Source organism: Balearica regulorum, chromosome Z (genome assembly GCF_011004875.1).
Source record: "Balearica regulorum gibbericeps isolate bBalReg1 chromosome Z, bBalReg1.pri, whole genome shotgun sequence".
NCBI lineage: Eukaryota > Metazoa > Chordata > Aves > Gruiformes > Gruidae > Balearica > Balearica regulorum.
Window position 1 is genome coordinate 24351857 of NC_046220.1, and position 72089 is coordinate 24423945.

The 72089-nt window shown below is 43.0% G+C and overlaps 1 protein-coding gene across 1 annotated transcript; it reads right to left on the minus strand.

Annotated features, from left to right (window-relative positions):
* Positions 1-1547: 1547 nt before the first annotated feature.
* On the minus strand, positions 1548-40904 carry WDR36 (WD repeat domain 36). Its single transcript, XM_075740050.1, has 23 exons — positions 40706-40904; positions 39535-39562; positions 34462-34562; positions 33849-33966; positions 32826-32958; positions 31098-31152; positions 30135-30267; positions 27435-27610; positions 26760-26880; positions 21473-21538; positions 20454-20537; positions 18917-19071; positions 17801-17915; positions 16365-16530; positions 15970-16078; positions 15109-15188; positions 10565-10672; positions 9264-9361; positions 7619-7761; positions 6857-6973; positions 6538-6619; positions 4105-4292; positions 1548-2408 (listed from the first exon to the last, which is right to left on the minus strand). Exons 1-23 carry the CDS (start codon positions 40850-40852, stop codon positions 2259-2261), a joined length of 2673 nt encoding a protein of 890 aa, XP_075596165.1. The 5' UTR covers positions 40853-40904; the 3' UTR covers positions 1548-2258.
* Positions 40905-72089: the final 31185 nt, after the last annotated feature.

Genomic DNA, 72089 nt, shown 5'->3' on the forward strand with positions numbered 1-72089 from the left:
AGAAAGCAAGAAAGGAAGCACAAAAGGCAGGAAGCAAGGAAGGACATCCTCTACAAATCTTACAAGTTTTGTAGAAACACCTTGTATATACAGGTTCAAACATCTGTGGCTAAAAAAATGTTCTTGTGTGTCACTGGAAAAACACATGTGCACTCAGTAAAATGAAGTACCGCCTTCACACAAGTAGAAACCATTTCACAACTGCTCTGTGATTGAGAGGCAGTGAAGCATGAAGACTAGAGCACAATTATTACTACTCACATTCAAGAAGTAGGCAGGACATAGAACATTAAAAGATAGCAGGTCTGGAGTATACAAACAGAAATACATTATTTGCCTTAGTATTTAATCAAATTGCAGGTCCCATTACTACACGATGTTGTGAAGGATAAATGGGTTCTAAAAGAGATTAGATTGATTCGCGGAGAACAAAGAGGTCTGTCACAGAAAATTAAACACAACTGTTAGAATACAGCTGGGTCATGAAGATCTAAACAGTGGTCTGCTGAAAGCTGGTGTGATGTGCTTGAGAAAGGATCACTTTATATAGGACCTGTTTGCCAGACCCTTTGCATCTAATTCCTTGCTCCAGATAGCAACAGGACACTAGGCTTGACAGACCATTGCTCTGATACAGAAGTTCTTTACCCACTGCTCTTTCTACTGAGCCAGGTCTGCAACTACTGACATACTCATCTGTTAATATTCTAATATCTTCATTCAAAAAATGATTTTTTAAGATCTTCTAAATTACGGTAACATGTATAACCTCAGAGGTTTATGATATATTACACTGAGGTTTGAGGGATCTGGGATTGCTTCAGATCCATTCAAGAAAAGGGGAGGAAGGGGTTCTTGAGAACCGTATCAGTGTACATCATTCCCATGGACTCCACATTCTCAGTCCTAACTGGCTAGAATGCCAGTCTGTAGACTTCCATACTACTTTATTCTCTTCAAGATTTAACATGAGCCAAAGTTATGGACGAAGAACAACCAGAACACCAAGAAGCTGTAAAAGCCGACTGCCCATCAATCTCTGCAGTCCTTTGACAACCGACAACTTTTCTTGCACATTTGAGCAGTCAAAAGGATGCTGATCTCATGATACACGTGGAGTCACTTGTTTCAGGCAGAATTCCATACTCTACACTGCATGGAAGTGTTTGCAGATAATTTGTTCCAGGATACATGACTAAAGAGTTCCATGATGTGATGGCATTAAAAAAAATCACATCTATAGAAAACCAAAACTACACTATTGTTTCAGTTTTATGCCAAATGCAATGACCCCATCTTTCAAGTTTTCTCATTAAAATTGCCTATGTTTGTATTATTTACTGTGTTAGTCTGTGTCTGTAGCTGGAGCATGTGAAATACAGCAAAGGCCATGTTTAGGACATTCTTCTGCTGTGAGGCAGTGCTCTTGAACAGCGAAGTTTAAGTTTCAAGATAATCCCATTCATGAGTCCCCAAACTCTGACCAAACTTTATTATGTGAAACCTAAATATCAATTCATAAAAATAACATCTGATTCAATTAAAAATTCCATACTACTCAAAGTTTTTATTCCAGTAATCTTTATCTCCTTAAGAATCCAAATTTTTGTAAGAAACTGAGCCTCCAAAATTGGAGCAAGAAAACTGGTTATAAAAAATGGGTGGGTTTTTCGGTTTATTTTGGTTTTTTTTTTCAAGTTCCATCATTTGTAGTGCAGCTAGAAATCTCTGCTTTCAGAAATAGGTGTCTGAGGCAAAATAGTGAACATAGCTTGCCAAACTGAGAAGAAAATCAATTTTTACTAACTTTATAAGAAAAGCACTCTGATTGCAGAGGAATGCAATCTTCACATTCTTTTGCTTTAAACTAATGTTAATAAATTGTTAATAATTCAGACGTTTTGTTTTATTTTTGCGTCAACAATAATTGTTTACTAAGCACAATATAGGTTTTGGTCTCCTGCACAGAAATTATATTCCCACTTTTTTTTTTTCCCAAGTAATTTCTTCATTCTGATTTACATTTCTGGTCATGAAAGCATAAGATGACTAGCTACACAACTAATGCAACATGAATATTTAAGTTGCACATGTTAAGTGAATAAAAATACTCAGTTATGCAAGTTCTAAAATACTCTGCCATACGCAGATGCATAAAATACAGCATCATACAGTATAATTCTTGGAATCTAGTATTTTTGGTAATAAATTGTACTATTATTTCAAGGGAATTTTATACAGACAAAACCCTTAGTATTTTACAGCAAAGCACTTTTCATATATGTTAACACACAGAGACTCTGATTGAAGAGAGTTTGCAAATGAATCCAAGTTTCCTCAAGTTGTGTTAACAATCTGGATACTTCTTCCAATAGGTTTGGTTCTGATGAGAGAATCTTAAGATGTAACTGAAAATGAAAACAAGCAGTTACCAAAACAAATAGAGATAATAAAAAAATTAAAAGATCAGTTTCCTCATTCAATTCCCATACTTTGCTTTTAGGAATGTCCCAAGTAAGGGATGGACTCTTTTCCTTCAATTAATTCCCTCCATCTAATGCTGTCTCCCTTCTGCTAGTCTTTTACTCCCACATATGTATTAGATGGGATAAGGCAGCAAAATGTCTTATATATGTTATCGCTTTACTAGATCATCTGCTGCTGCTGAATCCATCCTAATCACACACTTCTCTAGAGGGTAACTTTCTCCTCTTTCACAAATTCCTCTTTAGGCTAGAAAGGCTAAACAGATGGCCTGAGGTCAATCAGGATTATTACTTTAATTATTTGTTTTGCATAAAGCAAGAAGAGTGTTGCCAGCACACTCCATACTGATACAGGAAGATAATGTCTCTCTATGTAATAAACAGTAACCTTGGTAAAGCATAAAGAAACCTCTCAATCTTGTAGAAAGGCAATACATTATTACCACTTAATGGATGGAATAGTTATTTTCCTGGCTACAACTTAAATCTAGGAGTTTTGCTAAGCTCAGAGCTGTTTTACTTGGAACCTACAACAAAAGATAGTGGTATTTATTTGTCACAGGGTGAGTTTGTATTATTCTGTTGTAGTTCAGATCAGGAGTACATTTCTGAGGCAGATTATCTAGCTGTCCCTAATCTACCTTGCAAGAGCTAAATTTCTTTTGTATGAAACTAAACAGAAAGATGAATTCTATTATCTAATATTGCAACTATTAATTATATCCAGTCCACATGACCAGACTAATAACAAACAGACTAGTAATAGACATGATAAAAAGGTCACTGGGGAATGAATATCAAGACCTCATCCCTAAGTGTTTCACTCTACACACCTACCCCTATTTGTCTGCACTAGTTCTTGTGGAGCTGCCCCACACATTCTATTTAACTTCAACAAAAGGAAAACAGCAAATCATATTTGTCCAGTATTACACTCTTATCTTTAAAACCAATCCCTGCAATACTGCTATTAAGAAATACTCAGTTAAATAGACAGTATTACATGTGTCTGAATGTTTCTAACAACTTTTTCCTAGTAAACTGTAAATAATTGCTTTCACACGGTATCATAAATCAGAGTATCTTGACAAGGTAAGCATTTGTACATCAGAAAGGTTTCCATCTTCTCCATAACCACTTTCTCTCTAAGAGTAACTGCTACTGTATTTTACCACAATAACTTGGTAATAACTTCATTACCTCTGTGATGCTTAACAGGTAACAGAAGAAAGGCAGTCCACTGACATGGAAAGTAAAAGTCAGGCTTGCAATGTCTAGTGACATTATGCATTCAATTCTTTTCTTACTTAAGACATGGCATAGCTTAGTTTAGCAATTAACAACCACTAAGTAGTTACATAAGTTACAAAAATAGAAACAATTCTAAGTAATGAATATAAGAAGAAAACCTGTCTTGCATGGTCCTCTTCACAATATCTGATTTTTTGCAAGTTTTGCTTGACTGTGAGCAGATGAGATGTCAAATTATCAAATACATTCATCAGTCATTTTAAAACCATCCCCAAAAAATTGTTTCAAGCTAACAATTTACATCCTTTTACTGGACAACCATAATTTTGCACAGGACTAACATAAAATTTTATAAGAAAATTGTTACCTTTAAAAATAGTGCAAGGTATGCCTGAGCAAGTTCAAAGTTGTACTTCTTGTTCAGCATCCTCCCAATCATTTTCAAAAAGCTTATCATTACCTCCATTGAGCCACCACCTTCAGGAGCCAAACCCCTTAGTTCTATCTCAATATTAGATGGTCCCAAGCTTTTCAGTAAGTGAAGTGGAGCTGTATCTGTGTTAAAGCATTGAGGTATACATTATCACTAGCATTCACAGAAAAGAATATTACAAATCCTTCACAGGTACAGGTTTATTCAAAAATTCTTAAGCAGTAACTGTTATGTTTCAAGTTTCTACTGTTTCCCTACTTTTTTTGTTTTCCACGAAATGCCATCCTGCCTTTAATTTACTGCCCCCTCACATGCTACAAAGAACTACATCTCTAATAAAACAGTTGCATTTTATTTGTAAGTTCACCTTAAAAAATGCAAGTAACACTTTTGTACTACTATCATGTAACACTGTCATTTCACATCTCTTGGCAAAAAGAACATATATATACTTGGGACTTCAAACTGTTACTGAAAATATATCCTAGAAGAGACTAGGAATCTTTACGGTGTTTACTCTTATAGACATTAAGCTAAATTGAGGATCATCTGCTGCATCTAAGGTAATTACTACTTTTGTTACATAAATTTCTCCTGTTTTTCCTGGGACCTGGGAGGTCATGGAGTGTTGAAAATCTCTTCCCTGGTAGAAATACATGCAATTTACAAACTCTCCTCCTCTTCATAAATGCTCTTCCTCAGGATTTCTACAATCCTACCTATCTTAGAGAATTCTATCTACTTGCTTTAAAAATGTAGAAATAAAAATGTGTATGGTTGCAAATACAGCTGTAGGTAAAAACATTTTTAAAAATGTCTTCTAATTAATATTTCTTCTGCTAAGAAGAGCAACTACTTATACTCTTCTATCATGGTAACTAATGGTATCAGGCATTGGCTAATATTCCTTAGATGGTATAAATCCATTTCCATCTGTATTTGATTCCTGTGAAAATCACTAGCTAGTTTTAAAAGTAACTGTGATATTAACCGTACTAAACAGATGCATTTACTCATTTTTTTGCTGTGACATTAAAAAAAACCCAAGAATGGAACACTCTATGAAGGTGTTACACATTCAATATGGAAAAAGTGGCCAGCTCAACCTATGTTCCACTGTTCTGATGTGAGGTACGAAACACTCTCCATCCCCATGGTAAGCCAGGATGGCTTGTAGTATAACACTCTTTATTTGCATAGCCTAGTCACCTTCAGAAAAGATGCCTGCAAACAAGCAAGCACAGAGCCATGTTACACTCAGGAAGCCAGTAGTTTCCAGAGTCAGGATCAGCTAGCTCCCTGGATTGGTATTACAGCACAGACCCTGGCGCACACCTGCCTTGCAGCAGAGAGGTGGCCTGAGGGAAGCCCACAGGACCACTACTGCCACACATCATGAAGTGCACTCACTGTCTGGTACAGCCAGCCTCTAGGTGCTTGGTTAGGTTTTTACATACTCATTCACGTGATGTCTCACTCCTCTCTGAGCAGCTCTGAAGCAGCTTAATAGAATACTATCAATTGAAATATCAAAAACATAGCATAAAAACACACCTTGTTTGAGATAGATAATAAAGTTCTGCACACAAAATGTTTTAAGTGCAGTTGAGTAAGCTGGTCATCTCAAAAGTGTTTAAGAAGGGGTACAAAAATTCCCAGCAGAACTGCCTGGTGGACAAGCTACCAGTGACTGTCCATTTACATTTCCAAGGCAGCTATATTAGCAATAATTTCCAAAAATCTAAATTTCAACGATTCTGTAGCAGCACAAGTTAAACAGGGAAAACAGCAAGTGCATTCTACATGCAATTTAAGTGACTGTATTTCAAAATGTCAAAAGAAACCCAACAGCTTCCTTTATATCATTTCTTCTTTAGCTTTAAATTACAAAGCATTCAATTAAAACTCTGAGTCTACTAAACATTTAGAGAAGTAGCCCTTGAAAATAGAACTTGCTAGGCAAATTATGTTTTCCATGTTTCAGTGAATTGACAACTATTTCTCACCAGATCATTCCCTTCCTTTCGTACCCCACAAATAATACGTAGCACCTTTTCTGGGTGAGATCATCACAATCTCCAAAAAAGTCTAACAATCTTAGGCACGTCACCTTCTTTCTCTATATGGGTTTTAACCAGAACTGGGCTCCATGCTGCAGGCAAGCTGGAGTACCAATGGATCTTTGATCTAGACTGGCTATCTATGTATTAGTCAGCTTTATACATAACAGGTCATTCTCTTTGCCTTTGCTACTGTACTATACATATTTTTTTCCTTGTGCACATTATAATTCTGGCATCAGAAATCAAATGTATATCAAAATATCATTATCATTTACATTTTTAGTGAAATGTCTTGTTAACTTACATTCATTCGTGCTCAGGGCTTCTTCAAGATGAATGTAGAAATCAGATTTCTGTGCCAGTACTCCAAGGTTTACTACCTTTGACTAGACCATGAAAATATGAGAAAGTGTACGTGAATATGCAAACATATTTTTACATCTCAATTAGATTCTTCTCTTACTGACGGAATAAAAGACTTTAAGAAAGCAAGCATTAATGTAAATGTGTTAAAACTGCTACTTTAAAGTTATTCGCAAGATTTCATTCAGAACTAAAAAACATTTAAGATTTTCTTTTAAAATACACTAGACAAACACTATTATATTGATTCCTGTTTTTACCTGTGTATCATTTTGTTCCTCTGGAGCAATGTAGCGGGGTATAAGACCAGGAAGTGTTGGGATGAAGAAAGGGGCTGACTTAGGAACTTTTGGTGGCTCTTTTGGTTTATTTTTTTTCTGTTAAACAGATATATGAATTAAAATCAGCATCATAGTAAGAACATGTGTGAATTTTCTTTGTCAAAAGTTTTATTTTTGAAATACTATGAAAACTCTAAGGACTAACTGAGAAGTAAATATGTAGGTAAAATGTTTTAGCACTAAATATGAAAGTACTCTTTAGAAGAAAAACAGCCCCTCTCCCAAATCCCAGAAATTGTGAAAAGCACCATATAGTCTTCTACCGCAAAATCCTGAAAAATACCTGAAAAATAGGATCAAATTTTATGATTGGGTAAATGCAGTTCATACAACAAGGGCAAATATTTATGGCTGTATACTACTATTTCTTGCGCATTCCTTCTTTTTCTGATTATGGGAATGCCTGACAGTGATTTGGAGGCGTAACCTAGAAGAGTTTTACAAGCACCTTTAGTTGCATTGACATGGAAACATCTGCCTTCGGACAGCTATCTTGCATGTTGCAGAAACAGTAATGGCAAAAGTTATGAAACAGTTCCTCCTCAAGATTTCTTGAACATGGTTCTTGAGAATGGTTAAGACAACTGTTTTACACTACAGGAGAAAGAGTCCTTATTTTACCTTCTTCTTAAAAATTATAATTCAAATACTACAGTAGATAAGCAATGGTATGCCTATTACCTTGATAATATCAAGACTGAGTAGATTTTTCCACCTTGATTCCGGTAACAAGGAAAGTGTCACCAGCTGTTCTCCCAATTGCTCAGGTGAGACATATTCTATCATTTCATCACACGTTTCTTCACCTCCTGTCACATTCACATCTTTCAAGAACAGACATCTTTTATGAACACATGTACTTTACATTTATCTTTTTAAAAATCAAAACAATATTATTTCTTTTGCATTTTTTGAAAAACATATGCGTAACAGCTATATATATGGGTGCTAACATAACATATAGCTGAAAAGCTACAGAAACAATCTTTATTAAACCTATGAAATATTAAATTTAAATTGCAATTATAGCTAAAATGCAGAATTGGATAAACAAGATTTTAAAGACTAACAAGATTTATCCACTTTGGCTGAGATGATATAAAAGCAAATTTATCATCTACTAAAGGAAGAAAAATGGATTACTTTAAAAATTTTGTTAAACTGTTTTAAAATATATACAAGCAAGTTCCAAGTTCCAAGTTACAAATCTGTAAAATCTTTGCATTTAAGTATGCACAATATTCACAATGTGTTCATAGGTATGACTGAAGTGGCACATAAAAATTAAGAAAATCTCAACATTAAAGCACAATATCACACAACAAAAGAAAAGCAGTCTGTCATGAGGTTTTCTCTAGACTTCCTATGTGGCCTTGACCAAACACCTCTACTTTCCCTTCCTTTTTGCAAAATATTACATGGCTGAAACCATAAATGTGATGGAAAAGCCTAAAACAACCAAGAAATGCAAACCATTAAAACTCTGAGCATCTAAACAGGAACTTTACATTTGCTGAAGACAGAATGTTAATTAAAGCATTCAGCCACAACCAGTTTATAGGATTAAAACATTCAAAGTTTTGGGATGAAATCTTGTCTCCCTAATTTAAGTATCTAATATAAGTATGTTCTTAATAAAACAGTCAGCATCATGTTATGTTCCTTGCTCTTTTATGTGGTCAATAGCTAAGTGTTTCTTCTCCAGATAAAGATCTAAATGTAGGCACTGCAGGGCAGGCAAGATCTCCATCTAGAGGCCTTCAGAAGCACAATTATTTCTTTTAAATGTATCAAAAAATGCAATTTCGGACTTTCTTTCACTGGGAATCTAGCACAGGTACATGGCAAATCATCTGAACCCAATTCTCTTGCCAACAAGCCAATATGCAGCAGTGAAACTACCCTGGCATACAGGCAGACAAAAAAAGTCATGGAGGGAAGTGGAACAAAGAACAATCCTCTTCCTTCTGTTCAAACAGTAACAATTTCAAACTAGTCTCACAGATGTCAAAATGGAAGGTATTACACAAGTCTGGGATTAGAGAAAGTCAGCAAATAGCACAGATGTTTTTATTACCTACAAAAATCTCCTTGAAGATGTGGAGATCATCACAATGTAATTCTTTACATCTGAACATAGAAACATGAGTAGATTGTAGTAAATAATATTAGTGTATGAGTAGGTATGCCAAAAATGGCAGAAGCAATAGCAGTTCAGAGAAACAAATGCTAAGACACAATGAGTTTTCACTGAGGAAGGAAACCATCTTCCATTTGAAATATAATACCAAACTGAAAATAAAATACTCTTTCATCTCAACATTACCTTGCACAGGGCAGGTGCTAGGGAGTATCACTACAGAAGGTTCATAATCTGCCGGAAGGGGCCGTAAAGAGACAAGTGAATACAGAGAACGGTTTGACCTGAAAAACAAGACAAACATTTTAAAAACAATTTTCAGTCAATAGGAACAAGTAGACATAATTTTAGACATAATTTTTACTGCAGTCTAATACTACTGCACTAAGGCAATTCACCAGCTTCTATTCAAGATTAGTTTTCATCATCTACAAGATAAACAAGAAATGAAATGCAGTGATATACATAATCTGAAAGTCTGAAGCATAAAGGCTTAAGTATTATTGCCAAGAACATTTAATACATGTGGCATTATGAAGTATGATTACTTCAATCATTGCCAGATACTGTATTTATTTGAAATTGAAAAAATGCCTAAAAAGCTTGCTTGGTCCTTAATATGTACAATATGTTATGCAAACATAAATGATTCATCCTGCTGTCACAGAATTTCAGATTAGTACTTTTAGCAAATTTTCTTGAGGTTTGGAACATGCACACAAGTCATTCTGGCAAATGATTTTTTTCTGTCAATATAAACCAGGTTTAGGTAAAAACATTTGTCATTATTCACAATGAAGCACTTTTACTGAAGCATAGGAAAGTCTAACAATTGAACACTCCTCAGGCAAAATGACAGGCAGCCAATGTAAGCTGAAAGATCTATGTATCAAAAAAACCCCCAAACCAAACCAACCAACCAAAAAAACCAACAAAAAAACCCCCGAACACTTAAAAGGTGTGTTACTTCAGTACTGGACCTCACTAGTCATTTGCTTTAAAGCCGTATCAAGAAAAATTGAACTAAACCACATTTTAAATCTGTGCTGATCTATCATTAACAAACAGAAATAATCACAACTTCTAAATTCTACTCAGAAGTCTACATTATAGACAACATTGTATACCAGGACACGAAGAAAAGCCCTTCAGAAAGTAACACTACAGGAGCACTTTCAAAAGGGGTAAAAAACCCCTGGTAGACTCAAAGGAAAACTAAGAATGACGTAACAGAAATTCTTTAGAATAAGAAAGAAACATTTAAAAAAAAGAGATCATTTAATTCTCAGAATAAATATCGTAACTGCAAGAGATTTCAAGATGTACGAATGACAACAATACAGAATACCTGTCTTAATTAGAACCAGAGAAGACAAAACCCTGGAGATGACACTTTGCAGAACAATTCTTTATTTGTGATAAAGGTGACTAAAAGATTTCTTCCCCATCTGAAATTCTGTGTAGAAATAGTTATATTACATACTCACCACAAATAAATTCCAAGGTCATCCACATGTGTGGAAGCCAGAAAATCTCCTGTAGGAGACATAGTAAGGCTCACAGCTGCGGAGTCTACCAAAAAACAATCTATGAGGCTAAAGAGAGAAAACACAACAGAGAAATTCTCAGCAAGATGAACTTGTTTATGCATATCTGAATTACAGCACAAATACAACTGAATGCAAGCAAGACACTGGAAGTATATATACAAATTATCACATCAGAAGTGTTTGAATACAACATATAAACTTAGCAAATGAATGGCAGCATGCAACAGACAATTCACCTCTGTAAAATTCTCTAAAACAAGCTACAGCTGGTACATTTATGCTACCTCCATAGATATCCACATTCTGTGGAAAACATGATCAACTATCTGCCCACATTCAACTCCTTATGACTAACACTACTCTTTTTAGTGGCCATAAATTTCGTAGTTCCAATCAGCCCCATGCTGTTCTGACCTCATCTTTTAATGCTCTGCTGTTATTTGTCAATTCCCTCTCTCAAGATACTTCATATACACCTGGTTAACCCTAGGATCTAATGTTTCTGAAGTAAAGAATGAACTGTACACTGCAAAATTTGATTATCTGCAACAGTTTGTTTTGACACTACTCTATCTTCAGCCTGATATACCATTCCTTCATCATTCCTTTCACTATTGCAGAAAACTGAAAAATACCATATAGAAAGAAAATTAAAGCATTCAGTAGTATGTGACTATTCTAACAATAAGCCACTTTTGACTTCTGGATGATGCTGGAAGTCCTGGATGATGCACACCCTAGTAGACTCCACTCAAGCCCGGGTTCATAGCACTGCTGGTCACTTCTTGTGGTGTAAATTTCAGTTATTTCAAATTGTAAGAAGTAGTTGAGTTTGAGAACTAGTTCATTGAGAGAAACAAAAAGAACAAATAGAGAGCTTGAACACTTTGTTCTTGCTTACAGACTAAAATCAAATTGATAAGTGATGACAGCAGCTAATTCTACGACCCTGTTCTGTTCACTAACCATAGAAAAAATACTGATGTAAAAAAGCAGTTTAAAATGTAAAATATTGTGGGCATGTATTTTCTTAAGTACTGAGTACTCCTGTGGTGGTTTGACAAACCAAATTAAAAATAAAAGCCATTTTTTCCCTGAATGGAATATTTTATTCCTTCTCCATGCAAGATGTACATTGCAAGTAAAAAGTAATCAAGTAAGAGCCACACCACGGGCTGGGCAGAGAATGGATTGAAAGCAGCCCTGAGGAGAAGGACTTGGGGGTATTGATTGATGAGAAGCTCAACATGAGCCAGCAGTGTGTGCCTGCAGCCCAGAAAGCCAACCGTGTCCTGGGCTGCATCAAAAGAGTGTGACCAGCAGGTCGAGGGAGGTGATCCTGCCCCTCTACTCCACTCTTGTGAGACCCCACCTGGAGTACTGCATCCAGCTCTGGGGGCCCCAGTACAAGGAAGATACGGAGCTGTTGGAGAGAGTCCAGAGGAGGGCCACGAAGCTGACTGGAGGGCTGGAGCACCTCTCCTATGAGGACAGGCCGAGAGAGTTGGGGTTGTGCAGCCTGGAGAAGAGAAGGCTCTGGGGAGATCTAGTTGCGGCTTACCAGTACCTTCCAGGTGGAGAGGGACTGTTCATCAGGGAGTGTAGTGACAGGACAAGGGGTAATGGTTTTAAGCTAAAAGAGGGTTGATTTAGATTAGAAGTTAGGAAGAAATTCTTCACTGTGAGGGTGGTGAGGCACTGGCACAGGTTGCTCACAGAAGTTGTGGATGCCCCATCCCTGGAAGTGTTCAAGGCCAGGTTGGATGGGGCTTTGGGCAACCTGATCTAGTGGAGGGTGTCCCTGCCCAGAGCAGGGGGGGTGGAACTAGATGACCTCTGAGGTCCCTTCCAACCCAAACCATTCCATGATTCATCACTTTCAACATAAAATATACAAACACCAAACCCATAAATACCAGAACATGTATCAGTTACGCTGATACATTTTGCACACAGTACACAATGGCTAGAAAATTTACCATAAACACTGGTTTTAGTTTCGAAACCATCCTTTTACCACAATCTTTACCAGTAACTGAGAAATACTGTTCAATAAAGCAACTGTAAGGGACAACTAAAAAACAAAGTTACCATTAAATTGAATTTTTCTTCCTACTGAATGTAAATCATGATTAAAATTACACGCTGCGAGTGAATCAATACACTATAGGACAATGAGAGACACGCTTGTAATTTTTAGGCAAAATGTACAGTAATTGCTAAATAAATCCTGCCTGGGGGCTGATGCTGAAGGCATTCACCTTCACACTTCCTGCCTAACTGCAAAAGTGAGACAATGGAAAGTATAAAATTGCTAAGCTCACCATACCAACACGTTTCTTGCACCATTCTTTATTAAATATTCCATCCAAACTATAAACAGTCAGCTTGTGTCCTTGATTCCTTAATTTGCCTATGCTGCACTGCAGAAAGAAGAATGTGCCTAATGCCAAGGTTTCTGCTTTTAACACAAATTAGTAATTTTTTTTCGAATTCTCAAAAAGCCCTACATGAAAAACATGCACTAGGAACACTTACATTATCTAAGGACAGTTAAGCAGTATTCCCAAGTAAAAACAGATGTTCAATAATTCAATGGTATGACATCTGTTAAAGTCAATTGGTATTTTCTGTAATGTTGGACTTAATAATCTAAAACCATATTTTTCATCCTTTCATAAGGACAGTATCAAAGCTGAGTCTTTAGCATGCACAGTTTATAATCTGGTTCTTTATTTATGAGCAAATATATGACATTAAAAGTAAATCAAGCACTTGGGCTTTTCTTCCTTTTCAGTACACTTCTATGCCTATAGTTATAGGAAAACCTTTCCTTTAAATTCTGGAAAAACAATTTAATCTAATTACAAAAACAAGGTTTGTCATGTAGCCGCCTAGACTTCAGCTTGACCAGAATTTCTTGCAGTTACTTAGAGAGAAGAGACAAAATATTTACTTATGTGTTATATGCAAACAAGAACTACTGCTAGATTACTTTTATAAAACAGTATGAATGGATACTTACTGCAAAGTGTTATGCCATTAAAGAAATGAAAGACATAAGTAACATTTCTGAAGTTTTATCATTAATGGCACATTGTTTTGTGGGCATATCATTTTGGAAAGCGAAGTGTAAGTCCAGTGTTAACTTCCCTCCCATTTATACAGGAAAGAAGACGGTTACTGTCCATCCTGTCCCATTTCACAATAATGTCATTCATCATGGAAGGATAGGTCAATTGTTTGTTGACATTCAACACACTTTTTGTAGTAAAATGATAACTGTTACAGTATATAAAATTATTTACCAAACCCCATCAAAAGTAATCAATCCAAATGAAATCATTCAGTCCCAGGCATGACCAGAGCTGCACACTGTGTAGCACTACTTTAAATTAATAAAAATCTATCTGATGTGTTGCTAAAAGAATGCACTGGCAGAACTCAAAGTTACTTTTCAGCCTGTTTTTTCTGGGCTCCTGAACTTTTTGTGTGTACTTCTGTACTTCTTGGCCAAATTTCATTTTGGGAGAAGACTACTCACAGTGGATCATTAAAGAGTCTTTTTGGCAGTCACAAGCATGCACAAATGAAAAACATAACTGGAGTAAAGCCTTACTGAGTTGCTAAAATGAATGTAAGTGAGAACAGGCTTCTATTTACAAAATCAACTGGAGTACTCCATCCAACTCTGGGGCCCCTAGTACAAGACAGACATGAACTTAGAGCAGGACCAGGAAAATCATCAGAGGGCTGGAAGACATTTCCTACAAAGAAAGGCTGAGACAGTTGGGGTTGTCAGCCCTGGAGAATAGAAGGTTTCGGGGAGACCTTCTTGTGGCCCTTCAATACTTAAAGGGGGCTTATTAGAAAGACTGAGAGAGACTTTAACAGGGCTTGTAGTGACAGGACAAGAGGGAACAACACTGAACTGAAAGGGAGTAGGTTTAGATTGGATATAAGCAAGAAATTTTTTACAGTGAAAGTGGTGAGACACTGGAACAGGTTGCCCAGAGAAGTTGTGGATGTCACATCACTGGAAGCGTTCAAGGCCAGGTTGGATGGGGCTTTGGGCAACCTGGTCTGGTGAATGATGTCCCATGGCAGGTAGGTTGGACTAGATCTTTGAAGGTTGTTTCTAACTCAAATCATTCTATGATTCTATGAATACTTCAGCGTTATCACAAAGCAATTCACCTTAAGCAATATCTTGCCATCTAGATTATAGTGCTGCTTCCAGACAAGGAACAAATTCACATTCATTCAGACAACATGAAAACTCCAGGTTTCATCATTAGATCTTGAGGACATTGTTATTTTGCATACTCAGAAAAAGGCACATATTGATGCTACCAAAATACTGGGTAGACCATGTACAACTTTGAATATTACACAGTACAGGTCAGTGACAGACAATTAAGAACATTTTTTACCACTTAGAAAAAAGATTATAATAAATTTCAGCTTTTAAACTGACTCACCATCCAGAGGGAAGGTCCCAAGTCTTAATGGTACAGTCCATTGATGAAGTTATTAGCCAACGACCATCAGGACTGAAAGTCTAAAATAAAATAGTCAATTTAATGGCACAACTGAGAAGTCAGTCCCTACAGGAGGTCCTGTTTTACACAGTTAAAGGTTAGATTGCTCCCTAACACCAGGATGAAATGGTCTGGTCATAAAACAAAACTGATACCACCTTACTGAAAGTAAGAAAAGGACAAAAATGGAAGCTATTTCAGAACAGGTTTAAATATAGGACACAAGATACACCTGGCTGTTTGTAAAGGCTCTTTGGTCCTCACTTTTACATTAATGATGAAATCCACTAAGCATAAAACTGAAGAAATCAAATACATACTTACTAGCACTTAGAATTAAATCAGAAGCTAAGAACTATTTCAATGAACACTACAAAGCACTATTACACAAGATGTAAAATAAGGAATTATCAGTCCGTTGCATAATCTCAGACCTGCTCACACCTTTTATTTACTTGGCTCATCTTTTCAATGTATACAGTTAAGACTGTTGCACAATTTTGCTCCTGAATATGGTTTTTATTATTCCTAATGCTTTATATTGTTAAACCCCAAATTAGCTGGTTGCAAAGTCATAGTAAAATCCCAAAGCACACTAAAATTATATGGCCATTCAAACACTATACATTTTAACTTCAAAGCTAACATGGCCAAAATTGCTGTAGAGCTGAACAACAACTTTACTATTCACAGCTGAACATAATACTCAGTGATTTAATACATGCAGATAAATCCACCATCTTTAAAATGAATTAGGTATTTGCATATGTCACCTGTTACAGAAAATGAGTTAACAATTACCATGTCATTAATCCGTCCATGGTGTCCTGAGAACATCCTGACAATCTTCCTGGTTTCTATATCCAAAACACTAACACTGAAGTCATCAAAGGCAATTCCCAGAATACCACTGCCAAGAATCATTAGCACATATGATAGTGAATACTCAGAGACAAAAAAATAAAACCAACATCTTAACACCGATCCAAAAATCTTTTATCCTGAGATAATCTCAGATAAATAGTATTACATTCCTTCAGTCTAATAAAATGTGTTGTCATTTTGTTTTATCAACTAGTAGTCAGTTATATTTCAAAGCATCGGAAACGTAAACTTTATTAGTATACTTGGTTGCCACTCTAGACTACGTACTTAGAGCAAAACAATATGCACATGAAATAGCTTCAATTTCTTACCTGTCTCTGTGAAGCAGAATTCCACTTGGAGAAGAAGAAAGCTCAGTGGAGTAAACTAGATCTTTAGTTTTGAATTTCCAAAATTTAATTAATCCTTCACTACCAGCTGTAATGACCAGCTGGTTTAATCCATCCACTGCTACCCCCCTAATGGCCCCCTCATGTGCTGCAAATCAAGGGAAAACAAAGTTGTATTTCAGAATACACAGCATAGAAATCAGTAGAATGCCAAACGCTATTCTGTATGTCTTCACCTAACTACACTAAACGGAGCAGTAAGCGTATGACAAACTATTCTAAAGCCACCTGACAAGACTGCCTGAATAGTAAATAGTAGAAGTTTATCAGTGCAGAAACCAAATTGCTTTCAAGTAAGCACCTAGAATACAACAGAAAAGTTGTGAGTAATTGGAACCAAATATTAGCTTTTATTTCTGCTTTCAATTTGGGGGGCTTTTTTTGAATGTGAGATTTGAGGCACTTTTGAACCGCTAATGGAATGCCTCCAGGGGGCCCCAAGCATTCCAGACAAAATTTACAGCTTCAATTCTGGCACAAAGTCTGGGAGTTTTCCTAGGCTACTTTACACTGCAATGTAAAGATAAGGCATAGTTCCTCTGGTTTTGGATCAATTTTATTTCTTCATCTATGCCTAGGGCTCCTGGCCAGTAACCAAACTTCTAAAATTCATCCCATTATCAAGAAATGATGTTATTAGGAGACCACTTCATGCTTCCTAAGCTAGATGGCTTTTAGAAACCCAGTAAGATTTAAGGGTTCATCAGGACTCTTTCCTTCTTTCTACAGCAAAAAGAAATCAGATCACAAGGGCCCTATCATAAATTGCAGACTTAAAAAGCAAGAGCAAACATACATGAGGATACATGACATGAAATGTATACGTATGTAACCATTAAACTTAAAAGTCTGAACAGTGTCACTAAGTCATAAGTGTGAGGCTGGGTAACTGAAAATAACAGCATATGCAGAGAAATAGACTTGCTTAGGATTTCAATTTCTCATGCACGTAAAGTATTCTTTCATTTTTAAGCAGGGAGCACAAAACAGATGGGAAAATTCATCTTAGAGACAGAATCCTACAAGAAGCCAAGTACTGGAAATGTGATTATCTCAAAAGCAGCTGAGGCCAGAGGATATCATTTTAGTGCTAACCATTTTGGTAACTGACACTTTTGTGTTAATTAAAACCAAACATATGCTCACATCAGAGCTGTTAAAACTAGCAGGGATCCTGTCCTTCAGAGTAGGTTTCAAATTACTTCTGATTACAGCGCAAGATAGGACAGTTTAGGGTAATTGGAGAAACTGAAAAGATTCACAAATTCAAACCAGAAGCTATTTTAAATTTCTGAGATGACAGAACACCAGGTTGTTGTTGTTAAGAGTCAGTATTTTAAAACTGTAACCGTTCTTACCTCTTTCTCTGCCGTAACGCCCTCTGTGAATGCCAGACTGCATGTTATACACATCTACCTGTCCAGTTGACAGCCCAATTACAGCAAAGTTCCCACATGAGGTAATGTCAACTGCCTTTCAAGGGAAAAAAAACCCCACACAACACCTATGAAAACAATTCTTTAAGTGTTTATCTAATTAGCAAAGTTGTTAAAAGAGATGTTATGTATCAGGAATACAAAATACTAATTTTTTTTTTATACTTCTTTCAAGGAAACTGCACAGAACAAACAACAGATTACATGTCAAAAAAGTAGACAGGAGCTCTTAGAATAAGCAAATAATCAGAAGTAATCAATATGGCAGTGAATGCTTATGAAGGATAATGATATACTTAGTGACATGCATCAGAAGTCATAACTAATATCAACACTGTAACCTAAATGACTAACCTATGTAGTCAAGACATCCACAAATTCAATCCCTGAGATAAAGTCCAAGCATGCCAACTGCAGGCCTCTTTCAATGCCTGTATTGCCAATGGCACCCCAAAATAGGGTAAGCTCATACAGAGTTTAAAAAATAAAAAACAAAGAAAAAATGGCCTAGATGTCTTTGGAAAGATACAGTCCAAAGAATCTAGTAGTTAAAAAGAAAACCAGGTATTTACAACTCAACTGATCTTGTCTACCACTCTACTAAGCTTAAGGTCAGAAAAACAATTTATCACAAGATACAGTAGTAGTATGAATGCAAACATTTTTCTGTATTGACAAAAAAAAGTATCTTCAGCAATTTGCATTCACAGAGCAAGTTCATCATCCCAGGCATATAGTTAACTCTACATCAGTATGACAGATTAAAGGTAAACACCAATCACCTCTGTGACTCAGAAAATAAAATCTGCACTTAGTCTGGATGTTTAAGGGAAAAATGCACATGCAGCATTTTTTCTTAAGACCATATGCATTACAAAACAGCTAGTAGGACACACTGAGCTGGCAGAAAGCACTTGACAAAGCAACTAAAACACGTCTAGGTAGTGCTTTTTCATTCTAAATATTGCTTCTGTACAAACAGAAAACAAAACAGCGTATACTGCAATGCTGAAGAAACATTATCCTAAATAAACTTACTGTTGCATACATATCAATAGGTTTGTGTTTACTAAATTCTTCTGGCCTCAGTTTATGAGCTCCCATGGAAGTTTTCTGGTAGTTCCAGGTTGTACAGGTTATATACCCTTGATGGCAGGCAACAATACTATCCCAGTCACTCTGATGTGCCACTTCTGCAATGTAACACATACTCCTTTGAGAAACAATCATTCTAAAGTCAAATAAGCTCTTCCGATATCCTGAATACTTTGAAATAATATAGGTGGAACAGTTCATATTTAGTATTGTTATTGGACAGTCAAAAGGCTACCATTCAGAAAAACCACCTGGCAAACCACTGTGCATATGCTAGTGTAACTAAAATGCTAACAAAACCACAAGCATTTTTTGGTATGTTGTATTTCATGTCTTTGTCTATTTGCGTCTATGCAGTTTGAAAAGCCTATTTAAATTTAAATGGTATAAACTGCTTAATCTGTACACATTTCCACCCGAGTCTCTTAATTGTTTCTACAGCTGCTGAAACAGCAGAAGCCATTAGATTAACCACTTAAAGAAGGGGTTAAGAGCTAAGTCTGCTTCCAATAGCAAAAGACTTTTCCGCTCAGTATCCAAACTTTGTAGTCAAATATGGTATGTGGGGATCTAAATAATGAGCAAGTTTGCTTTTATTTAATTTATAAATTAAAAACAATTGAGAGATTGGTATTTGGTATTTCTAGAACTTCAAAGAATAATACAACCAGAAATAAACTGGTCACTTCACCAAACAAGAACAATATAGCAAAAAAGAAACAACTCTAATTAAAATGTACTTATATACATGTTTTCTTACGTCTTCAAACACATTTAAGGTTGTTGCAACAACTATGTACAGATAGTCTGTATCACGGAAGTCTGCAAATATAAATACCGTATGTAGTCAAATGGCTACACAAAACTGTAAATCAAAACCTTTCAACATGTGAAATAATCAACCATCCTTGGAAAACAAAAGAATAGCTACACTTAAGACAAAACAGACTTCAAGTTCGAAGAGGAGATTGTTAATTTAAAGAAACACATTTTGATGAAGCAAAGATAATTGCACTCTGCTTCAAGAAATTAGGCTCACTATTTCCACACGGAATTACAAATGAACAGAGTAAGTGAAATTGGACTTTGAAAAGTGGCTCAAATACAGGAACTGGGGAATCAAAATCAACCACTGTAACTAAGATTTCCTCAGCTAACAAAGATCTTCATTGCCTCTAACTGCTGGTTCTCCAACCTAGAATAATATGTACCCCAGAAAATTCTGGCTCCTGTGATAGAGATTTTCAAGCCAAGAGCCAGTTAAACAAAAAGACATTTGAAATAAAATGCTTTTTTTTGAAATCATAGAAAAGTTTACCAATATAATTTTAAACTGTCACTCAACAGCTCACGAAGGGCCACAGAATTTCAATAATCTCATCTTGTTACATCATAGGCTTTCAAAAAAGTAGTGTCTTCAGGGTTAAAAGACAAAATGAAAACATGGTGAGGTCTGTAATGTATCTCAAAGACTACTTACCTGAAGCAAAGATTGTAATTGGTGGAAGTGCCATCGTATCAAGCTTAAGACCTTTCTTTTTTGATTTCTTTTTGTTAATTGAACCTTAAAAAAAGAAGTTAAGTGTCTCAATCTCATGGCTAGATGTGAGAATAATGATTTAAAAAGTACTATTTAGTAAATGTAAAGTTCCTATTAAACTTAGAAAAATTCGGCTTACATTAACGTAGTGTTGCTGCTAACCTAGTGTTTGAAGAGCTAAGAACATTAATAGAGTTCCTGTCAAAATTAATGTGGTGCTGAGCAAATCAATAGCCTGTTACATTCACAGATGTACTACTCAACCCATTTGTTCCAGGATCTTGTGCTGACATCCTGAGGCGTAAGTTCCCCCATCACAACTAAAACCATGGTCATACAGACATGGCTATATAAAGCAATATATAACACCCAACCCTTACAATAACCAAACAGTCAGGAATTTCAAATTTATGCCCAAAGGATATATATAATCAATTAATATACATCTGTTTATTCAAATCTATCTAAATACATATATATTGATATATAGATGTTCTTATGAAAACAAGAATTTTTGTAGTCTGAGACTCTGAACTCTACAAGAAAGTGGCATTGTGGGGAAGACATGCTTTTTAAATTAAACTCTACATTAAATCAAAGTCAAGAAATATTAACTAACTAATAATTTAGTCAACTGAATAGAAGGGGAATGGGGTAAAAAGTTGTAATTACACATGCTGAAATATCAGCTACTGCTTTACATATTCTTAATACAAAAATCATGCCCAACGTTTCCCACAGTGAAATAGCATACACTGTCAGGCTACAGAAATTACTTAAGTACAAACAAATCTTCATATACATCAGCAAGGACTGAGATTGCAGAACAACTGAGCTGAATAGTTTTCATACAATGGTTAAAGTGAAAGTAAGGCCTACATAATGTTTTTAGCTCCTGCTTACATGAATACTTTTCAGGGCTTTTTCACCAACATTTGTAATTTCACTGAAATACTTACCACGTCCTAAACTTTTATTGAACTTTTCATGCACTGTTGAAAAAGACTGCAATGTTCCATCTTGACCTGACAAAATATTAGCAGAAAGCAGTGAAGAGCAAAAAATCAACTTTCTGTTTACTCATAAGCTATCTGAGCAAGAAAACCAGAAGCACTAAGAAACCTCAAACATCATAATAAAGCATTTACTAAAAATCCTGGTCCTAGAAAAAACAGATACACTATAAGCAGCGGAACTAATGGAGCCTAATTTTCTATGGCAAATATTCCATTCCTACTACTTTGCCCCATACATGATCAGAATGACACGCCTTTTACAGACATCATCTCCATGTTCAATTCCTCTGTCACCCCTCCTTTCTCCACCACAATACCTAGCTGTTCCCAGCTTTCTATGATTAAAACTTTGAATAAACTGTTACATCCTTCAAATACCTCCATAATACTTCCAAAGGTTTCCCATGACCCCATATACGCCCTCACCAACTACAGTATTTCTTTCTTTATCCTTTGCCTAACCAACACACCTCTGGCTGGTTAAGACCTACACCTAGGTTAGCGAATAAGCTAATCCAAACAAAAATGGTAAAGGTGGAGTTGCCCATCTTTCCTGTAAACCAGGACACTCCTCTACCCAGTAACCAATGTTCACAGATCTGATAGGAATTTAATTTAATTTAATAGAGGGGCAGAAAGGCTCAAATTTGAAACTAGCGAACAGGTCAACTTTGTGGGAGAGAGATGTGGACAAGGCAGAAGCAGAAACTAAAAGAAAATGAAATTGCACAATGCATGTAAAATTAAAGGCACTGAGATGATTTTTAAAAATCAGAAAAATCTGAAAAACATTTTATTAGGCCAAACAACGAAGGAAACAGAAAATTAAAGTGAACTTGAATAATCTGAAAAACAATGGAGCAATTACAGTATGCAAGCAACCTTTCCTTGTTGCTGTGATACAGAAGGCAGGATGTATATTCTGGGAACGAGGAGAAATATTAAGCAGGATGAAAGCCGGTGACAATGGTCAAATTTTAAGAAGTTAATTTGTGGAGATGCCCATTCTAAGGAAACCAGTAGCACTTGAATGGCACCCCACAGCATTGCTACATTTCTCTTGCAAAAAGTTTTACCACTTATTCAGAAAGGAATGTAGAGTCAGTCTCCTTACACTGCAGATAATTAGATCTCAAAGCTTGAGACCCTTTTCAGTTTAGCAGTTGCCTCTCTGCCCTCTCCATATGTTTCAGTACAATTAACAAAGCAGTAAGGTGCAAAACCAAATGTCAGGATCTGTTAACAACTTTTGATTGTTATTGTGGTTCATCTGGTGTGAGCTGAATCACTGTCAAGTAACTAGTTCTTGAATCCAAGTTACTAGCTGGACGACGAGATTTTATCACAGGTGGGTTTAGCAGTGTATTGCTGTGCCGTATTAGGTGTAATATTCATCAAAATTTAGTGCAATGTTTTCAAATGTTGCCTATGTAGACAATTTCGGTTGCAGGTCTATGACCTTATTGGCATCAACAGAGACGTGGTGGGATGGCTCCTATGACTGCCGTGTTGGGATGGAATAATACAGGCTCTTTAGGAAGGACAGGTAGGGGAGCTGAGGAGGGGGTGTCAATGACCCCCCCCTCTATGTCAATGACTAGCTGGAGTGCATGGAGCTCTGCCAGCGGATGGATCAGGAGCCAACCAAGAGCTTATGGGTTACGATTAAAGGGAGGGCAGGGAACATCATAGAGGGGGTCTGCTACAGGCCACCTGACCAGAGAGACTGAGCAGATGAGGCTCTCTAGAGGCAACTAGGAGCAGCATCATGTACCCAAGCCCTGGTCCTCATGGGGGACTTCAACCACCCCCAATATCTGTTGGAGGGGCAACACAGCAGGGCACAAGCAATTGAGGAAGTTCTGGAATGCACTGATGATAAATTCCTTCTCCAAGTGATACAGGAGCCAATGAGGAGAGGTGCCATTCTGGACCTTATTCTCACCAACAAGGAGGGCCTGCTAGGGAATGTGAAGCTCAAGGGCAGCCTTGGCTGGACTTAAGGACAGCAGACTTTGGCCTCTTCAGGGACCTGCTTGGTAGAATGGGACAAAGCCCTGGAGGGAAGAGGGGCCCAAGACAGCTAGCTAATATTCAAGGGTCACCTCCTCCAAGCTCAGGAGCAATGCATCCCAGCAAAGAGGAAGTCAAGCAAAAACACCAAGAGGCCCCCATGGATGAACCAGGAGCTCCTGGGCAAAGTCAAACAAAAAAAAGGAAGTCTACAGAGGGTGGAAGCAAGGGCAGGTAGCCTGGCAGGAATACCAAGAAACTGTACTAGCAGCCAGGGAGCAGGTTAGGAAAGCCAAAGCCCTAATAGAAATTAGTCTGGCCAGGGACGTTAAGGACAACAAGAAAAGTTTCTATAGGTATGTTAGTGAGAAAAGGAGGATGAGGGAAAATGTGGGTCCCCTCCGGAATGAAATGGGTGACCTGGTTACCCAGGATATGGAGAAGGCTGAGGTACTCAACGACTTCTTTGCCTCAGTCTTCACTGGCAAATGCTTGAGCCACACTGCCCAGGTCACAGAAGGCAGGGACTGGGAGAATGCAGAACTGCCCACTGTAAGAGAAGATCAGGTTCAAGAATATCTAAGGAACCTGAAGATGCACAAGTCCATGGGACCTGATGAGTTGCATCCGCGGGTCTTGAGGGAACTGGCGGATAAAGTGGCCAAGCCACTCGCCATCATATTTGAGAAGTCCTGGCAGTCCGGCGAAGTTCCCACCAACTGGAAAAGGGGAAACATAACCCCCATTTTTAAAAAGGGAAAAAAGCAAGACCCCAGGAAATAGAATGGTCAGTCTCATCTCTGTGCCTGGCAAGATCATGGAGCAGATCCTCCTGGAAACTATCCTCAGGCACATGGATAATAAGGAGGTGACTGGTGACAGCCAACATGGCTTCACGAAGGGCAAACTGTGACTAACAAATTTGCTGGCCTTCTATGACAGGGTTATGGCATTGGTGGACAAGGGAGGAGTGACAGATGTCATCTACCTGGACTTGTGCAAGGCATTTGACACTGTCCTGTACGACATCCTCGTCTCTAAATTGGAGAGACATGGATTCAATGGATGGACCACTCGGTGGATAAGGAATTGGCTGCGTGGTCACACTCAAAGAGTTGTGGTCCATGGCTCAATGTCCAAGTGGAGATGAGTGGCGAGTGGCGTTCCTCAGGGGTCAGTACTAGAACTGACACTGTTCAACATCTTTGTAAGCGACAGGGACAGTGGGATCGAGTGCACCCTCAGCAAGTTTGCCGACAACACCAAGCTGTGCAGTGCGGTCGACACGCTGGAGGGAAGGGATGCCATCCAGAGGGACCTTGACAGGCTGGAGAGGTGGGCCCATGCAAACCTCATGAAGTTCAACAAGGCCAAGGGCAAGGTCCTGCACGTGGGTCAGCGCAATCCCAAGCACAACTACAGGCTGGGCAGAGAATGGATTGAGAGCAGCCCTGAGGAGAAGGACTTGGGGGTATTGATTGATGAGAAGCTCAACATGAGCCGGCAGTGTGCGCTTGCAGCCCAGAAAGCCAGCTGTGTCCTGGGCTGCATCAAAAGAGGTGTGACCAGCAGGCTGAGGGAGGTGATCCTGCCCATCTACTCCACTCTTGTGAGACCCCACCTGGAGTACTGCGTCCAGCTCTGGGGGCCCCAGTACAAGGAAGATACGGAGCTGTTGGAGAGAGTCCAGAGGAGGGCCACGAAGCTGACTGGAGGGCTGGAGCACCTCTCCTATGAGGACAGGCCGAGAGAGTTGGGGTTGTGCAGCCTGGAGAAGAGAAGGCTCTGGGGAGATCTAATTGCGGCTTACCAGTACCTTCCAGGTGGAGAGGGACTGTTCATCAGGGAGTGTAGTGACAGGACAAGGGGTAATGGTTTTAAGCTAAAAGAGGGTTGATTTAGATTAGAAGTTAGGAAGAAATTCTTCACTGTGAGGGTGGTGAGGCACTGGCACAGGTTGCTCACAGAAGTTGTGGATGCCCCATCCCTGGAAGTGTTCAAGGCCAGGTTGGATGGGGCTTTGGGCAACCTGATCTAGTGGAGGGTGTCCCTGCCCAGAGCAGGGGGGGTGGAACTAGATGACCTCTGAGGTCCCTTCCAACCCAAACCATTCCATGATTCATCACTTTCAACATAAAATATACAAACACCAAACCCATAAATACCAGAACATGTATCAGTTACGCTGATACATTTTGCACACAGTACACAATGGCTAGAAAATTTACCATAAACACTGGTTTTAGTTTCGAAACCATCCTTTTACCACAATCTTTACCAGTAACTGAGAAATACTGTTCAATAAAGCAACTGTAAGGGACAACTAAAAAACAAAGTTACCATTAAATTGAATTTTTCTTCCTACTGAATGTAAATCATGATTAAAATTACACGCTGCGAGTGAATCAATACACTATAGGACAATGAGAGACACGCTTGTAATTTTTAGGCAAAATGTACAGTAATTGCTAAATAAATCCTCCCTTCCAACTCAAACCATTCTATGATTCGATGATTACTTCAGAGTAATTAAGGATGAGGTGAAGAGTCTCTGTTATTCCATTACTGAAGTGTTCTGGGCTACAAAACAATCTGATCTAGTACTGAATTTCCTAAGGGGTCTATTTATAGATTTTTAAATATGCTAGTTTCTAAGAAAGGGTAGTCACGTATTTTTACATTTTTAGATTAGTATCTTGGTAACAAGCAACCTTGGGAATACATATTACAAACACAATTGATCTGTAAGAAATTACAAAGACATTGCAACTCAGAAAGCTCGCTCCAACTAGTTGGAAAAAAGGAGTGGCTCCTCTAAGTTACTAAGTGCATAATGCTGCTTATTTTTTCCCTGTCACAATAGAATTTCCCTAGTTGTTACAGGCTTTCATTTTGACCAGCTTATAGTTCCTTAGGAGGTAATTGAACAATTTCTATTCATCAGGCATATAATACAGATGACAAAAGCAGCTCATAAGCTTTTCTGCTTGTAACTACTTTTCAGCCTACCCGCTGATAAATGTTCCTCTAGGGAAACCATGAAACAGTTTGATACAGTAATAAATGATACAGTCTACACTAATCACTTGCTATGGTTCATAAATACACATACATAACTCATGAAATACAATCTATTGTATTCATAAAACAAAGACACTTAGCTCTGCATGTTTTATCACAGCAGGAAATCAGACTGAATAAAAATGAGAATTCATACCTGCACTAAGAATTTGCTCTCCATTTTGCCCATGGTATCTGATTTTTGTTGGTGGTGCACTATGTCCCATTCGGCTTCTCAATACACGTCCTGTACCACCAGGTCCATCAAAAATCCACACCTGCCTCCCCAAAAAAAAGGAGAAAAATGAAGCTGATAAACATTGCCCTGCCAACAATTTCACCTCGTGGCAGTGGAACAGGTTTAGCCGGCTTTCATTTTTGATCCTAAAATTCTAGAAGTTTCCACCACGGCAGCCAATTGTTTCCCATTGTTCATTCTGCCACTGCACTAAAGGCTAATGCCATCAGAGCACAGGTAGCACACAGGACTTTTATCAACAGCAACTGCTGATAAGCCAGAACATTATAAAAATAGATCAAGGTTTAAGATAGTGCACCAGGATATAAAGTGTGGGTCTGGAAAAGTGAATCCAAAGCTTTGTTCTTCAAGGCGATCATGAAGCAATACGTGAAGCAATGACATCATGGTAGCAAATCCTTAATCTGCCCCACTACAGATCAATTAAGAGCCAGCAACTTTGGTAACTTGAGTTTTGTTGTATTTGTTCCATTTGAGAAATGCTACTTCAATCCAAACTAAACATTTACACTTTGGAGGATTACAAGAGAAAAAAAAAAGTAACAGCAGATAGCAGCATCTATTGTAACTTACCCGTATAGCGTTATCAGCACCATTAGTAATAAGAAGCGGCTCTCCAGGGACAAATGACATACCAGCTATTGCTGTGGAATGGGCATCTTGCATCTGACACATTAGTTTCTTCTCTTCTAGATCCCACAAAGCAATGTGTCCAATTGGGCTACCAGCTGCCATTACTGGGTGTCCATCTGCTCAAAAAAAAAAAAAGTTTCCTTATTGACATTCAGCTCATCCTTATTGATTTCTCACATCTTAAAACTGATGGAAGAAAAGGCTACAATCACAAGAAAAAAATTTTAAGCCGATTCTAAAAATAAGATATGTTTTAACTGAAATATTGTAGTATTTCAAACAGAAAAGAAAGATCACTAATAATAAAACCAGGATTTTTTTCAGATCAGGTAACAATAACTATATCTAAATCCAGCAGCTAATGCTAGAGGTTTTTCTTGAAAGCACAAGAGATACTGTACCATTTTCAAAAGTTGCTCTACACCCCAGATTCTTCCCCAAACTTACTAGCCTTCACACTTCAGGATGTGAGAGCTACTGTATCACCACTCCAGAAGTTATCAGTCCTTTATTAAAATCTTCCTAAGTCTTCGCCTCAAGAGCTTGCAGAAATAAATTCCACAGGTTGATTGCATGTTTATTCAATCATTCTAAGCAATAATTAAACCTGAATTCACAGAATTTCTATTTTCGTTCTATTTACTCTATCCTGTCTAATACTAAGGAGATAAACACATCATACTAACTTCTAAAAAGCATACTACAAATATTCAAGTAAGTTTTAAAACTTATCGTATCAAGAAAAATTCCACCACATATCCTGCACAATTGGTAACTAATCTTTTTGCTCCCACAAAAAGAAAAACCTAGTTTCCAATTTGCAATTACACACATCATAAATAACTATACCAGACAGGCCTAGGGCCATCCAGAGGGACCTTGACAGGCTGGAGAGGTGGGCCCATGCAAACCTCATGAAGTTCAACAAGGCCAAGGGCAAGGTCCTGCACGTGGGTCAGCGCAATCCCAAGCACAACTACAGGCTGGGCAGAGAATGGATTGAGAGCAGCCCTGAGGAGAAGGACTTGGGGGTTTTGAGTGAAGAGAAGCTCAACGTGAGCCGGCAGTGTGCACTCGCAGCCCAGAAAGCCAACCGTGTCCTGGGCTGCATCAAAAGAGGTGTGACCAGCAGGTCGAGGGAGGAGATCCTGCCCCTTTACTCCGCTCTTGTGAGACCCCACGTGGAGTACTGCGTCCAGCTCTGAGGGCCCCAGTACAGGAGAGACATGGAGCTGTTGGAGAGAGTCCAGAGGAGGGCCATGAAGCTGATCAGAGGGCTGGAGCACCTCTCCTATGAGGACAGGCCAAGAGAGTTGGGGTTGTTCAGCCTGGAGAAAAGAAGGCTCCGGGGAGATCTAATTGCAGCCTTGAAGTACCTAAAGGGGCCTACAGGAAAGATGGTGAGGGACTGTTTATCAGGTAGTGTAGTGATAGGACAAGGGGTAATGGTTTTAAACTAGAAAAGGGTAGATGTTGATTAGATGTTAGGAAGAAATTCTTCACTTTGAGAGTGGTAAGAGACTGGAACAGGTTGCCCAGAGAGGTTGTGGATGTCCCATCCCTGGAAGTGTTCAAGGCCAGGCTGGATGCAGCTTTGGGCAACCTGGTCTAGTGGAGGGTGTCCCTGCCCAGAGCAGGGGGGTTGGAACCAGATGACCTTTAAGGTCCCTTCCAACCCAAACCATTCTATGATTCTATGACTTACTCAATGATTTTCTTCTTCAGTGAAGCTTCACAGATATGGAAATTTGCAGAGCTCATTCTAATTTAAATGAAGAGCACTTTACTCAAAGACTAAAATAAGTGCATGAGTTCAAACCAGTCAGATTGTATTTACACTAAATTTCCCAACTATAAAGACAGGAAAAGAGAGATATTAGAGAACATCTGAAAGCCACACATTCAAGCAGGCAATGGAAGTTATTTAACTGCAGTAACATTTTGAATTAAATGGCTGACACAACAAGGCGCTCTTTCCACTTCTCACAAGTCCCTCCAGTAGCATTCTTCCTCAACAGGGTCTGCATCAATCTATATTCTGTTACGATTTGCAAGTTTGTCTATTCAAATGAGAGATTAGATTCAGTATCAACAGCTCTGTAGGCAGGATCCACATTAAAGTAACTAGCTTTAGTAATTAGTACATGCTGGTTAGACAAAAAAAAAAAAGCTGTGAATATAAGCAGTGTTCCCAGTAATAGCTATTGTTACATTCAGTAGTCACCCAACTATTAACATTCTAACTTTATTATGGAGGGGGAAGACACACTACTGAGAAGTAGGTTTGGATACTAACTTACAGTGTACTGATTACTCTGCACTAACTCTGGTAACTCTGTACTGTGCTAGCTCTTGGCACACTGTAAGCATAAACTGTCTTACTTTTCTTTGAAAAAGGAGTACTGTATGCCACACTTCCTGCGCACTGAGTCAGTACACAAGAAAATGCTGTAAAACAGCCAGCAGATGCATGATCCCCCTTACCTACTGGTAACTTTTCTAGATTATCTGCAGCCTTTGAAAACTAAAACTCTCAGCCCAAACTTCGATTCTGAAATGCTTTATCAAAACATATTTTCCTACCTTCCACTTAGTTTTTGTGATGTTATACCTATTTTCACTAAAAATGCTAAGACTTACCTGTACGAAAAGATATTGCTGTGATAGGACCCCAGTCTTGTTGAAATTTCATCAGAGTTTCATCAAACTTAATGTTATGTACAATGATATGACCAGATACAAGACCAACTGCAACAACATCCACTGCTGGAGCCTGCAAGAAAAATTGAATAGCAACTGAAATGAAAAAGGAAAAGCTTATTGCTACACTGCTAATACTAACACGTACAAGACAATGAATCTATAGTAAAGAAACAAATAAGGCATCTCGCATGAGATCTTTCTCTCTATATTACCTTAATGCATAAATGAACATCTGATAAATATAAAGAAAAAATGAGAGATGCAAGATATTGTGCTTAGTCTCCATTGCATGAAACAATTCTGTTTCCAGAAGTTGGAACTCCTTTGACACCTCACTTGAAATTTTCAGGAGTTCAAGAAGCCCATTGTACACCTTGCCACCCCCCCCATATTTCCAAGTTTTATCCAAGACAACTCCAGACCATTTGCGAAGCTGTCATCAATAGTACCAGTAAGTTTTATTTAATTTTTGTATCTACAAAAATATAGCAAATACAATTACAAAATCTTTTCTTGAATCAGCAAAATCTACATTTTATTAACCTCCAAAGCAAAATAAATTTAGGAAAAAGCTACCAGTGTAACAGAAGTTAGATACACATGTATCTTGCAAACAAATGGTTTCTGTGAATTCATTACATCATTCAGGGAATAAAGACTACAAACGTGATGAACGCAAAACAGCTAAGATGCTAAATGAAACAAAACTAGGACCAGATGAAGGGCAGATAAGAAGCCTTCAAGTCTACTTCTCTTCAATGTTTAAAATGCTCAAGTGAGGGTTATTAAATTACCTAGACAGAATACAAGTCATCTTTATTGCTGTAATTTTAAACAATAACATTTTGCCTGCTGTTCTTGACCAGTTATGTAAGAAAATAAGATATCAAAAATACTAACTTGTTCAAGAGCTGTGACTGCTAACTGCCATCCTGGAAACGAGTATAAGAGTTTGCTGGAAAATAAACAATCAAAAAACATAAATCAATTAACCCTTGGGGATTTTCCACAATAAAATGGATGTTTTATATGCACTTACACAGAAAAGTATGACAGCTTTCTCTCCTTATAAATCAGTTAAAAGGAAAAAACTCCCCAAACCTGCGACACTAATAAATAAGGTTAAGAGTAAAACTGATGGTTAATTTTTATTGAAAAAGTTTGTGTCATGCACTAATACCTCAAAGGTGACGTAATTACATTCAACAAATATGGAGGAAGACCCCTTCTATGCCAGTTGCTCTGGCACAGCTCTTCAGGATTCCTAACATCAACATAAAAAGCCAGTCTTGCTCCAGCTTCTAATAAAAACAAATCCTTCATTTGCAGAGTAACTTCCCTAAATGATAACACTAATACATATTACAAGCACACCCCGTCTTGTTTCTTTTAGAAATGGGAATGACCAAACTGTGAAGCAGGACTGTTCGCTGAGAAGGCAGTCATGCAGTACTTACTAAGGGTGAAATTAAAGACAGTATTTAAGAACAGACATGATTAAAAAACTAATCCATCACCACAGATATAGGTTGTCATTCTTGAAAGACCACTAGCAGCCATGTGTTACCACCTCTCACTTTGCTTTCTTACCAGACACCATCAAACTTTCCCCTCAGTTCTTCCAATTTATTTTTTTGTCTAATTGTGCCCATACCTATCTACAAAATAATCTATGTAGGGAACAAACAGTCAAAAACAAAAATTGCATAACCCAACAACATTGCTAAAAGAGCAACAAAAGTCCCATAAGTTTTTACACAATTAAAAGACAAATGGAGCCATCTAAGGAAGACTTTTTGTCATCTAGGATGTATTACATCTCAGATACTGTGACAGGCATTGAAGAGACACAAGAGTACTATGAGTAGAGACATTTACTTTTCTGTATTTTAGGTTATTCTTATTTCCCGATTTATACAGCATATACGGCATCTCCAAAACATTAGAATATGAAACAAAAAAATTAGCAATGATATCACTGAAAGTATACAGTAGTTATGAGACTAAAACACTGAACTATGTAAACTTAGTTAACACCTATTTGCAGTATGTACATTAACATTTAGGGAAGTTCACTATAACTTTCAAGAGTAGAAAAGCAGCTGATCATGGTACACATGAAATACTGCGTATTAGAGCATAGATGGTGCTCTACTGGGACATGCTCAGAGACAACTACATGTCTACACATCTCTTATCCGAGTACAAGAATCAAATGCTAGTAATTACCTCCACGTTACCTGCCAGTACTTCTTTCCTTGGACCCACTACAACCAAAAAATTAAGCTTGGAAGAAGGGGGGCAGAAGGCCTGAACATACATTACTTTAATTATTTTCATGGGAAAGGTACATGATTCCAAGAAATAATTGAAAAAAAAAGTAATAAAAATAATTCCTGAACAATCCCTGGCATTTTGCAGGGAGAGTAAACAACATGCAACTTGAAAGGCATCAGCATTCAGGGAGCAACAGCATTCTTTGTTCCTGGAGATAGACCAACTGAAAACTTGTGCCAGAGGACTCAGTAAAAGATTCCATGTTCAAAAACTACTGTACTTAGAAGTATTATTTGTTGCATATGAAACTACTTGGAGCATGAAGTATATCCAAGTTACTAAAACTCTTACTTGGATCTTATATTCCATAGCTGCAAGCTCCCTTGTTCACTGCCAAGGAGAATTTTATTCAAATAGGTGCTGGGATGAAGAACTGCAGAAACTGCAAAAGTGGCCTTATCAAAATCCACTTGAAGATATTCCTCTGCAAAAAAGTAAGAAACAATGTTAGCGTGGCTACCTCTACAAATCTGAAGGCCATCCCTTGGCAAACGTAAAGGCAGAATTGATGTTTACTCTGTACAAATCCCACAACTGGTGTTTCTCGCATTAAAGCATTAGCTAATGCGTAACAGGACAGGCTAAACTTGTTTACGTTATAACATCTGTTGGCTTGAAGGTATATTTTTTCCCCATAAGCCTACCTAGCACAACAATGCTGGCAAAACTGTAGTGATTTCTATCTTTCTGAAGGATTCCTGCTCCTGCCTGAGCAAAACACCTCATCTGATTAGCATGCCTTTTGTTTGTTATAGCAACTTCAAATCTCTACAGTCTGTTTGCAGCCACTTTCAAGTCTTCGCATCCAGGGAATGACATTGGTCACACCAATGAGAATGCTTTCTGAAGAAAAAAAATCAGGCCACTGAAGCAGAATGTCATAAGGCACTTTACAATGGCATTAGAAGATGCTGACACAATCAAAAGATTATTCCTAAGAATTTAGTCTTACCCAGATCGGTAAATATCAAGAAACTACAGGATTTCAGAGATGGTGCCAAAGCTGCTGTACCAGTATTTACCAGAAAATGAAACACTAAAATGCACTCTCCGTATAAGCATAACTCTCTACAACTATATGGAACCTTACTGGGTCTTAACTGTGCATGTGGTGCAGCATCCATTCACGAAAAATTATTGCAGGATTAGGACTTCAGATTACCATTTAAGTAGCACTATCATTTAAGGATTTTTTCTTTTTTTAAGAATAAAATACTTCTGAGCAGGTGTATTTAAAAAAATCCTTTTTTTAAATTACTGAATATTTAACAATGCTATCCTATAAAATAGTAACAAAATTAAAGTGCCTCTCACCTTCTGACTGTATATCCCAAACAATAAGAACATTATCAACATCCACAGAGATGACATGATCACCAAAAGGCTGCAGAAGGTGTATCCTTGCCTTGTGACCTTCATAGGTATGAACCACCTATAATTTCAAAAGAGAAATATGTTCAATATAAGCTGTTCAGGTAGCATATCATGTTAACATAATACCTGAGGACAGCTAACATATGTCAGCAACAAGTTTACATAAAATACAGGAAAGGCCACACAACTAAGTGGAAGATACATAATTTTCTCTGATATCTAAAACTCTTGGCAAAAATATTTTACACTAAATAAAATTTACTAAATATTTTTAATTATTTCATTTATGTGAATTAACAATTTATTTTTTATCTTTAAGTAACTACTTAATTATTATAATTAATACATTAAACACAGGTCAGCCATTACAGAATTTACTCTTACATTCTCCTATTTTAAGCTTTTTATTTCTCCTTCTACAGTTTTTGTTTCCCTAAAATGGAAGGTACTGAACATCTATAGAAATAGACATTTGTAGAAAATTAACTCTCTTGAAAACACAACACTACACAACTGTTTTGTACTACTAAGCAACAAGTAAACTAATAAAAACCTCTTTGTTCCTGGCAAAAGCATGGAGAATATTGTCGTATGAAGCAAATATCAACATGCGGTCTGCTGCCAAACATGTAATGTCTTGTGGCAAAGCATTACCTGTTAATCAAACAGAAGAAAAGTTCAGGAAGTTTCAGGTTCATAACAAAACAGAAAGCCTGACAGTGTATTTGTTTACCATGTTTACCATGATGACCCACCAAGAAAGCTCTCCTGTTGAACTTCTTAAGAGAAATGCACACATTTCAGATGAATGCAAATATATCATAAATAACATCACACCAGTAACAACAACATAAGTAACATCAGATTGATAGATCACAAGGTGGTTCTTTTGAAAAACACTTACTACTACAATACTCAATTATCACTGTAAGTAAAGGCACATATTAGCTTCGTGAGGGCTTATAAAGAAGTTATCCCAACATAACACTTCTGTGGACTGTCAGAGCCCCACAGCCAACTGGACCGGCAACAGATGATAAATCAGTCTCAGCATTAGCAACGCCTGTTAGGTTAAGCCACTAGCCTGGAAGCTAGTGACCCACTCTCGTATCCGTTCCCTGATTACAGCTGAAGACACCAGGAATTTGCTGCTCTAAGAATACACCCCACTCTCCACCTTGTGACTGGTTCAGAGAGAGTATCTACTACTGTCATCTGCTACTTCACTAGCTCAAATGGTCAGAGAGTCAAAGCTCCAGACCACACTGAGAAGCTGCTGGTGTGGTCCGGTCCCAAATGGTAGAAAACTGAAAAAAATACTCTAGAGAAAAATACTCTCAATCTAGGGAAACGTAAAAATGCAAATCACAGCACTTAACTATTGTACAGAGACACACCAGGTCAAAAATCAGTCACTGTGGGAGTGCACCTATGATACAAACTTACATGATCACACAGCAGCCTTCCTCACAATGTTGCTTTGTATTATGAATTACTACCAGACCCAAAGAATCCTGTACCTTTTGCTGTATGGCAGCACAGCTTCAATGGGAAGAACTAAACTAAGAATATAAAAAAGGTTGCATTCCATGAGAGGTTCCATTTGTTGGAACATGTTAGACATCTTCCAATAGCACCTCTGAAGTGACTGAGGCCTACAATCAGGTTACAGATACCTGGTACTCCACATGAGCTGTGTGCAAGTCTGCTTATGCCAAGAGTTTTACACACATCTCAATTAAAAAGTTCAGAGCACAAACCACATTACACCCATAAACCAACAACACTGCACAGAGAGTTTACGTTAGAATTTTAGGGCCAGTTCTTTTTGATGTTTTCATAAATGACTTGGATGTAGGGCTAGAAGGTGTCGTGAGCAAGTTTGCAGATGACACCAAATTGGGAGGAGCTGTTGATTCTGTCGAGGGTGGAGAGGCCTTGCAGAGAGATCTGGACAGACTGGAGAACTGGGCAATGACCAGCCACATGAGGTTTAACAAGGGCAAGTGCTGGATTCTGCACCTGGGCAGGGGCAACCCTGGCTATACATACAGACTGGGCGATGAGACGCTGGAGACCAGCCATGCTGAAAGGGGGGGGCGGGTCTTGGTTGACAGCAAGTTGAACAGGAGTCAACAGTGTGCCCAGGCTGCCAGGAAGGCCAACCGTATCCTGGGGTGCATCAAGCACAGCATTGCTAGCCGGTCTAGGGAAGTGATTGTCCCACTCTACACTGCGCTGGTGCGGACTCACCTCGAGTACTGCATGCAGTTTTGGGCGCCACAGTACAAAAAGGACATAAAACTATTGGAGAGTGTCCAAAGGAGGCCAACAAAGATGGTGAAGGGTTCAGAGGGGATGACATATGAGGAGAGGCTGAAGTCCCCTGGTTTGTTCAGCCTAGAGAAGAGGAGACTGAGGGGAGACCTCATCGTGGCCTACAGCTTCCTCACAAGGGGGAACGAAGGGACAGGCGCTGATCTCCTACCTGTGGTGACCAGTGACAGAACCCAAGGGAACGGCACGAAGCTGTGATGGGGGAGTGTGTTGGTTTTGCGTGGCAAGGTTTTGGTACCTGGGGGGCTACAGGGGTGCCTTCTGTGAGAAGCTGCTAGAAGCTTCCCCCATGTCTGATAGAGCCAATGCCAGCCAGCTACAAGACAGACCCGCTGCTGGCCAAGGCCAAGCCAATCAGCGCCTCTGTGATAACATATTTAAGAAGGGAAAAAACAGAGAGAGCTTTTGCAGCCGGAGAGAGGAGTGAGAAGATGTAAGAAACTCTGCAGACAGCAAGGTCAGTACAGAAGGAGGGGGAGGAGGTGCTCCAGGCGCCGGAGCAAGATTCCCCTGCAGCCCGTGGTGAAGACCATGGTGAAGCAGGCTGTCCCCCTGCAGCCCATGGAGGAAGGATGAGGGGGTGTAGCGATTCCACCTGCAGCCTGTGGAGGACCCCACGCCGGAGCAGGTGGAGGCACCTGAAGGAGGCTGTGACCCCGTGGGAAGCCCGCACTGGACCAAGCTCCTGGCAGGACCTGTGGACCCATGGAGAGAGGAGCCCACGCCAGAGCAGGTTTGCTGGCAGGACTTGTGACCCCGTGGGGGACCCACGCTGGAGCAGTTTGCTCCTGAAGGTCTGCACCCTGTGGAGGAGACTCACGTTGGAGAAGGTCGTGAAGGACTGTCTCCCGTGAGAGGGACTCCATGTTGGAGCAGGGGAACGATGAGAGGAGTCCTCCCCCTGAGGATGAAGAAGCGGCAGAAACAACGTGTGATGAACTGACTGTAACCCCCATTCCCCGTCCCCCTGTGCCGCTGAGGGGGGTGGAGGTTGAAGCTGGGAGTGAAGTTGAGCCCAGGAAGATGGGAGGGGTGGGGGGAGGTGTTTTAAGACTTGATTTTATTTCTCATTCCTCTACTCTGTTTTGCTTAGTAATAAATAAGATGAATTCCCTCTCTAAGTTCGGTCTGTTTTGCTCGTGATGATAATTAGAGAATGATCTCTCCCTGTCCTTATCTCAACCCACAAGCTTTCTGTTATACTTTTTCTCCCCTGCCTAGTGGATGAGGGGAGTGATAGAGCGGCTCTGGTGGGCACCTGGCCCTCAGCCAGGGTCAACCCACCACAGGGAGGTTTAGGTTGGATATCAGGAAAAGGTCCTTCACTGAGAGGGTGGTCGAGCACTTGAACAGGCTCCCCAGGGAAGTGGTCACAGCACCGAGCTTGACTGAGTTCAAGAAGCGTCAGGATAACGCTCTCAGTCATATTGATTTGGCTGGTCCTGCGTGGAGCCAGGAGTTGGACTCGATGAACCTTATGGGTCCCCTCCAACTCAGGACATTCTATGATTCTATGAGAGGCACATTGTTTATTTTTCAATCAAATTTTGTAGGTAAAGATCTCAGTTTCTCAAAAAGCTTCAATGATTATGTCTGTAAGAAGATGTGGTTCACTGGAAAGGATTTCACAGAATAAATATGCAATGTTTTTAGAACTTTGTAAGCCGAAAACAGAAGTTACATTAATGTGTTTACAGCTGTAACCATTCACTGCTGATCTTCTAAAACCAAGTCCTGGTTGTGTGACAGTTATTTATTCTCAAGTTTATAGGTGCTCTGTTAATGAGAAGTATTTTGCTTTATGAGGTCTGTGTAAAAACTTTGTGGTATACAGAAGTAAAAGAACTACTTTTTAAGACAGCTTGCATCTCATTGAATCATCTAAATGTTGGTTGGGACCTTTGGAAATCATCTAGTTCATCCTCCCACCCAGCTTCTCCCAAAGATGGATTATCACCAGTTAACCCAGATCAGGTTAACTGCAGCTATGCCCAGCTGAGTCTTGAAAACTTCTGTGGAAGTCGCTCAAGCTCTACACTCTACTGCCTCTTAGTCAGGGTCATTTTTCCTAACCACCACTGTGACCCTCTCAAGCAGCAATCTATTGCTGTTGCCCCTTGTTACTCTGCCTACCATTACCACCACAAGTTCAGCTCTGCCATGTTCGTAACTGCCCTTCAGGTAACAGGCTGTCTCTGGGTTGCCCCATATTTTTCCCTTCACAAGACTAAAACAAATCCAGTTACTTCAACGTCTCTTCTGATACTGTGTGCTGTAGGACCCTGACACTCCCCAGTTCCTCGGCATCCCTCCTGAAAGAGAAAGGGGAGCGATGGGAGGGGGAGAACCACACGAACTGGCTATCGCAGTCCAGGTGTGGCCTCACCAGCACGAAGTACGGGAGCATAACAACTTTCCCTGATCTGCTGGCCATGTTCCTAACATAGCTCAGTACACAGCTTGCCTTATTCACAGTTACTGCATTGTTGGTCCACATTCAACCTGGCACCAGCAGAGCCCCAGCTCCTTTTCAGCAGGATGCTACACAGCCAGTCAGTTCCTGGCTTGTTCTGTCCCAGGTGCAAGATTCTGCAGTTGCCCTTGCTGAACTTGGCGAGGTTTATGTTGGCCCAGGCCAAGCGTTTTGCAACACCACCCCGGACTGAAGCTCTGCCATTGTGGGTGTCAGCTACTCCTCCTAACATAGTATCATCTGCAAATTTTTACTGAGAGTGCATGCTGCCTCATCACCAGGCTGCTGGTGAAGGTGCTGAACAACATGGGCCCTGCTGTTGACACCTAGGGTGCTATGCTTTGCTACCAACTGCCAACTGGATGTCAAATCATCAATTTATATCCTTTGTATCCAGCAGTCCAGCCAATTTTTAAAATTCCCTGAAGACTTTTTGTCCCATCCACACCTGCTCTGTTCCTGTAATTATTTTTCTCCTCTAACATGGCCTTCTAGTAACCACAAAAACAACAAAAAAAGGTATCTGGAATTAACACCTTTATTCACTGCTCACTCCTTAAGGCCTAGGGGTGTTCTTGGAAGATCAAGATGAAAAGAATAGGAGGTTCACAAGGTATATCCCTTAGAGAACTAAATTACAGTTGCAATAGCAGTCTTATTTCCAAACTGATAGCCGATATTTCTGAGACTCCTTTCAACATATTTCACTGTAAATATTAGTATATCCAATTAATTTTCAATTTTTGAGTCAAGTTCAGATGTCAGATGTGTTAAAAAAAAAACAACCCCAGGAATGAACAATCTCTGCATACTTACTCACAGCAACAATACCAAGCTTCTTCACCTGCAATGAAAGTATTAAAAAGGCATTTTTAGTGATTGGTTGCAATGATTTGCTATAAACATAAATTCTAGGAACCAACGTAGATAAGAAATTTGTATGCCTCACAAGACAGAAAAATTATTCATCTTAGTTTACAACAGTATCTACAGGAAAGCCCACAGGTAGCAGGTCAAAAGGAACGGGACAATGTATTTGCCAAAAGACAACCATGCAGCAACAGTAAGTTATGCTGCTTAATGTACTTTAGCCTCATGCACAGTAAACTAAATATGTGTTTAGACACTTTGCAGAGTTTGGTCAAATTTGTTTTCGCATCATCTCTGCTTCTATTTTATTTCCACTACAACCACTGTATGTTATTATCTTTGTTCACAGATAATTTGCTCAGTTACAGTCATCTTTGCCCAGTGATGATCACTACTATTTTAGTTCAAAGTCTGTGGAGAGGACTGACAGGAGCGAACACTAAGAGACTATCATAAAAGTACAGAAGATCTATGCTGTCTGCACTCTGCTGTTCACTATAATCACTCGATTCAGTTCTGTTTTGTTACTGTTTTCTATACACCGAAAATACTTTTATCACACAGCAAGAGGCGAGTCAATATCACAGGCTTTCACCTCGCAGAACTGAATTATGCTCTCCAGTTTCTGTACAGGAGAAGTTTTAATACGATCTAATGGATTGCCCCCCAGAATTATAGCCCTTGAAACGCTAAACCGCAACTAGTCAAACTGGTGAGCCTTGGTTTATCCAGCAACAACGGGAAAGCTTCAACACCTGGATCCCGCGCCCGATGGAGGGGCTGTGCTGCACCCGCCCGGGCTGCTCACGCGGCTAAACACGCCCGATCCGGCCTGTTCCACCCGCTGCCTGCCTGCCTGCCAGCCGCGCGCCGCCGAGGCCTGCTACCGGGGCGCCGCGGCCCTCCTCGCACGCTGCCGCCTCATGATAGCGAGGCCCTGGCGCGGGGGGAAGAGGAAGAGGCGGCGGCCCAGCTCTGTTCCACGCCCGTATGGGTCGCCCCGCGCGGCCCCGGCCTCCCCAAGGCCACACGCCGGAGAGCGGCGAGCCAGTCCGCCCGCCCGGCGGGGGAAGGAGGCCGGGGAAAGGAGAGGGGGCACAGGGGTCCGTGTACTCACGTTGTAGGTGTGGATGCTGCACCCGACGGCGGTGGCCAGGTAGAACTCGCGGTGGCGGCCGTGGTAGCGCAGGACGTGCGGGACGTGGCCGCTGAAACGGCCGAGCACGCGGAAACCGGCGAACAGCCCACCACCCTCACGCGCCATCGTTCCCGCACGCGCCCTCGTTACCGCACGCGCTCGCCGTCCGCCGCAGGAAGCGTCTCCTCTCCCGCTTCCGGCCAGCCCGCCCGGCACTCCTCCCCCCCACCACCCCGGCGTGCGCCGCCGAAAGCGGTCCCCGCAGCGGTCCCAGTTCCGCTACCGGGGCGGCGCAGCCCAGCGGCACCAGGCTCACCCGGCGGGGATCCTGCCCCTGAGCCCCCGCTCCTGACGGGGCTTTGCCCGGTGAGGCGCGGAGGGGAGCGCCAGCGCCTCCAACCCGGCGGGCGCGGTACCAGGCGAAGACCGCCCGAGGGCCCCGCGGCGGCCGTCAGGGCACGCAGGGGACCGTCACCAGCGAATGCATCTACAAATACTCCCCACAGCCACGACTGCTCGTTTTTTTTCCTTTTGTTCTTCTCCTCCCCCCGCCCCGTTCCCCTCACAAAGCACCGGACCCAGTTCAGGCTCTGGGTGCGGGGCAGCCCCGCCGCAGAGGCACGCAGCAAGGCAGCAAGGCGCTCGGTGAAGCGGCCTCCGACGGCACATCCCGGCGGGCTGCGCTGCCGCAGTTAAGAGGCTACCCGAACCAACAACCGCTGTACTGCCGAAGGTGGTGTTTGTTTGTTTTTTAATAAATTATGTGTAAAAAAAAAAAAAAAGGCAACCCGCAGGATGATTGCGTTGCGATGACTGCACGACAGACAAATAAATACTCAGCAAAGTCCGGTGGAAGGGAAAAAATAAAAAGCCACCCCCCCCCCCCCCAAAAGCCACCTATCCCAAATTGATGTAGCTTCTCCACACCGCCATCAGCTCCCGGGCCTTGCTCTCGTCGCACGGAGCTCGACCCGCCTTCCCGGCGGCGGCGCTCTGCCACCGCACATGCGTTAGCGTCTCGGAGCTCCCGGCACCGGTCCCGGGCTTCCCCGCTGCAGGACTGCCTCCCCGCTCCGGCCCCGCACCCACCTGTGGCGGCCGGTAGCCGGGGCAGTGCCGCTGCACGACGGAGAGGGTGCTGTGCCACACCGGCGGCGGCCGCTCGCCGCAGCCCCGCGCCCTCTCCAGGACGCATTCCAGCAGCCGGCCCGCCCGCTCCGCCTCCCGGGAGCCCTGCGGACAGACGGTCGGTCACGCCTCCGGGCCGCGACCCCGGCCCCGCCGGAGCCGTCAGCCCTCAACCCCCTTTCCCTTTAGCACCTCCCCACGCATCCTTTAAATAGGTTGCCCACTCCCCCCTTGTCTCCCTTCGCTCCCCATACCCTCCCCCTTCTCCCCGCTTTCCCCCCTTTTTCTCCCTTTCCCTCTTTTCCCCTCTTTCCCCCCTTTCTCCCTCTCTTTCCTCCATTGTCCCCTTTCTCCCTCCCTCCCACTGTCCTTTTTTTTTTTTTTTTTTTTTTTTTTTCATGGAAAGGGAATGCCACCTAGCCGCCGAGGGATGCGTGCACCCGGGCGAACCTCGGACTGCTGCGGGCCCGCCGGGGGGGAGGGCGCGTCCTCGCAGGTGTGAAAATCGAGTTGTAGCTCCTGGAGGGAAACAACAACAGGGGATGCTCGTTAAAGCCACGGCTTTTGGCGTTACTGTCGCCAGCTGCCAGCCCGCCTCGGACACACCGTTATAAACGTCCCTACCGTCCCGGCGCGCCGCCGCACCCCCCTGGGGCCGCGCAGAGTGCGGGCGGCTGCGGGAGTCGGGCAGCGGCGGCGGCGCGGAGCAGAGCAGCCGGTGCGGGGCTGCTCCGGGGGGCTCCGCCCGAGCCAGCGGCAGGGCTGCTCGTACCGTGCACCGCCCTGAAAGCCGCCACCTGATCTTTCCGCTAAGCGCCGGCTGCGCGTGTGAACCGTCCGCGTAGCTTCTAAACCACTTGTCACCTTTGCAACCGTGACACCATCTTCAGCGTCGGTGAAGCATTACACAAGCGACTTTCAGTCCTACGGGTCTGCAAGGCGCCGGGAAGAGTCGGGTAGCGCTCTGGCAGCAGCCGCCCGGGCTCCTGCTCTCCGTCCCTGCCAGTCCCAGCTTCAGCGAAGCACCTTTTAGGAAGGTCGCCGGAGGAGAGTAGGAGATAACTTCCCCGTCCTGTTTCACAGGCACCGGTTTACTAAACTAGCCAACTCCCGGCTTGCTAATCGAGATTTTTCAGAAAGTAGCTGCCGGCGGTCAAGGGTAAGATCGTGGAGGCAGTGCCGTCCCGACAGTTTCCCTCCGATGCCACCAGAGAAACCACCAACCTCTTTTTTAAAGGTCATGAGTGGATCCAAAACGTTTAGGAGATCCTCTTGTATCTTGTCGTGGTTACAGAGGCTGAAATTGTAGGTGGATCCTCGCGGTAAGTCGGCGATCTGAAGAAAGATGATCAAGCCACAAAAGACTGTGTAAGAAAAAGCCAAAGGTTAATTCTCCTGCACCGCTACGTGACCCGACAAGGCACGGAGATCTGAATAGAGGGATGCCGGTGCTTCGGGAGCAGTAGAGAAACTGGTTGGTTACCCTTGTGATTATCCATGGTGTCTTTACACGTTGTTTTTCTCCTGCTGGGCTTCAGATCGTTGCTGGCTTCATATATGTACCTGTACGCCTACGGAAATGAAGGTTTCCAATTCCATAACCGGGGCTCATTTGGACGTCTCATGCATCTCTTTCCAGAGCTGTAAATAATTATTCAAACTTGAAGTTGTGTCACTGATTCGAAAAGAAAACCGGGATAATGAATAATGATAATAAAACGCAGCATCCAAACCCAAACCAAACCAAAACACTCCACAACAGCCAATCTTGCTTGAAACAAGTGTGAATAGACCTCCCCATAACTGCGTGGGGTCCACTTTCAGCGTGGACTATCGCAGTAACACGCGGTTTTCTCTCAACGGCGAGATAAAACGCTTCAGGGCACCTGCAGACGTACTGCCCGAGGTGGACGCTCATACCCTCCGTACTGGGTATCTCTAGTGCATCATTTTAACGCGCTAGCGCGGGAACAGATGGAGGGTAGTGGTCGTTTCCCTGTGCTGCCTACAGCTTTTTGTTTGTTTGTTTGTTTGGGGGTTTTTGTTTGTTGTTTTTTCCCTCTCGAAAGTGAAGATTTTACCGTCCAAATCACTTTTCCCGGTGATCCCCTTCGCTTGCGCCGGCTGCGGGAAGTGCAGCCGAGGGGCACTTGCTCTGCCTTGGGTATAGCCTAGCTGACAGGGTAACCGGCAGTCCCGGGCACTGGGGACCAGGATGCCCAGGCATTGGCGACCAGGATGCCTGGGACGTCGGGGGGGCAGGCTGCCCCGGACAATGGTGACCAGGATGCCCGGAGTGCTGGGGGAGGCTGCCGAGCCTCGTCATGGTCCCGCTGCCCCCCTCGCCCCGAGGAGCCCCCGAAGCCCTTTCTCCGAGAGTGGCCAGCACCGACGCCGCTGTCACGGTCACCACCGGGTGTTCCCTGGTCCCGCGAAAGTGTTTCACGGAAAGTGCCCCGGGAGCCGCTGCGAAAGCCCCAGCCGGGGCATCGCGGCCCCCGGAACGTGGCGGGGCAGGGGCGCCGGGCCGAGCCCAGCCGCCACCTAGCCGCGCCTCCCGTCCCGCCGCGGGCACGGCTGCGGAGGCTTTAAGCCCAGCCTCAGCTCACTTTAAGAGAAAGTTCGTGTTCGTTTTCGGGGAATGCTTCTCCGGCAATGAGTCATTAGGGAAGCCCAGGAGGACTGCCACCGCCGCGGGAGAAAGGGCTTTTTTGGCCAGCTGAGCTGGGGACGAGCCAAAGCAGATCAGTTATTACTGCGTGCCTGCCCGCTTGAGTGGGTTCCCTCCCCGCCGCCCTTCCCGATCTCTCCTTTCTCTCTTTTTTCCTTCCCGCCGTCCATCCTGCAGCCTAGCCGGGTGCTGCCTGCCGCCCTACCCGGGGCTCGGAGCGGGACGGCGGGAGGGGCCCGGCCCCGGTCCCGGCCCGGCTCGGCCCCGCCTGGGGAGGCGCAGAGCGGGGCGCGGCGTTTCTCGGGCTTCGCCGCTGAGAGCTCACAGTCGCTGGTTCGAAGTGTGGCGTTAGTCCTGTGACTCTGTGTATGTGTGTGTGTGTGTGTATAAATCTAATTCTAGTCAAACCCAACGTTTTAAATTCGATGGCTTAAAAGCTATTGCGCTGAGATGCAGTTGCAGAGCAGGTGCACTGAGCTTTAGCCGAGCTTGGGTATCCCTTAGCACTTGAGTCTTACCAGGGTGCTTCCCTTCATCATTCTCACAGTGTTGCCAAACAAACCAACAAAATCCCAGTTTCCTAAAGGATGTCTTGTTCTCACATTGCAGAAGCTGTTGGGATTTTCTTTATTTGCAAAGTCTTATGCCTCCATCTTCCTGAAGGCTGTCTGAAGTTGCTAATAGGCTTCATAAAAGTTAGTAAGTTAATAAAAATACAATTCTTCTGAATAGCTTTGTTTTTCTTGTCTTACAGCTGTATAAACAAAGGTGCACCCTAGCATAAAGGAAATCATTTTAGGTGAGTTTTATTGTACTCCTGAAAACGAGCAGCATAACTGATGAAAAGCCTGTTCCTGGCATGAATTCAGTGTAATACTGAACTAAAGAAGGAATTCAGGATCGGGATCATGTTATTTTTTACTTTCCATTGTTCATTTGTCTTTACTGAAGGGACACAACATCCCTGTGATTAGTTAAATAAAGGTGTTTATTTGTTCTTACTAAACAGGGCAGAGTAATCCCATTTGTAGGTAAAGGGTACAACTTGTTTTAATGCAAATAACACTGGGTTGAAATTATTTTCCATCACTGTTAATATGCAAATGTTTTTATTTCCAAAGTCGTGTCTCTGAAGTTAACAGTAGAACAAAGTTGCTGGCAATATAATTAGATCAGCAAATGAAAAATGTGGTTTTTAAATGAAGCAAAAATGTATATGGCTATAAAAGACAATTTAACATTCAAAACATGCTTGTAAGTTAGTTCAAATGAAAGATTATTAAGAAAAAAGGAGTTCACTTACTTTTTCTTTAACATTTTTGTATGTGAAAAGTTTTGTGAATAACCAATATCTGTGTCAACTTTGCTAGTCTCTAATTTTCACCCAGCAGTAACCTCAGAAATGACAAATTTTAATTAATATGTTTTAAAGGTTGTTTTCTATTTTAACTTCTTCAGAAATACAGGTTCAATTACTGACATATGTACCACAGAGGCAGGGGTGAGGGCGGGGAAGAGGAATTTAGAAAAATCTGTCCATTTTTATAACTATAGCAATTCAAAACTTTGAACTTTTACTTGCTCCAGCCATAAAAATGCTGAGGCCTCACTTCTGAAAGCAGCTTTTGACCTGAGCGGTTGGCCAAATCTAAGGGATTTGGAAGTGGTTTCCATTAAGAGAAATAACTCATGACAAGAGGCATTTTTCTGATGGAGCTTTATATTTACAGCACACCTACTTTCTTCCCCAGTCCCTGCTGCCTGGTTGCTTTGAAGACCTCGCATTTGTGACCATGCTTGAGCAGCAGAAAGATGGGATTGAGAAATAGCTGCTGCTATTTCGCTGCAGGTCGAGATGATATCTGTGTGGGTGGGACTGCTGCCAGCCCTCACCATGAGAGGAGGAGTTCAAAGCCAACAAGAAGTCACTGACTTTGGTAGACATTTCTGGTCAATATGATTATATTACTGGCATTATAATTTGCTAGTTTGACTTGTATTTGCTGAGCCAATTTTTGATTGTTACATCTCGCTACATGTAGCTGAAGAGCAAAACTTAACATGTTTTTTGTTTTGTACACAAGCAATATATTCCTCCCTAAAATACCTCACTGCTACGGAAATGCCGTCATATCCAGGATGTTTAACATAATTATAGTTTGGATATGTAGGATTTGGGAATTTCTTAAATTATGAAATTATGTACTTGGAAAGGAGAGGTGGGGGGAGACAGTGATTACCTGAGGGAAGCTGGGGAGGTGGGAAGGAAGTGAGTCGGTGTTTGAGGACATGCTTAGTGCACGTCAACACCCCAGTGCCCAGCACAGGCTGCCCCAGGGCAAGGCAGATGCACACAACCTGTCTCTGACCTGCCCAGCCTTCCCAGCAGCCACATGCGCAGGAGATCCTCCATCTGCCTGGGCAAACACTGCTCAGGTTTCCATTTTGATGGATCAGGCTGTGGCTGAAGAGTTCCCTGCTGGCCCCTCCACAGGTGCAGAAGGCACTGTACATTTCTGTGGTGCCCAGCACCCTCTAATCGCTGGTGACAGCACCTAGCCAGCTAAGTAAAAATGCATTGCCTGTAGCACCTTGCGTGTGTGAATGTCACCATCAAGAAACTTATACTTAAGCAAAGATGAAGATGACATTAGAGATACCCTTCATGCAGAGTATGGGGGTAAAAGCTCAATAGCCTCACATTTTTTCATATGTTTTCATTAAAAAAGTTTTATTTCAGCAAATTATGTTGGTTTTGTTTTGTGTGGGTTTTTTGTGGTTTTGTTTTTTTTTTTTTTTTTTGTTTTTTTTTTTTTTTTTAAGTAACTATTTCCTACATGATGGAAATTCAAAGGGTTGGCCACATTTTTTCCACATTTCTATCTGATGCCTGGACCCTGCTCTTCCTGGTCACAGACACATAGACCTGGCTGGTTGTCCCTATGTGTGTTTAGGAGCTTACCTTCTTGAATGCAAGCAGCAGCCAGATGCTGGTGATGACCTCCACATGCCACTTGGAAGAGGTGTGTCAGGAGCACCCGAGGCTGAGTGGTGGCTGGTAATGACCAAAACAGCTCTGAGACAGTGTAGCAGTTGTTGCCTTTGGTACTCCTTGGCTTCCCCCAGAGATCAAAAGACATGTCAGCAAAACACAGGACTACGGCTGCATTTTTGGAAAAAAAATCTAATCCTTTTGATCTAATAGGCCATGATGATGCTATTTATTTGGGTAGCTGCCGACTAGTCCATCAGCACATCAGCAGGCATGTGGGTCCTGAGATGGATACAGAATACCTTTCTCCCAAACCTCCCAGTGCTAGTGGCTTCTACATGGCACACAGAAAACCCCAGGTTTGAACACCAAGGCATCTAAGTCCCACAACATCAACAGCTGGCACATCCTTTCTTTTAAGAACTTCATACAGATCTTAACATTATTCTCAGGATGATTTGTTTCTAAAATTAACTTCCTGGCTCTTTGGGCATCAGGAAGAGAAGCTTCAGCACCAGGAGCCAGACTGACAGCCACCTAGCTTTGTCAGGATCCACACTCTCACATGAGATCCTTTCCATCCAGGCTGACTAATCATAGCAGTGGAGATCTGTTACTCTCAGTTGCTAGAAGGAAGAAAATATACATTCCCAGGAGGAGTCACAGTGATTCATTGTCAGAAGAAGACGGAAAAGACTCAGCACACTTGTGGTTAATATTAAGGCCCTTAAGGTATTTTGCCTTTTCAGTTCAAAATACTCTTTTCCTATTAAAAAAAAAAAGCAAATAAAAATAAAATAATAATAAAAAAGATAATAGAAACTGAAATTCACCCTGATCTCGTTATATTCTATATGCACAAATGGTCTTAAAATAGAAAGCTACTGACAAATAGGCAGAAAGATTTGCAACAATAATCTTTGGAAAGATTAATGCAAAGTTTAGGATCACATTGTATAGGGTGAAATAGTGCAAAGGGAACATTAATAAATAGAAATACAGCATACAGATTTAATAACTGCAAAACAGGAGATACTAGAAATGTTAATAAATGTTGTCTAGAAAGTAACGTATTTTACTGGGAAAAACAGACTGCAGAGTATACATTTAAGTACATTCTTACCAGTAAAATATATATATATATAAACCAATGAGGCATTAGGTAATTTAGATGTGATAACCTTTTCAGATAAACACATTTTTTACAAAGTTAAGTTTTTTGAAGGATGAATGTTCTGGTTTCGGCTGAGATGATAGAGTTAGTTTTCCTTCTAGTAGCTGGAACAGTGCTGTGTTTTGGATTTAGGATGAGAATAATGTTGATAACACACTGATGTTTTCAGTTGTTGCTAGGTAGTAGTTGTGTCTACACTAAGTCAAAGACTTAGCCAGGTGCACAAAGGGATATTCCATACCATATAACATCATGCTCTGTATGTAACTGGGGAAGCTAGCCGGGAGGCAGGATCACTGCTTGGAAACAGACTGGGCATTGGGTTGGTTTTTTTTGGCTTTTGCATGTGGTGAGCAATTACATTTTTGCATCACTTATATTCTTATTATTGTTGTTACTGTTATTACTGTTATTACTATTATTCTCTTCCTTTGTTATCCTATTAAACTGTCATTATCTCAACCCATGATTTTTTTTTTTTTTCATTCTGCTACCACCCCCTTGCAGGGGAAGGGGTGAGTGAGCAGCTGTGTGGAGCTCAGTTACTGGCTGGAGTTAAACTATGACAACAAGCCATCATTATGAATGTTTTCTAATTTCTTAGTTTTCAAGTTATTATCTTTCTGCTGGAGATGAACAGTATATAACTCCTATTTATATGAAAACATTTGGATGTTAAATGCCAAGAAATGTTTAAACCAGATATTTTGCATATTGAAATGCAATACTTCTCATTTATATAATAATGATTGCCTGAATGGTAAGATGTGTTTCTCTTAGGAGAAGAAATATAGATAGCACAAATGATTTACTCCTTTTGTGCAGTTCTATTTACTTCCAAGGAATGTATGCACAATCTCATTTTCTTGGAGGCTATGGAAAGAAGTTGTGGAAAGAAGGAAAGAAGTGCTTGTGCTTCTGCTTTTATCTCATGATAGGGGTCAGAACACCAGCCTGAACCCACTAGTTTTCCAGCTGCCTCAGAACTTCATTTTCTTCTCTTGAACCTCAGAGAAAGATGCTTTAAGCAGGTTTCCCTCTGGTTTTGCACTAAGAACCAGCTCTGTGGCAGAAATGATGACACGGACATTTTAATATCACACCTTATCCCAACTGTGTCCATCTTCTTTGTATTGAACTGTGAAGTTGACATTCCTAGTGGTTTGCAGGTCTGAAATTTTTTGGAACCATAACTATGTGCAGATTTAGATTTTGTGTCCTGGTGGGCTATTTCTACCAACGTGAAACTTTGGAAATCATCCTGCTCAATTCCCTTTAGAAATGCAAGTACTAAGCTAAGAGTAATTGTCAAGACTATTTTCAGTTTTTGAAATGGTAAAATCAAAAATAGTTTGAGACGCTAAAGCAGCTATTGAGACCCTGTGCAAAGGTTTTGCAGCAGGAGCAGACATTATGAATAGACCCTATAAAAACTCTATTTCAAAAGTACCTGGAAAGCTAGGAAGTCATGCACAGCTTCAATATTCTTTTATTAATAGACATACATTCTCTCCTTCATATTTGCACAGCAGATTTTGTTTTGAAACCATTTCTGTAGTTATTGAAATCTGTTGTTAGTCATTCTCTCCCTTATAATCATAGAATCATAGAATCACAGAATGGTTCGGGTTGGAAAGGACCTCAAAGATCATCTAGTTACAACCCCCCCTGCTCTGGGCAGGGACACCCTCCACTAGACCACGTTGCCCAAAGCCTCATCCAGCCTGGCCTTGAACACTTCCAGGGATGGGGCATCCACAACTTCTGTGAGCAACCTGTGCCAGTGCTTCACCACCCTCACAGTGAAGAATTTCTTCCTAACTTCTAATCTACATCTACCCTCTTCTAGTTTAAACCCATTACCCCTCGTCCTATCGCTACACTCCCTGATGAACAGTCTCTCTCCACCTTTCCTGTAGGCCCCTTTAGGCACTGGAAGGCCACAATTAGATCTCCCTGGAGCCTTCTCTTCTCCAGGATGCACAACCCCAACTCTCTCAGCCTGTCCTCATAGGAGAGGTGCTCCAGCCCTCCAGTCAGCTTCGTGGCCCTCCTCTGGACTCTCTCCAACAGCTCCATGTCTCTCCTGTACTGGGGACCCCCAAGCTGGATGCAGTACTCCAGGTGGGGTCTCACAAGAGTGGAGTAGAGGGGCAGGATCACCTCCCTCGACCCACTGGTCACGCCTCTTTTGATGCAGCCCAGGACACGGTTGGCTTTCTGGGCTGCAAGCACACGCTGCTGGTTCATGTTGAGCTTCTCATCAATCAATACCCCCAAGTCGTTCTCCTCGGGGCTGCTCTCAATCCATTCTCTGCCCAGCCTGTAGTTGTGCTTGGGATTGCACCAACCCACGTGCAGGACCTTGCCCTTGGCCTTGTTGAACTTCATGAGGTTTGCACAGGCCCACCTCTCCAGCCTGTCAAGGTCCCTCTGGATGGCATCCCTTCCCTCCAGCGTGTCGACCGCACTGCACAGCTTGGTGTTGTCGGCAAACTTGCTGAGGGTGCACTCGATCCCACTGTCCCTGTCGCTTACAAAGATGTTGAACAGTGTCAGTTCTAGTACTGACCCCTGAGGAACGCCCCTTGTCACTGATCTCCACTTGGACATTGAGCCGTTGACCACAACTCTTTGAGTGCAACCATGCAGCCAATTCCTTATCCACCGAGTGGTCCATCCATTGAATCCATGTCTCTCCAATTTAGAGACGAGGATGTCGTACAGGACAGTGTCAAATGCCTTGCACAAGTCCAGGTAGATGACGTCTGTCACTCCTCCCTTGTCCACCAACGCCATAACCCTGTCATAGAAGGCCAGCAAATTTGTTAGTCACAGTTTGCCCTTCGTGAAGCCATGTTGGCTGTCACCAGTCACCTCCTTATTATCCATGTGCCTGAGGATAGTTTCCAGGAGGATCTGCTCCATGATCTTGCCAGGCACAGAGATGAGACTGACCATTCTATTTCCTGGGGTCTTGCTTTTTTCCCTTTTTAAAAATGGGGGTTATGTTTCCCCTTTTCCAGTTGGTGGGAACTTCGCCGGACTGCCAGGACTTCTCAAATATGATGGCGAGTGGCTTGGCCACTTCATCCACCAGTTCCCTCAAGACCCGCGGATGCAACTCATCAGGTCCCAGAGACCTGTGCATCTTCAGGTTCCTTGGATATTCTTGAACCTGATCTTCTCTTACAGTGGGCAGTTCTGCATTCTCCCAGTCCCTGCCTTCTGTGACCTGGGCAGTGTGGCTCAAGCATTTGCCAGTGAAGACTGAGGCAAAGAAGTCGTTGAGTACTTCAGCCTTCTCCATATCCTGGGTAACCAGATCACCCGTTTCATTCTGGAGGGGACCCATATTTTCCCTCGTCCTCCTTTTATCACTGACATACCTATAGAAACTTTTCTTGTCGTCCTTGACATCCCTGCCAGACTCATTTCTATCAGAGCTTTGGCTTTCCTAACCTGCTCCCTGGCTGCTAGTACAGTTTCTTGGTATTCCTGCCAGGCCACCTGCCCTTGCTTCCACCCTCTGTAGACTTCCTTTTTTTTGTTTGACTTTGCCCAGGAACTCCTTGTTCATCCATGGGGGCCTCTTGGTGTTTTTGCTTGACTTCCTCTTCGTTGGGATGCATCGCCCCTGAGCTTGGAGGAGGTGACCCTTGAATATTAGCCAGCTGTCTTGGGCTCCTCTTCCCTCCAGGGCTTTGTCCCATTCTACCAAGCAGGTCCCTGAAGAGGCCAAAGTCTGCTCTCCTGAAGTCTTGCATGCCCTCCTCACTGCCCTGAGGATCTTGACCTCCACCATTTCATAGTCACTGCATGACGGTCACTGTCAAAAACCTAATTTTCAAACAATTTCAAATCTTTTCTAAACCATTTTTGCAGACCTGACCCAATTGTTTGTACCTGATATTTTTGTGAAGTTTACAAATTCTTGTGAATTTTACAAATATAATGACTCTTTCAGTAATTTGCATCTGTTTAATTAATAAAGTCTAATGCAATTAAAGAGGGCCAACTGTTTTACTCTCAAACTTTGATGCTTTGGTTAGCTGTTCCTGCTTTAGAGTGCTTTATTCCAGCTTCTTTTCAAGTTTGTTCATCTTTTCTTGTGGCATTTTCTGGTCAGCATTGCATTTATCTAAACTACTCTTCCCATGTCTGCATGGTTCTTAGGCTTTCAAACCACATTTAATGTTTCTAAAGCTCCAACAAACCCATGGGCAAGAAAAAACCTCTCCTTTCTAGCCCATGTTTTGAACAGAAACCTGGATTCTCAGGGTTCATAGCAATCATCTTCCATCACATGGACTGAAAAGTACTTCTTTCTTTTCTGGGCTGATAGGAGGAAAAGCTTTATGTTCCATGACATATCATATAGCTCTCCAAAAGGATTTTGTCACTGTTCTGTATCAGTGTCCCAACATCATACTTTGCACAATTTTCTTTGAAATATTTGCTGAAATCTGAAAAAAAAAAAACCAACCCACAGGTTTTCTCTCAGCTATGATATGTAATTAGATTTATCTTCTTTCTGCAATTAACGCTTGGAGAAGTCAGATGGCTCATGAGTCCCAAGACATCATTTCTCATGTTCTTAATGCAAATGTCAGGGTTAGTCTTATTAAAGTTTTGCCAGTTCATCAGCATGTAGATTCATTGTCTGGAAGTATCTAGTGTTTTAATAACCACTTCATGTGGATTTTCTTGAAGTTCTTGAGGAAGCATGAAATATCTGCATGGTTTGTTTCTAGGACACAAACTGAATAAAAACATTAGCATGTTAGCGAGGCATGTCAAACACACTCCATCACAAATATGTGGCAAAGGCACAAGGTATCCTGGGCTGCATTAGAATGAGTGTTCCCAGAAAGTCAGGGAGGTGATCCTTCCTCTCTTCTCAGCACTGATGAGGCCACACCTGGAGTACAGTGTTCGGTGCTGGGCTCCCCAGTACAAGGCATTTGTGGGCATACTGGAAAGACTCCAGTGAAGGGCCACAAAAGTGATGAAGGGATTGGAGCATCTGTCCCAGGAGGAAAGGTTGAGCGAGTTGAGACTCTCCAGCCTGGAGAAGAGAAGGCTGAGGAGGATCTCATCAATGTATATAAATACCTGAAGGAAGGGTACAAAGAGGACAAAGTCAGGCTCTTTCCATTTGTGCCAAGTGACAGGACCAGAAGCAATGGGCACACGCTGAAACACAGGAGGTTCTCTCTGGATATCCAGAAATGCTTTTTCACTGTAAGGGGGACTGACCACTGGCACAGGTTGCCAGGGATGTGCTGAAGTGTCCATACTTAGAATCATAGAATCATTTAGGTTGAAAAAGACTCTTAAGATTATTGAGTCCAACCATAAACCTAACACTGCCAAGTCCACCACTAAACCATGCCCCTAAGCACCACATCTACATGTGTTTTAAATACCTCCAGGGATGGTGACTCAACCACTTCCCTGGGCAGCCTGTTCCAGTGCTCAATAACCCTTTCCATGAAGAAATTTTTCCTAATATCCAATCTAAACCTCCCCTGGTGCAACTTGGGGCCATTTCCTCTTGTCCTATCACTTGTAACTTGGGAAATGAGACCAACGCCCACCTGGCTACAGCCTCCTTTCAGGTAGTTGCAGAGAATGATATGGTCACTCAGCCTCAGCCTCCTTTTCTCCAGGCTAAAGAACCCCAGTTTCCTCAGCTGCTCCTCATAAGAATTGTGCTCTAGACCCTTCACCAGCTTCGTTGCCCTTCTTTGGACCTACTTGAGCACCTCAATGTCTTTCTTGTAGTGAGGAGCCCAAAACAACACAGTACTCAAAGTGTGGCCTCACCAGTACCAAGTACAGGGGGACAATCACTTCCCTGGTCCTGCTGGCCACACTGTTTCTGATATAAGCCAGGATGTTATTGATCTTCTTGGCCACCTGGGCACACTGCTGGCTGTTGACCAACAGCCAGCTGTTGACCAACACCCCCAGGTCCTTTTCCACCAGGCAGCTTTCCAACCACTCCCCAAGCCTTGCATAGGGTTGTTGTGACCCAAGTGCGGGACCTAGCAGTGAGCCTTGTTGAACCTCATACAGTTGGCCTTGGCCCATCGATTCAGCCTGTCCACATCCCTCTGTAGAGCCTTCCTACCCTCAAGTGGATCAGTATTCCCGCACAAGATGATTTCATCTGCAAACTTACTGAGTTTGCACAATGGTGCACTCAATCCCCTCGTCTAGATCATTGATAAAGATACTAAAGAGAACTGGCCCCAATACCGAGCCCTGGGGTACACCACTTGTGACCAGCCATCAGCTGGATTTAAATCCATTCACCACCATACTTTGGGCATGGCCATCTGTTGTGGTTTAGGCCCAACTGGCAGCTGAGCGCCATGTGGCTGCTCACTCACCCCTTCCCCGGCAGGATGGGGAGGAGAACGGAAAAACAACAGCAAAGCCTTGAGGGTTGGGATAAGGGCAGTTTACTGGGACAGCAAGGGAGAGGGAAACAATCAACAACAGTGCTGATAACAGATATTCACAATGGGTGATAACACAGAACAATTTACCGAGCCAACAACCAACCGACCAGACACTCAGCCAGTCCCGGAACCGCACCGAAACCGTGCCACCCCCCCACTGCCCGACTAGCCCCCCTTTTATGGTGAGCATGATGTCACATGGTATGGAATAGCCCCTGGACAGCTTGGGTCACCTGTCCTGGCTCCTTGTGAAATTAACTCTATGCTTGCCAGAACCAGAACACCATCCAGCAAATTTTTTACTCAGCGAAGAGTATGCCCATTCAAGCATGGAGCAGCCAGTTTCTCCAGGAGAATGCTGTGGGAAATGGTATCAAATACTTTACTGAAGTGCAGGTAGGCAGCATCCACAGCCTTTCCCTCATTCACTAAGTAGGTCATCTTGTCACAGAAGATCAGGCTAGTCAAGCAGGACTTGCCTTTCATAAACCCATACTGGATGACCACTTGGTTGTCCTGTACATGCTGCATGATGGCATTCAGGATGATCTGCTCCATAACCTTCCCTGGCACCAAGGTCAGACTGACAGGCCTGTAGTTCCCCGAATCTTCCTTCTGGCCCTTCTTGTAGATGGGCATCACATTTGCTAATTTCCAGTCAACTGGACCTCCCCAGTTAGCCAGGACTACTACTATGTAAATGATGGAATGTGCCTTGGTGAGCACTTCCTCCAGGTCCCTCAGTACCCTTGAGTGGCTCCTATCTGGCCCCACAGACTTGTGTGTGTCTAAGTGGTGTAGCAGGTTGCTGACCATTTCCCCTTGGATTACGGGGGCTTCATTTTGCTCCCAGTCTCTGTCTTCCAGTGTAATGGTCTGGGTAGCCCTAGAATAGTTGGTCTTACTGGTAAAGACTGAGGCAAAGAGGTCATGAAGTACCTCAGCCTTTTCCTCATCTTTTGTCACTGTTTCCCCTCACATCCATCAAAGGACGGAGATGCTAATGTATTTATAGAAACATTTTAAAATTGTCTTTTATGGCAGTATCCAAATTAAGTTTAGTGCGGCTTTGGCCCTTCTAATTTTCTCCCTGCAAAACCTCACAACATCCTTGTAGTCCCCCTGAGTTGGTTGTCTCTTCTTCCAAAGGTCATAAACTCTCTTTTTTTTCCTGAGTTCCAGACAAAGCTCTCTGTTCAGCCAGGCCGATCTTCTTCCCTGCTGCCTCATCTTTTGGCACGGGGGGACGGCCTGCTTCTGTGTCTTTAAGATATTCTTCCTGAAGAATGTCCAGCCTTCCTGGACTCTGTTGCCCTTCAGGATTGAATCCCAAGGGATTCTGCCAACCAAGCCCCTAAACAGGCCAACCAAGGTGAAGAGACAGATGAAATATTCTACAGGCAGCTGGGAAGTCTCACGAATGTTAGCCCTTGTTCTTGTGGGGGACTTAACTTACCATGTCTGCTGGAATTACAATATAGTGGAGAGGAAACAGTCTAGGAAGGAGAGTAGGGTAGCCCTGTATGTTAGGGACTCCCACTGTGATACCTGCTTTGTTGGTCTTTCCCCCTTACCCATCACCATCTTCAAGCTCGAGACAATAAACCCACTACCTAACACACAGTGTCACCCCATCACCTCTCCTTCCTTGTCTATCCCTTCTGAAGAGTTTATAACCATCCATTGCAGCACTCCAGTTGTGTGAGCCGTCCCACCATATTTCCGTGACTGCAATTACATCACAGTTTCCCAGACGCACAATGGCTTCCAGCTCCTCCTGTTTATTGCCCATGCTGCATGCGTTGGTGTAGATGTGCTTCAGTTGGGCTATTGATGCCATCCCCCTTTTTTGGGAAGAAGCCCTAATTCCTGTGTGACTGTTTTCAGGTGTTTCTGTGGTTTCTAACACATCAACAATCCTTACGCCTTTGCTGCCATGTGCATCTCCATCCCCTACCTCCACTGAGATAGCCAGGTTGCTGTGCACATTAGTACAGAGATATTTCAAATGTGCTCCAGTGTACTCAGCACATCATGAAGCACATCAAAGGACCTCGCTCGCACACAATCCCTCTAACATTGGCATGCCACCTCCAGGTTTATTTCTAATGAGCCTGGTTTTATCCCTTTCCCCCTTCAAATCTAGATTAAAACTTTCACAATGAGCCCTGCTAACTGCACAAATTCTTTTGCCTCTTTGAGGCAGGTGTATCCCATTTGTTGCCATCTGGCCTGGTCTTGTGTAAACCAACCCATGATTAAAAAACCTAACATTCTGCAGGTGACACCAGTCATGGACGCAGGTCTGCTGGGACTTCCTGTTTCTTTCCTCATCATTCCCTGCAACTGGAAGGATAGAGGAGAACACTACTTGTGCTCCTGATCCCTTAACATCCTAAAGCCCTGAAGTCTCTTTTGATTGCCCTTGAACTCCTTACTGCAACCTCATCACTTCCTACATGAAAAATCAATAATAGATAATAATCTGAGGGCCATATGAGGATAGGAACTTTTCTCATCACATCTTTAACCCAGGCTCCAGGGAGGCAGAAGATACTTGAAGATATTCAAAAGCCCTCTGAACACAGTCCTGGGCAATGGGCTCTAGGTGGCCACGATGGAGCCAGGAGGTTGGACCAGACAGCATCCAGAGGTACCTGCCAGCTTCAACCATTCTGTGATTCTGTGATTTTGACACTCTGCAAACCCTGAAAATGGTGACTTCTTTTGAGTTTGTGACATACTAGTTTATGTCTTTTTGATTTTGATAGCTTTCATCTTAGTCCTGATTGCAACACAGACCTAAAAAACTCGTGCTTCACTCTGGCAGAGATATCAAAAGTGCTTGAGCTGCCCACCTAAATGGCCAAGAATGGGATGGAGACCTTTCAGGAGCAAGTCCTATGGAAGCCTTAGGGCGAAGACAATGTCCTGTTTGAGGGGGACCAAAGTGTTCAAACTCTTTTGGGCTGAGTAGGGTAAATCACACAGGTCCTCTCACATGAACAGCACATTCAAACACCATCTGCTGCTTCTTCCTTCTCTGCACTCCTCCAGCATGAATGCTGGCCTAATTAGCAAGCTCTGTTCAACTGCATTTGTGTAAGGCTAATAAATCAGGCCTGCCCAAGAACAGTGGAGAATTTTGATTCCGCTTTCCAGTTTTGGAGTGGTGGCAGGCTCTTACCACATCTTCCCCAGCGTCGTGCTTCTGAGCACACCTCCAGGTCAGTGCTAAAAATCTAGGGGAATCTGAGCTTCAAGACAGGGAGTTTGATTTCATGGACTGCCGTTAGGCAGTACTTAATACCAGGCAATCAAATTATTCTCTCAATGGCAGGTATAAAACAGTGCTACCTGAGTTGGTCATCTGATCACACTAAGATGAACTTTATAAGCTTGACCTTTAGACCCGCTTCAAATATTTTAAAATAAATCAAATGAGAACTTCACAGGCAAAGCAGCCTTTATTTAGTTTTTAACTTTGAAGAAAAAAAGCATGTGCCTGAGCAACCACTGGCCTGAATGTAGCTGTAGGGGAGAGAAAGCACAATTGCTAAACATTCAGACATTCTCCCATTCCTATGTTGAGACAGACATCCAAGTATATCATGCCAAATATTGGAAATAAGGCATTTAAAAAGCAGTCTAGACATTCCCTTCCATCAGTTTCCAGACATGGCTGCTTTTATCAGAAAAAAGATTATGAGTGTGGTGGGTTGACCCTGGCTGGAGGTCAGGTGCCCCCCAAAGCTGCTCTACCACTGCTCTCCTCAGCTGGACAGAGGAGAGAAAATATAACAAAAGGCTCCTGGGTCGAGATCAGGACAGGGAGAGATCACTCACCAGTTACTGTCATGGGCAAAACAGACTCAACTTGAGGAAATTAATTTCATTTATTACCAATCAAATCAGAGTAGACTAATGAGAAATGCAACCAAATGTTAAAACACCTACCCCCACACTTCCCTTCTTCCTGGGTTCAACTTCACTCCCCATTTCTCTCCCTCCTCCCCCGCATCAGCACAGCGGGACAGGGAATGGGGGTTGTGGTCAGTTCATCACACGGTGTCTCTGCCACTCTTTCCTCCTCAAGGGGAGGACTCCTCACACTCTGCCCCTGCTCCAGCGTGGGGTCCTTCCCACGGGAGACAGTCCTCCACCAACTCCTCCAACGTGAGTCCTTCCTACGGGCTGCAGTGGGAGTCCCTTCCATGGGGTGCAGACCTTCAGGAGCAGACTGCTCCAGCGTGGGTCCCCCACGGGGTCACAAGTCCTGCCAGCAAACCTGCTCTGGTGTGGGCTCCTCTCTCCATGGGTCCACAGGTCCTGCCAGGAACTTGCTCCAGCATGGGCTTCCCACGGGGTCACAGCCTCCTTCAGACCTTGGTGTCTGCAGGGCTGTTTCTCTCACATCTTCTCACTCTCTGTGGCTGCAAAATGTTACTGGTTTTTTGTCTGTTTTTTTTTTTCTTTGTTTTTTGCTTCTCTTTTCCTTCTTAACTGTGTTATCCCAGAGGTGCTACCACCATCATTGATGGGCTCAGCCTTGACCAACAGTGAGTCCATCCTGGAGCTGGCTGACATTGGCTCTGTCAGACATAGGTGAAGCTTCTAGCAACTTCTTGCAGAAGCAACCTCTGTACCCACCCTGCTGCCAAAACCTTGCCACGCAAACCCAGTACAATGAGTATCACAGCTCTTGGACATGGACAAGACAGTTAATCTGTGAGATTGTGAAGTCCATGATACAATGGTACTTCATGAGGTTTTTCAAAGTAAAGGAGATGAGAAGTTTGAATTTCTTATATCTAATACTTAAGTTCTGCCTCTTACATGGTGGGTTAACAATTTCTGAAGGAGACTTGTACTTTCCTACTTGCAAGGATCAAATCTAATGGGGAATTACTCTACTTCAGTGAAAAGACTTGATTACATTTTTACAGGTAACTCCAGACAAGTTTCTTATGATATTTTTACTTTGTAGTTTCAAAGAAGGGGAAAGAAAATGATGTTGATAACATACATATAGAAATCACAATGTATCTTACTCCCTAGCCACTAAACCACTTAAACAACTGTGTTCAATGCTGCTTGCTAAGAGCACGAAACAAAAAAATCTGCTTTTTGGATGAATGAATTAGGTCTTAAAAAAATTCTCAGGAAGACATTACAAAACAAAGCATACTATTCTCAATCTATCATTTGTTGGGAACAGGAACAAAACTAGCCCCTACTGAGTCCGGATTATGAAATAACTCTGATTACAGATCCTCCAAAGCTTGTTGCACAGAAATTCCAAAAGCAAGCATGACATTTAAATTCTAACGTTTGTTGGGAGTGGAAACCTAACAATACTAAAATTTTCTAAAATAACTGAGATTATAAAATAGCTGAGGTTCCCTATACTAAAGAGGTATTAGGAAGGCATCCATTAATTTCTTCAAAAAGTTGTTTTCAACATAAGATACATATATCATAGAATCTTAGGATCATAGAATGGTTTAGGTTGGAAGGGACCTCAAAGATCATCTAGTTCCAATACACCTGCCATGGGCAAGGGACACCCTCCACTAGACCACGTTGCCCAAAGCCCCATCCAACCTGGCCTTGAACACTTCCAGGGATGGGGCCTCCACAACTTCTCTGGGCAACCTGTTCCAGTGCCTCACCACCCTGAAAGTGAAGAATTTCTTCCTAACATCTAATCTAAATCGACTTTCTTTCAGTTTAAACCTATTATGCTTTGTGGTGGGTTGACCCTGGCTGAGGGCCAGGTGCCCACCAGAGCCACTCTATCACTCCCCTCCTTCTCTAGACAGGGGAGAAAAAGTGTAACAAAACGCTTGTGGGTCGAGATAAGGACAGGGAGAGATCATTCTCTAATTATTGTCACGAGCAAAACAGACCGAACTTAGAGAGGGAATTCATCTTATTTATTACTAGGCAAAACCGAGTAGAGGAATGAGAAATAAAACCAAATCTTAAAAACACCTCCCCCCACCCCTCCCATCTTCCCGGGCTCAACTTCACTCCCAGCTTCAACCTCCACCCCCCCAGCGGCACAGGGGGACGGGGAATGGGGGTCACAGTCAGCTCATCACACGTTGTTTCTGCCGCTTCTTCATCCTCAGGGGGAGGACTCCTCTCATCGTTCCCCTGCTCCAGCGTGGGGTCCCTCCCACGGGAGACAGTCCTTCACGAACTCCTCCTGCGTGGGTCTCTCCCACGGGGTGCAGACCTTCAGGAGCAAACTGCTCCAGCGTGGGTCCCCCACGGGGTCACAAGTGCTGCCAGCAAACCTGCTCTGGCGTGGGCTCCTCTCTCCATGGGTCCACAGGTCCTGCCAGGAGCTTGCTCCAGCGCGGGCTTCCCACAGGGTCACAGCCTCCTTCAGGTGCCTCCACCTGCGCCAGCGTGGGGTCCTCCACAGGCTGCAGATGGAATCTCTACACCCCCTCATCCTTCCTCCATGGGCTGCAGGGGGACAGCCTGCTTCACCGTGGTCTTCACCACGGGCTGCAGGGGGATCTCTGCTCCGGCGCCTGGAGCACCTCCTGCCCCTCCTTCTGCACTGACCTTGGTGTCTGCAGAGTTTCTTACATCTTCTCACTCCTCTCTCTGGCTGCAAAAGCGCTCTCTAACTGTTTTTCCCTTCTTAAATATGTTATCACAGAGGCACTGATTGGCTTGTGTCCTGGTTCTGGCAAGGATAGAGTTAATTTCACAAGGAGCCAGGACAGGTGACCCAAGCTGGCCGGGGGCTATTCCATGCCATGTGACGTCATGCTCACCATAAAAGGGGGCTAGTTGGGCAGGGTCGGGTTCGGGTTCGTGTGTTGGTGTCGCTCCTGGACGGGTGGAGCGTCTGGTTGGTTGGTCAGGTCCTGGGATCGGTAAATCGCTCTCTGTTATCACCCATTGTTACTATCTGTTATCAGCACTGTTGTCGATTGTTTCCCTCACCCTTGCTATCCCAGTAAACTGCCCTTATCCCAACCCTTGAGGCTTTGCCGTTGTTTTTCCGTTCTCCTCCACATCCCGCCGGGGGGGGAGAGGTGAGCGAGCGGCGCGTGGCACTTAGCTACCGGCTGGGCCTAAACCACATCAGTCCTTTTTGACGCCCAACGTGGGGCTCGAGGGGTTGTGATAACGACAAGTCTGACCCAAGTGTGTTAAAACAAAGTTGTTATAAGCATTCACAATGTTATTGAAACAGTCACTGGTCTGTTCTGTTTGGTCACATGGCTCTGGTTTGTGTTTACTCCATGTAATCCCTGCGGTGCTGTTTATCACCTCTGGGAGAGGGGTTCGTGTTCTCATGTTGTTGTATTGTGTGATAATGACTTATGATAAGATATCATCGACAGTCATGAGTCTGAGCTGGTACTTGTACGTAGCATTTCGGTCAGGCCCATACCTCAGTCAATATCTTTCAGAATTGATTAATAATTGGACCCAATCTATGGGGAAGACGGGGGGGGATACCTTCTCCCACTCTTTCACCTCCTCTTTTCCCTTTTGGTTGGTTACGACAATTTTTGAGAATTTTGAATACCCTTGGAATGTTCAGGCCAGTATATTCCTACTGCTAGGTCTCCTGAATGTTTTGCAACTCCTGTTCAGGGTCAGCAAAAATTTTTTCAAGAGTACCACCCAGGGATCTTCCCCAAGGCTGAATGATCAGGGCTGGCATGGCATGTGGGAGAGTATGGGCAGGTACATAGAGACCTTTTCACCCCCAATGGTTTGGAGCTTCGCTCCTGAACAATTGCAAGACCCTGATAAAATGGTAGAATATTTGAAAGGAAAATGCTGTGGGGATTGTAAGGAGACACAACTTACTGCGCTGTGCTGGGCCCTGGCCACAATCTATCAAACACTGCTTGATAGTAGACAGCACCATCCAGAGGGAGAGAGCGGACCCACAGGCGCTGCAGCTGCCCAAGCCCCCGCAACAGGCACCACAGCTACCCAAACCCCTGCAACAGGCACTGCAGCTACCCAGACCTCCACAATAGGCACTGTAGCCGAGCCAAAAGGTCAACCCATACCAGTATCAGTCGCCCCTATACACAAAAAGAAATACACAAAGAAATCGGTTCGCTTAGTGAAAGATGATGATGAACCAGGGCCATCACAAGAACAAGAAGAAGAGCCAGAACCAGAAGTGATCACTCGATCCCTGTCCCTGAGTGAGCTGCGAGATACGCGGAAAGATTTCAGCCGCCTTCCAGGGGAGCATATTATTACCTGGCTGCTCCGCTGCTGGGATAATGGAGCCAGTAGCCTGGAACTGGAGGGCAGGGAGGCCAAGCAGCTGGGATCCTTGTGTAGGGAAGGGGACATTGACAAAGCAATTGGGAAGAAGGCGCAGGCCCTCAGCCTCTGGAGGCGACTCCTGTCAAGTGTGAGGGAAAGGTATCCTTTCAGCGAAGATGTCGTATGTCGGCCAGGCAAGTGGACCACCATGGAGAGAGGTATCCAATATCTGAGGGAATTAGCTGTGCGGGAGATGGTTTATTATGATCCGGACAATGCACAGTTGCCCACAGACCCCAGTGAAGTCCAGTGTACCCGACCCATGTGGTGAAAATTTGTGCGAAGTGCACCATCATCGTACGCCAACTCACTGGTGGTAATTGACTGGAAGAGTGAAGAGGCACCCACGGTGGACGAAGTGGCTGGCCGACTCCGGCAATATGAAGAGAGCCTTTCTTCCTCCCTAGTCTCGGCTGTGGAGAAACTGTCTCAGGACGTCCAGCAACTCAAAGAGGATATATCTTACTCCCCACCTGTACAGACCCGCATTTCAGCTGTTAGGAGTAAGCGTTTTTCTGCTCCAGAGAGGGGATAGAGCATACACACCACGAGGTATCCTGTGGTTTTTCCTGCATGACCACAGAGAAGACATGAGGAAATGGGATGGGAAGCCCACCTCAACCCTGCGGGCACGCGTACATGAGCTACAAGGCAAGACAGCTGTAAAAAGGGACTCTTCCAGAAAGGATGCTGCTCCAGTTTCCACCGGGCAGCCCCCCAGATCAAGTGAAAGGCCAGATCGCACTTCTGATCCTCTTGAAGGGACTTCTAAGTCCTTTTTGCAAGAGGTGAGTAGTGACTATGACGAGCAGGACTAGAGGGGCCCTGCCTCCAGCCAGGTGGAGGAAAGGGACAATAGGGTTTATTGGACTGTGTGGATCCAATGGCCTGGCACATCAGACCCACAAGAGTACAAGGCCCTAGTGGACACTGGGGCACAGTGTACCCTAATGCCGTCGAACTGTGAAGGGGTGGAACTAATCTCTATTTCTGGTGTGACGGGGGGATCCCAACAGTTGACTCTGTTGGAGGCTGAAGTAAGTCTAACTGGGAATGAGTGGCAAAAGCACCCCATTGTGACTGGCCCGGAGGCTCCGTGCATCCTGGGCATAGACTACCTCCGGAAAGGGTATTTCAAAGACCCAAAAGGCTACTGGTGGGCTTTTGGAATAGCTGCCTTAGAAGCGGAGGAAATTGAACCATTGTCTAGTTTGGCCGGTCTCTCGGAGGACTCTTCTGTTGTAGGGGTGCTGAAGGTTGAAGAGCAACAGGTGCCAATTGCTACTACAACTGTGCACCGGCGGCAATACCACACCAACCGAGACTCCCTGGTTCCCATCCACAAGCTAATTCGTCAACTGGAGGGTCAGGGAGTGATCAGCAGAACCCACTCACCCTTTAACAGTCCCATATGGCCAGTGTGGAAGTCCAATGGAGAGTAGAGGCTGATGGTAGACTATCGTGGCCTGAATGAAGTCACGCCACCAATGAGTGCTGCTGTGCCGGATATGCTGGAACTTCAATACGAACTGGAGTCAAAGGCAGCCAAATGGTATGCCACGATTGATATAGCTAATGCATTTTTCTCGATCCCTTTGGCAGCAGAGTGCAGGCCACAGTTTGCCTTCACTTGGAGGGGTGTCCAGTACACCTGGAATCGACTGCCCCAGGGGTGGAAACACAGCCCCACCATTTGCCATGGACTGATCCAGACTGCACTGGGAAAGGGTGAAGCCCCAGAGCACCTGGAATACATTGATGACATCATTGCATGGGGCAACTCAGCAGAGGAAGTTTCTGAGAAAGGGAAGAAAATAATCCAAATGCTGCTGCAGGCTGGCTTTGCCATAAAATGAAGTAAGGTGAAGGGGCCTGTGCAGGAAACCCAATTTTTAGGAATAAGGTGGCATGATGGGCGGTGTCAGATCCCTATGGATCTTATCAACAAAATAGCAGCTATGTCCCCACCAACCAACAAAAAGAAGACGCAGGCCTTCTTAGGCGTTGTGGGTTTCTGGAGAATGCACATTCCAAATTACAGTTTGATAGTAAGCCCTCTCTACCACATAACCCGGAAGAAGAATGGTTTCAAATGGGGCCCTGAGCAACGACAAGCTTTTGAACAAATTAAACAAGAAAGAGTTCATGCCGTAGCTCTTGGGCCAGTCCAGGCAGGACCAGATGTAAAAAATGTGCCTTACACCACAGCTGGGGAGAATGGCCCTACCTGGAGTCTCTGGCAGGAAGCACCAGGGGAGACTTGAGGTCGACCCCTGGGGTTTTGGAGTCGGGGGTATAGAGGATCCGAGGCCCACTACACTCCAACGGAAAAGGAGATACTGGCAACCTATGAAGGGGTTCGAGCTGCTTCAGAGGTGATTGGCACTGAAGCACAGCTCCTCTTGGCACCCCGACTGCCAGTGCTGGGTTGGATGTTCAAAGAGGGTTCCTCCTACACATCATGCAAACGATGCTCCGTGGAGTAAGTGGGTTGCACTGATCACACAACGGGCTAGAATAGGAAGCCCCAGTCGTCCAGGGATTCTGGAAGTGATCACAGACTTGCCAGAAGGGAAAGGTTTTGGAATGTTGCCAGAGGAGGAGGTGACACGTGCTGAAGAAGCCCCACCGTATAATAAACTAACAGAAGATGAGAAACCATATGCCCTCTTCACTGATGGGTCCTGTTGCATCGTGGGAAAGCATCGAAGGTGGAAGCCTGCTGTATGAAGTCCTACACGGTGAGTTGCGGAAGCTGCTGAAGGAGAAGGTTAATCGAGCCAGTTTGCAGAGGTGAAAGCCATCCAGCTGGCTTTAGATATTGCTGAAAGAGAAAAGTGGCCAACGCTGTACCTCTACACTGACTCATGGATGGTGGCCAATGCCCTGTGGGGGTGGTTACAGCAGTGGAAGCGGAGCAACTGGCAGCGTAGAGGCAGACCCATCTGGGCTGCCCCATTGTGGCAAGATATTGCTGCCTGGCTAAAGAAGCTGGTTGTAAAGGTACGTCATGTAGATGCCCACGTACCCAAGAGTCGGGCCACTGAGGAACATGAGAACAACCAGCAGGTGGATCAGGCTGCCATGATTGAAGTGGCTCAGGTGGATTTGGACTGGCAGCGTAAGGGTGAATTATTTCTAGCTCGGTGGGCCCATGACACCTCAGGTCATCAAGGAAGAGATGCGACATATAGATGGGCCCGTGATCAAGGGGTGGACTTGAGCATGGACGCCATCTCACAGGTCATCCATCAATGTGAAACGTGCACCACAATCGAGCAAGCCAAGCGGGTAAAGCCTCTGTGGTATGGAGGACGATGGTTGAAATATAAATATGGGGAAGCATGGCAAATCGACTACCTCACGCTCCCACAAACCCGCCAAGGCAAGCGTTATGTTCTTACAATGGTGGAAGCAACCACTGGATGGCTGGAAACATACCCTGTGCCCCATGCCACTGCCCGGAACACTATTCTGGGTCTTGAAAAGCAAGTCCTGTGGCGACATGGCACCCCAGAGAGAATTGAGTCAGACAACGGGACTCATTTTTGGAACAACCTCATAGACACCTGGGCCAAAGAGCATGGTATTGAGTGGGTGTATCACATCCCCTCTCATTCACCAGCCTCTGGGAAAGTTGAAAGGTACAATGGACTGCTAAAAACTACCCTGAGAGCAATGGGTGGTGGGACCCTCAAACACTGGGACACACATTTAGCAAAGGCCACCTGATTAGTTAACACTCGGGGATCTGCCAATCGAGCTGGCCCTGCCCAATCAAAATTTCCACGCCCAGTAGAAGGAGATAAAGTTCCTGTAGGGCTCATGAAAAATATGTTGGGTAAAACAGTTTGGGTTATCCCTGCTTCAGGCAAAGGCAAGCCCATCTGTGGGATTGCTTTTGCTCAGGGACCAGGGTGCACTTGGTGGGTGATGAGAAAGGATGGGGAAGTCCGGTGTGTACCCCAAGGGGATTTGGTTTTGGGTGAAAATAGCCAACAAATTAGATTGCATGATATTAATAGTGATATACTGTATCAATGGTATGACCATAAGAATCACCCAAAACTAATGAAGGATGGACTTTGAACAAAGTGCCACGATGATGGAACTAGAACTGACTTCAACTGGTGCCCAGAAACTTTATTGAAAAATCACATCTTTGGCATCCAGGCTGTGAGCATGGACCATACCAGATACACCGGCTGTGAAAACTCTGGATGCAGCGTGCAACAATCCAGCAGCACGCACCATTGCTCCTGCTCTGAGAGACTGTGATGGCAGATGGAACCCAAAGCCATGGCCTAAATGAACTCGACAGACATTTTAGAGCGATAGCCCATAGAGTAAGGCAATGAGATCTGTAAAATAATCTGGGCATGACGTAGATGGTATGGAATAAGGGGTGGATAATGTCCTGGTTCTGGCAAGGATAGAGTTAATTTCACAAGGAGCCAGGACAGGTGACCCAAGTTGGCCGGGGGCTATTCCATACCATGCGACATCATGCTCACCATAAAAGGGGGCTAGTTGGGCAGGGTCGGGTTCGGGGTCGGTGTGGCTCCGGGATGGGTGGAGCGTTCAGTCGGTCCTTGGATCGGTAAATCGTTCTGTGTTATATCTGTTATCAGCACTGTTGTTGATTGTTTCCCTCTCCCTTGCTGTCCCAGTAAACTGCCCTTATCCCAACCCTTGAGGCTTTGCCGTTGTTTTTCCGTTCTCCTCCCCATCCCGCCGGGGGAGGGGTGAGCAAGCGGCGCGTGGCACTTAGCTACAGGCTGGGGCTAAACCACGGCAGGAGCGAAAGGTGTGAAACAGCCCTGCAGACGCCAAGGTCAGTGAAGATGGAGGGGGAGAAGGTGCTGCAGGCGCCGGAGCAGAGATCCCCCTGCAGCCCATGGAGAAGACCATGGTGAGGCAGGCTGTCCCCCTGCAGGTCCATGGTGGAGCAGATATCCACCTGCAACCTGTGGAGGACCCCACATCAGAGCAGGTGGAGGCACCTGATGGAGGCTGTGACCCCGTGGGAAGCCCATGCTGGAGCAAGTTCCTGGCAGGACCTGTGGACCCGTGGAGAGAGGAGCCCACGCCAGAGCAGGTTTGCTGGCAGGACTTGTGACCCCGTGGGGGACCCATGCTGGAGCAGTCTGCTCCTGAAGGTCTGCACCCCATGGAAGGGACTCCCACTGGAGCAGTTGGTGAAGAACTGCAGCCCGTAGGAAGGACTCACGTTGGAGGAGTTGGTGGAGGACTGTCTCCCGTGGGAAGGACCCCACGCTGGAGCAGGGGCAGAGTGTGAGGAGTCCTCCCCTTGAGGAGGAAAGAGTGGCAGAGACACCGTGTGATGAACTGACCACAACCCCCATTCCCTGTCCCGCTGTGCTGATGCGGGGGAGGAGGGAGAGAAATGGGGAGTGAAGTTGAACCCAGGAAGAAGGGAAGTGTGGGGGTAGGTGTTTTAACATTTGGTTGCATTTCTCATTAGTCTACTCTGATTTGATTGGTAATAAATGAAATTAATTTCCTCAAGTTGAGTCTGTTTTGCCCATGACAGTAACTGGTGAGTGATCTCTCCCTGTCCTGATCTCGACCCAGGAGCCTTTTGTTATATTTTCTCTCCCCTGTCCAGCTGAGGAGAGCAGTGGTAGAGCAGCTTTGGGGGGCACCTGGCATACAGCACTTGGGTATAGCCATGCAGACTATAATGACCTCAGCGTAGCTGCAGCCTATTAACCCATGTATTACACTTTCATTCAAATAGTCCCTGTGTGTTTTGTTTTACTTTTGTTGTTTACCACAGAGGATGAGAATCCAAGCCCTAAAAATAATTCTTTGAAGATGACTTTGCCCCTAAGGCACAGCTGAGGATACAGCTATGGCACTGATTTAAAAGGTAATCATACTGAATTTCCTGAGGTGACTGCAGCAATCAGCAGAGTTCTTGAGCTGGATTTAACCTAACTATGTGGACTACTTGCAATACTATCATAACAACACATGCAGCTACAGCAAGGATTGAATTTTTTTAAGTACTCACTATGAAGCTAATGTTATCAAGGTGTCTTGTTTTTTGGCTAGGATAGAGTTAATTTTCACAAGAAGCTGGGAGGGGAAACAGCCAGGACACCTGACCCAAACCAGCCAAAGGCATATTCGATACCATGACGTCATGCTCCAGATATAAATGCTGGCTGGCTGGGGAGGAGGGCTCCCTGCAGCAGGATGGGCTGGGCATGGAGTCTGGGGTGAGCAAATTGCATTGTGTATCACCCGCTTTGAATATTCTTTTGTAAGTACTGTTGTTGTTACTTTCCTCTTCCTTTGTTATCCTATTAACTGTTTTTGTCTCAACCCACGAGTTGTTTTTTTTCCATTCTCCTCCCCATCCCACCAGGAGGAGGGGATGAGCGAGCCGCTGCATGGCTCTCAGCTGCCGGCTGGGGCTGAACACGACAAAAGGCTACACAGAATTAGCACATAAATGAGAGAGTTTGTGCTTATGCCTGTTTCATTTGGTGAAGTACTTTTAGTAAGTCTGATTAGATCACAATATCAAAATGCAAATTAAGACATTTGGCCTTCAACAGAAACATCCAGTTTCAGCCTTGTAATTAAGCAGAAAATAGGATACATCTGAGTAGTATGATGAAACAGCATTAAAAGTGGGGGAAAAAAGAAAGTTCTCAGCTCTTTAACCACAGATAAACTTCTGTATAATCTTTTTAGCTCAGAGACAGAAATGTCGTACAAGATCCAGCCATATCATCTCAGATTTTTTTTATTCTACCCCAATCTCCCAATTTTTTGATGTAGTGGTGGATGAGTACAAAGAGGAAAGAAGATAGCCTACCCCACATAGTTTCCGAGGTCATTATTAACTACATGTAAATAAAACATGAGCAACAAAGATGAAACCAGGGACTGAACAGCACAGATCTTCTAATAATCACTGTCTCATGCACCTCCCCAAGGCAACACTGCATCCTCTGTGGGCAACCCTCTTTTCCAGTGGTGGATGAGCATGTTTGTGGGGAACAGAGGAAAACCCTGGACAGGCCTAGAGCTGAAGCCATATTTAACACAGCATTAACATGAACTATCTACAAGTCTCTGATTAAACCAACATGATCTTCAGCATCCAAAAATATTCAAATGCAGAAAGGTATTAGGTAGTGGGCTCATGACAGTCTCCCCCTGTAAATACATGTCCTATTAGAAGAGTGATTTTCAGGGAAATCCCTTGAGACTGCTGTCCCATTCTGAGAAAGCCTTTTCCCCATTGGTGAATCCTGGTAGAGAATAAAATATTTACCTGGAAAAAAGAAGATTTTAATGTATGAGCTGGGATAGAAGCTGTCTGGAGAAGAAAAGTCAATGGCAAATGAGGACAGTAGTGCAGTTATCTTCCCTCCTTTGATGGTACTACTTACAGCAAGACCTCTGCCTTGGTCTCTCTGGACCCAACACTTGTCATAACTAAGGGAAAGTATAAAGGAATAAGATTATTTTAAAAAAAAAACTTAATGGGTGATGTTCTAAATTAATTACAACTGGCAGGGATTACAACAGACAAAGGGAGCTGTTTCTACAAATCTATTAGTGGTTAGTGAGTAAGGGAAGGAAGCACATACCTAGTACTTAAGAAGAGAATATAAGCAATGGTGAGACTTCATTATTCATTAAAAAAAAAAAAAACTAGGAAAAAAAAGAAAGCATTTGGCAAGAGATGATCTTTTAAACCCTTCCTCAAGGCACAATCAACTATATTTACATCATTTCTGTCAGAGGGCCTGTCAACAGGCGCTTGATTACGTCAAGCTATGAAAATAACATGACTGTTCAAGACAAGCTTTTGTAGTGCTACTGTTCAATGTTTTCTAGTGTCTGTGCTATGCCACCCATAGCATAGCTTAAGGCCATTAATTGTTATCTTCCCTACCAGGGAGAAAGAGAACACACCACTCCTTTGCTCTTTGCAGATATTTTCTGTGCTTTTGAGGGATGTTATTTCCCCTCAGGGCTCCTGTATTTGGACTGAACAACCAAAATTTGTTCAAACTACTTTTAAAGGTCAGTTAGACGTCTGATCATTCGTGGTCAACATTTTTGTTCAACAGAAACTAGACTCAACTTTGCAGCTGAGAGATTATCGGTTTCATTTGCCTTTGGAGATGACATTTGAGTTTACACATCACATTATGCTGTTTGTTTTTTCTTTTTCCTGCAGTCTCACATTGGTGAATCATGCTCAGTTTTAATAGCATTTTTTGCTTCAGTCCTAAAAATAAAAAGTTAAACTGTGGCTAGATGTTTAATTTAATTGAAATGAAGGTAGTACCGGAGGCCAAAATAAAGAAGGTAATTTCCAAGGTTCTTTAAAAATGAGTATTATGTTTATCACTTTCTTTCCCTCTGATGCCAAGGACATTAGAGGAGACCTGTTTCAATTCCTTAGAATAAAAGAAATTAATTTTGGGGATTTCACAAATGTCATAAACATTTATCTCTTTGCTTTAGAAATGCTCAATATTTTCCCTTTCCCAATCTTGGTGATTTTTTAAAAATTTTATTTTCTTATCTTCAAATTGAGTGTTTAATGTGACATT

Coding starts and splice junctions, on each gene's coding strand:
- WDR36 (XM_075740050.1), bottom strand. CDS start 40,852: ATGGCGCGTGAGGGTGGTGGGCTGTTCGCCGGTTTCCGCGTGCTCGGC. Junction 17,916..18,916: donor CTATTGATATGTATGCAACA/GTAAGTTTATTT, acceptor TTCCCTTGAAAG/GCAGTTGACATTACCTCATG. Junction 10,673..15,108: donor TGGGACCTTCCCTCTGGATG/GTGAGTCAGTTT, acceptor TTCTCTCTTTAG/CCTCATAGATTGTTTTTTGG.